Source organism: Sorex araneus, chromosome 1 (assembly GCF_027595985.1).
Source record: "Sorex araneus isolate mSorAra2 chromosome 1, mSorAra2.pri, whole genome shotgun sequence".
NCBI lineage: Eukaryota > Metazoa > Chordata > Mammalia > Eulipotyphla > Soricidae > Sorex > Sorex araneus.
In genome coordinates this window covers 40,296,986-40,368,316 of record NC_073302.1, presented here as the reverse complement: position 1 = coordinate 40,368,316, position 71,331 = coordinate 40,296,986, and the positions used below count along the sequence as shown (strand labels likewise).

The window sequence follows — 71,331 nt, the reverse complement described above, 5'->3', positions numbered from 1 at the left end:
CTCCAGATCTAGCTATGTTGGAACATATTACATGACTCTCTCTTTTCTTAAGGCTGCGTAGTATATGTACTCATTGTGTATATGTACCATAGCTTCTTTATCTAGTGATTGAAACAAAAGCTTTTTTTTTTTCTTTTTGGGTCACACCTGGCGATGCACAGGGATTACTCCTGGCTTTGCACTAAGGGATTATTCCTGGCAGTGCTCAGGGGACCATATGGGATGCTGGGAATTGAACCCAGGTTGACCGCGTGCAAGGCAAACACCCTACCCACTGTGCTGTTGCTCCAGCTCCAAAACAGAAGCTCTTGATGAAGCCACTGAGAACTTTTCTCTTCTTCTAGTCAATAACCAACTAAAGCAGAAAGAAGAGAAGAAAGGCAAGCAGCAAGCAGATTTGACTTTACTTCCCAAGTCAAATCCTGCCTATGCTTTTTCCCTTCCCTCTTTTCTCTTTTTCCCTTCCCTCCCTCACTTATTGTACACACACACACACACACACACACACACACACACACACACACACACACACACACACACACACACACACACACACCCAGCTCCGTAGCCCAATTCCAGATCTTTACTTCTCAGTTTTTTCTACGTTGTTTGATGTAGTCTGAACTCCAGTGAACAGCTCTAAGGATGGACACTGGCTCAGCCCTCTGAGGCTTTTCTCTGATCCCAGGGAGGCAGCAGGCACCTGAGCCTGCAGTGAACAGTGGCACCTCCTCAGTCACCGTGGCAGAAAAATACACAGACCTTTTTTGGTACAATCAAATGCAGAAGGCCTAGAGTAGTGGTGTGTTTCTGAGAAATGATCTTTCTTTCCATAAATGGAAATTTATTGGAGGAGATTTTCAACACAGGAATTGCCAAAGCCCTTCGTTCCCTATTTCCACACTAACTTCTAGTTTCTCCACATGACTTTGCAGGGATTACACACACTGTTTTGCTCTTCGCAGTGGTCAGGCTTCTAGTAGAGAAACCTGATTTTACTCTTTACCATCAATTTATGCGCTTTTGCTAGAGGACTCAAGTATTGAATATAAATCCCAGGTTGTGGATCAAGCTGTGGAGGTATTGGGGGAAGGGCTTTCATAATGCTGGGGTTACTATAGCAGATCATTAGATTAGGGAGAGAAAGATTAGTTTAGGGAGAGAGTGACCCGGGAAATGGCAGGAAATGGCTCAAAGAACTGAGCCTGTGCTATTTTTAGTTTTTTAGGGTTTGGTTTTTTTTTGCTTTTTTTGTGGGGGGTCACACCCTGAAATGCTCAGGGGTTACTCCTGGCTCTTTACTCAGGAATTACTCCTGATGGTGCTCAGGGGACCACATGGGATGCTGGGGATTAAACTCGGGTCAGCTGCATGCAAGGCAAGCGCCCTACCCGCTGTACTATCACTCCAGCCCCTGAGCCTGTGCTTTGTATGGGAATGCCCTGGCTTCAATCCCAGCCTTGCGTAGTCCACCAGACACTGTCAGGAGTGGCCCCTAAACACTGATCCAGGAGTATTCTTTGAACATTGAGCCACTCCACCCTCAATTTTCAGGGACGGGAAGTCTCAGTGACTAGAGCACATGCCTCATTATATGAGACCCTGGACTCAGTCTCCAGGGCCACACACAAAAAATGTTTTTGTTGCTGTTGCTTTGTTTTGGGGGCTGCATCCAGGGGTGCTCCGGGCTTGCTCCTGCTTCTGCACTCAGGGATCACTAGGGAAACTATATGGGGTACGGAGGGATGGAACCCAGGTTGGCAGCATGCAAGGCAAATGCCATACCTGTTATACTATCTCTCCCACCCCACACAAAATATTACAAAATCTTCCTTACACACCCTTTTCTTCCATTTGCCCTGTAGCTGTTGGGAAGAACAGCTTCTGTATATACTGGGAGTATTAAAAGCTTTCAGGTCACTGTGTTCCCCAAGTGTCACCCATTTGGTTGTGTGCTCACTCACTGGGGCTTGAATTCTCCACTTGTGGTGCTTGAACACATTGGCTTGTAGTGTCACAAGTACCATACCTGACATACTGGCAGTGCTGAGAATCGAACTCTTGGACTCATGACTTTCAGCCAGGTACTTTATCACGAAGCCACATGAACCATGAAGGCTCATTTAAAAAAAATGTTTTCTTCCCAAAAGCAGTTGACATTTTCGGTGTTCACCATACCTATTTTGGGAGGGCAGAGCACAACTGATAGTGCTCAGGGGCCACACCAGGTAGCACTCGGGACGCAATGTGGTGCTGCAGAGGGGGGTTGAACCTGGGACACCTGAGTATAAAACGTACTTTCTAGACCTTAAATCCATCTCCCACACACAATTTATACAATCTTAGTTTCAGTTCATCTTGACTCTGTTGTTTATGTCCACTGGTTTGTTTTTGTTTTATTCTATCTGCTCATCAATTTTATATCCTTATATTGCACACCTGGGTGAAATATTCTAATGCCTGGCTTTTTCCCTTGACTTATTTCACTTCTCATAAGTCCCTTGAGTTACTTCCATTTTTCTGTGAACAACAAATTTCATCTTTCCTTAATACCCAAGTAGTAATGTGTGTGTTTAAGCACCACATATTTCTTTATCCAGTCATCTGTCAATGGGCACTTGGGTTGTTTTCATACCTTAGCTGTAAATAGTGCTGCAATAAGGAGATAGCTTTTTGTGTTAATATTTTTCTATTTTTGTGATAGAGACCCCAAAGAGGAATTGCTGGATCAGATGGTAGTTCTATTTTTAGCTTCTTGAGAAAACCTCATACTGTTTCCAAATCTGTTGCGCCAATTTATGTTCCCACCCACAGAGCAGGAGAACTCCTTTTTCTGCACACATTTGTTGTATGTTTGGATGGAAGCATACACTCTACTAGGTGTGAGGTGGTATCTTATTGTGGTTTTGATTAGTATTTCCTGGTGAATGATAAACATCTTTTCATGTGCCCACTGGCCATGTGAATATTTTCTCTCTTTTCTTTGAGGGACGGGCACATTTGGCTGTGCTCAGTGCTCACTCTTGGCTCTGCGCTCAGAGCTTACTCCTGGTGTGGAGTGGAGGACCATAAAATACAGGCTGTATGGGATATGTCGGGATCAAACTTGGGTCTGTGACAGGCAAGGAAAAGACCCAACTCTCTGCTCTATCTTTTCAGCCTCTATTTGACCATATGAGGTGTATTTTTTATTTTTCAGTTTGGGGGCCACACCCAGCAGTGCTCAGTACCTACTCCTGACTCTGTGCTCAGGGATCCCTCTTGGCAGGGCTCAGGGGATCATAGGGGATGTTGGGAATCAAACCCAGGGCAACGCATGCAAGACAAATGGCCTACCTGCTGTTCTATCATTCTGGCTAAACACAGTCCCCTTTTGAATGTTTTCTTCTGAGGAGTGTCTGTTCAAATCTTCTGTCCACTGTTTTTTTTTTTTTTTTTTTTTGCTTTTTGGGTCACATCCAGTGATGCACAGGGGTTACTCCTGGCTCTGCACTCAGGAATTACTCCTGGCAGTGCTCAGGGGACCATATGGGATGCTGGGAATCGAACCTGGGTCGGCCACATGCAAGGTAAACGCCTTACCCACTGTGCTATTGCTCCAGCCCCTACTTTTGTTTTTTGTTCGGTTTTGTATATTGGGAGCACACCTGGCTATATTCTAAAGCTATTCCTGCTGTTTAGGGGTGACCCTTGGTGGTTCTTAGGGGACTAGGGATTGAACTCAGCCTCATATTTTCAAGGCAGGAACATTAACCATCAAGCATCTCCAGGCTCTCTAATTGTATGAGTTTTTTGCGGGGAGGAGGGGGCGTGGTGTTGAGCCACACCTGACTGTACTCAATATTCCTCCTAGCTCTGTGGTCAGGGGTCACTCCTGGTGGTTCTCGGGGAACCATATGGGGTGCTCAGGATCAAACCCAAGGTTGGCAGTATGCAATGTAAGTGCCCTATCTGTTATACTATCTCTCTGGCTCTATGTATGAATTCTTTATATATCTTGGATATTAACTATTTATGAAATAATATCTTATAAATATACTTCATGGAATAGTGTCCTGTTGTTTGATCTATACATATTTTCTTTTGCCGTCTGCAAGCATTTCAATTTATTCATGTATTTGGGGGAAAGTTTGGGCTACAGCAGTGTTCAGGGATTATTCCTGGCTCTGTGCTCAGGGATCACTCCTGGTGGGACCTAGGGGACTTTATGGGGTGAAGGGATCAAAACCAGTTTGGCCACATGCAAGGAAAGTGCCCGACCTGCCGTATCAATTTAATGTAGTCCTAATTGTCTTTGCTTCCATTCCCCTTGCCTTTGCAATCCTGTCCCCAGAGATATCTCTAATGCTGATGTCATGGAATGTTTTGCCTGTTATCTTCTATGTACTCTGTGGTTTCTGATCTTCCATCCCTTCTATTTTGCCCCCTTTCCCTTCGGCTATTGTTATTGCTCCTGTAATGACCAGGCCCTGCACATGCTTGGTGCTGGTACTTGTACACAAGCTGTGATGCTAACTTATTTCACAGGGGTGCTTTCACTCATCTGATTGCACACTTGGTCACGGTCACAGAACTAGGGTTGCACACTTTTAAGACAATTTTTATTTTATTTTTATAGTTATTCACCCTGATTTACTACATGCAGTATTCCAACACCAATCCCACCACCATTACACCTTCCCACCACCATTATTTCCAATTTTCCCACCACCACCCAAGCCTACCCCAAAGGCAGACCCTACATAATTTATTTTGTATTGCTTGTTATGAATAATTTGCTAAAAATGATCAAAAATGATTTCCTTAGAAGAAAGTCTGGAAGGTTGTTGTATCTCACCCTGGAGCCATTCAGCCCTTGTATAAGGTATTACTAACATGTTGTTACAGGCTAAGACTTATGTGTTAGTATTTTCTTAATTGAGATTGGTTGCCGTCTACTTTACATCCCATCCAATGTGGTGTGTTACTCCTGGTATATTAGTGGTGTAGTGTATGAGATGTCACACTCCAGGAATTCTAAAAATTTTTTTCTTTTTGAGTCACACCCGGCAGTGCACAGGGGTTGCTCCTGGCTCTGCACTCAGGAATTACTCTGGTGGTGCTTAGGGAATCGAACCCGGGTCGGCCGTGTGCAAGACAAACGCCCTACCTGCTGTGCTATCACTCCAGCCCCAATTCTAAAATTTTGAATGGGGTGATACAGCTAGAGTTTTTTAACAAAATGGTGACTTTGGGGTCCGGAAACATCTCTGCAGCTTGTTAATCTCTTTTAAGATTTATTTATGAGTCTCTGGATCATGGCTGGTTAATGAGCTTATATGGTGCCAGAGGCAGTTCATGAGTGTGACTGCCAGGCTTCCGGAAGAATATGGGGATGTGGGGAGGTTGCCCATCCCCAACTCCAGGAGAACCTGAAGATTTCAATCACAAAATCTTCATGCCTGAATTTTTTAGCATATTCATCCTGGATGAGGCTCATCCAGAGCCTGTGGAGTACAGCCATGAACATGGTGGTGATTGGATTCTGGAAGGTGTGGGATGCTCAGGCTCTGTTTGGGCAGGTGGTGGGATCTCCCTCCACCCTTAGAGGTGCTCCAGATGAGACTCAGCCTGGTATGGGATCTGGAGGCATCTCAGTTGCACACTTTTTGTTTTGTTTTGATTTGGGTCATACCCTGTGATGCTTGGGGGTTAACATCCACCTCTGTGTTAAAGAATAGTTCCTGACTGTGCTTGGAGAATTGCACAGTGCAGGGACCTGAACCCAGGACTCCTACATTTTAAATTTATTATTATTTTGTTTGTTTGCTTTTAATTTATTTATTGGGTCACACACAGCACTTTGCTCTGAGCTCGAGGATCACTCCTGACAGTGACTGGGGACCATATGGGGTGATGGGGATTAAACCTGGGTTAGCCACATGCAAGGCAAATGCTGTAACTCCTGTTCTATATCTTATGCCCTGACCTCAGCTCACACAGTTCTCCCCAGGGATCACCCTCCTGGCTGTGGTGCTGTCACACCTTTGGTTGCAGTGCTTGCACATACCTGGCCAATCACTCGCTCTCAATAGCAGAGCAGCTAGGATCACATCTGTGTATGTGGAAGGCACATAGCACCAAACTTATGCCTACCAGGCCTCTCACTGATTTATTTAATTTTTGTTTGTTTGATTTTGGGTCACACCAGGCTATGCTCAGGGCTTACTCTTGGATCTGTGCTCAAGAATCAGTCCTGGCACTGTTAGGGGACCCTAGGGGGGTGCTGGAAATCAAAGCTGGGTCTGGCACATGCAAAGCAAGCACTCTTGCTTTGCACTATTCCTCTGAAACCTCTCTGATCTATTTTAAATTAAATTTTATATATGGGACTAGAGAACAATGTAACTTTACTTTTTCACATGGCAGTCCAGAAAATACCAGAGATTGAAGATACTTTCCTTTCTCCAGTGTATGGTGATAGTTTCTTTGCCATAAAGTGCCAATTTATATGTAAATTTATTTCTGGGATTCTGATCCTAGCTCATTGACCCATATATCTATTTTCAGCATTATTTCAACACCAGGGTAACCCCCAGCAGTGCATGAGGTGATTCCTATTGCAATGCTCAGGAGCTGGTACTGGAAGTGCCCAGGGAATCATGTGGTAACAGTGATCAAATCTGGAGCTCCTATGTGCTAAGTCCTTTGAACTCCAGTCTTCACGTATCTATTTTTATCCTCCTACCATACAGCTTTCAGTAGTGCCATTTTATAATATAAATGAAGTATTCCCTAATACTGTAGCACAGTCTTTTTTTTTTTTTTTTGGCTTTTGGGTCGCACCCGGTGATGCACAGGGGTTATTCCTGGGTCTGCACTCAGGAATTACTCCTGGCTGTGCTCGAGGGACCATATGGGATGCTGGGAATCAAACCCAGGTCGGCGCGTTCAAGGCAAACTCCCTACCCGCTGTGCTATCGCTCCAGCCCCAACTGTAGCCCTGTCTTTATCTTTCTTACTTTTTTTAACCCATGAGATTACATTAGTTATTTGAAGTCTTTTTTTTTTTTTTGCTTTTTGGGTCACACCCGGCGATGTACAGGGGTCACTCCTGGCTCATGCACTCAGGAATCTCCCCTGGCGGTGCTCAGGGGACCATATGGGATGCTGGGATTCGAACCAGGGTTGGCCGCGTGCAAGGCAAACTGTGCTATCGCTTCAGCCCAGTTATTTAAAGTCTTTTATGATTCACATAAGCATCAGTAATTCTGATTCTATGTCTTTAAGAAACATCATTGGTTATTACAGAAATTAAGACTCTTGCCTTGCACACAGCCAAACTGGAAAATAAATAAGCACTGCATAAGGTTACCTGAGCACAGAGCCAGAATTAAGCCCTGAGAATCATAGGCACTGACTCAAAATAACACATAAAGAATATCACTGGAATATTGATTAGGGTTGATTAAATCTGTGTAATTTAAATGCTTTTGGCAAAATGGTGGATTTTGACTATTAATTCTTTTAAAATGTACATGGATAGGGAGGGGCTTAGGGAGCCTCACCTAAGCATGTACCATCAATAAAGTACTCTGTACCCCACAAAAGAAATGTTCATGGGATATCTTTCCATCTCAGTTTCTTGTTTAAGGTACAGCCCTTAATAAGAAGCAATAGAAGAGAAGATGGGGTCAGGGACGGGGTCAGATCAGAATGCCTGGTATGTGTAAGACTCTGGATTCAATTCTTGGCAACTTGATAACAGGAATAACTGAAAAAAAAAAAGAAGGGAAGGAAAAGACATTCTTTTTGGCTTCATTTGCTGTGTAAATAAAGCAAATACATGTCTCCAGTTGTTTTGTGAAATTATGGCCCAATGATTCACATCATTCAAAATCTGCTTCAGTCCACACTCACTGATTTCTAAAATCATTGCATGATTCAGCCCAACTTCCTTGTTCTGGGAGTAAGCATCTAGAATGAGGGACTTAGTCATACATTTGCTTGTTCATTTTGGGGTCACACTCAGAGATTCTTAGAGCTTACTCCTGTCTCTGTACTCAGGGATCACTCCTGGTGGTACTCAGGGTACTATATGGGATGCCAGGGATTGAACCTGGGTCAGCTGCTCGCAAGGCAAATGCCTTAACTTCAGTATTATCTCTATGCCCCTGCCCTTAGTCATTTTATGATAGAAAAGAAAAATGAGCAGGAGAGATGATTCAATGCATGCTGGATGCAAGCTCTGAGTATGATCCTCCAATCCCCACCGGAAATTACCTCCAAACAAAGAGCTGGGAGTAGCCCCTGAGCACCCAAACCAACCAACCAAATATGTGAAAGAATGATTAGGGGAGAAAATAGATAAAGCCTTACCCTATACTATTTTATAATTATTAATTCTTTTATTTTGGGTCACACTAGGTGGTGTCCTCATGGCATTGAGGGAAGCATGTGGTTCTGGGAATCAAATCTGGGGCCCCAGCCCTGCTGGGTCCCCTGAGCACTGCTTGGGTCACTGAGCACTGCCAGGTGTGGCTAAAAATATCCCTAAACACAAAATAAATTAAGGGGCTAGAGCGATAGCACAGCAGGTAGGGCATTTGCCTTGCACGCAGCTGACCCAGGTTCAATTCCCAGCATTTCATATGGTCCCCTGAGCAATGCCAGGGGTGATTCCTGAGTGCAGATCCAGGAGTAACCCCTGTGCATCGCCGGGTGTGACCCAAAAAGCAAAAAATTAAAAATTAAAAAATAACAATACTGGCTGGACAGATAGTAGAGGTTAAGGTGCTTACATCGCATCATTTTGACTCTCTCTTTTTTTAATTGAATCACCATGTGGAAAGTTACAAAGCTTTCAGGCTTAAGTCTCAGTTATACAATGCTCGAACACCCATCCCTTCACCAGTGCACATATTCCACCACCAAGAATCACAGTATACCTCCCCACTACCCCCAACCCCCTCTGACTCATTTTAATTTTCAGCACCTCATGTGTCCCTAGAGCCATGTCAGTGTTCATTCCTGAGCACAGAGCTAAGTGTAAGCCCTGAGCACCACTAGCTCCAACCTCCAAACAGGAAAAAAAAATCCACTATCAGAGCACTTTTATGCTAGGCCTTTAAAAAATACTCAAAAGTAGAGTCCAGGAATTAAGGCATGTGTTCTCCATGTGCCTGAACCTAGTTTGATCCCTGACACCACATAGTCCTTCAAGCACTGCCAGGGTGGCTGTGATAATGCTGGGAACTACAGATCCAAGTTGCACTGCATCTTCAGGCCAGAGCATTCAACAGTCCAGCCTGATTGATTGAAAATTAGCAGGAGTAGCCCCCAAGTTGCCTCAACTCTCCCCCCATATAAAACCCTCTGAGAAGTTAACACTAGCATCATCATTCTATGGAAGAGGAAGCCAAGCAAATAGCAAGAGCCACAGAGAAAATGAGCAGCAGAGGCGGGAATATAACCTTCCTCCAACTCTCAGTCCCCTCCATCATATCTCCATCACCTCTATCGTGGTGAGATCTATATTCACAAAGGTCCATGAACATTAATTACTAAAGTTTATTCTAAGCACAGGGTGTGGTTCTGTGCAATGATTTCTGGACCCAATTCCAGTATAGATGGGCTTCCTCATACCAACAAGCAAATCACTATGTCCAGGAATTTAACTCATTTCTGATTGAACCAGGTGATGACATCTGGTTCCACAGACTAAGCCTCAGAGCTACAAGACTCACCCCATGGCTGCCTGACCTTCACATACAGTTCAGGTTCTCTTGGCCGACCTACTATTCCCTCTGCTCCCTCTGTCCCTGCCACCCCCCCTCCTTGGGTCTTAGTAGAGAAGCTCAGGTAACTCGAGGCAACATTTTCTTATTACTTTCCTGCTATTATGGGAGGGTATCTGGAATTCAGAAATAGTGAGTTGCAAGTGATAAACTTGACAAGGTAAGTTAAGTGGAAAGGGACCCTGTTTTCATGCCCTCTACGGCTTTGAAATTACCCACATCCTCCACATTCTTTACTATCTGGAGCTCTCCAAATCTTGGTCTTTTTCTTGGGGGGGGGCTTTGGGGTTTGGGAGGTGGAGATGAGTCAGTGAAGCTCAGGGATTAGTCCTGACTCTGTGCTTGGGGATTGAACTGGGGTTGGCAACATGCAAGCCTTACCTCATGTACTATCTCTCTGATTCTCCTTTTTTTTTTTTATTTCTTTTTGGGTCACACCCAGCGATGCTCAGGGGTTACTCCTGGCTCTGCACTCAGGAATTACTTTCTGGCGGTGCTTGGGGGACCATATGGAAATCCGGGAATAGAACCCAGGTCGGCTGCGTGCAAGGCAAACAGCATACCCACTGTACTATTGCTCCGGCCCCTCTGACTCTCCTTCTTGGTGGTTTTGTGTTTTTGAGTCCCCATCCTACAGTGCTTACTCAGGGATTACTCCTGGTTGTGTGTTTAGGGATCATTCAGCAGACCATTCGTGGTGCTGGGGATCAAACCAGGATTAGCTAAATTATGGCAGGTACTATATTGCCAGCCCTCCTTTTGAGTTTTGGATTATGCTGTTGTTTGGGGGCCACCCCCGGCATTATTCAGAGCTTACTCCTGACTCTGAGCTCAGGGATGACTCCTTAGGAGACCTTGTGTGGTGCTGGGGATAGCCCAGGTTGGCTGCTTATAAAGCAAGCACTTTAGCCCCTGTACTATGTCTCTGGTTCTCCTTTGGGATTTTATCTTTTTTTTTTTTTATTGTTTTGTTGTTTTGTTTTTGGCCACACCTGGCTGTGCTCAGGGCTTACTCCTACTTCTATACCCAGGGATTACTCCTAGTGGTACTTGGGAGATCATACAGGGTGCTGAGAATAGAACCTGCGGTAACTGAGTCAACCTCCAGGCCAACTCCCTGATTCAGAGATAGAATGAGTTGGGACTGAAAGTTGAAGGCTGCCAATCATAAAAAAAAAGGTTGGGGGCTGGAGTGATAGCACAGCGGGTAGGGCATTTGCCTTGCACGCGGCCGACCCGGGTTCAAATCCCAGCATCCCATATGGTCCCCTGAGCACCACCAGGGGTGATTCCTGAGTGCAGAGCCAGGAGTGACCCCTGTGCATTGCTAGGTGTGACCCAAAAAGCAAAAAAAAAAAAAAAAAAAGGTTGGTCTTTGGGAACCAGCCCCTATCTTTGGGGGGTATCCTAAAGTCACCTTATTAACATAAGACATTTTATTTATTGGTTTTGGGGACACATCTGACTGTGCTCGGGGCTCACTCCTGTCTCTGCGTTCAAGGATTACCCATAGTGGGATTTAAGGGACCCTGTGGGGTGCCAGGGATTGAACCCAGGTCAGCCACATGCAAGGTTGTACTACTGCCTGGCCCCAACAAAAGACACTTTGAACACTCCCAACTCTTTGGAAATTGTTTGGGTACATATGAACCAAGGAACCATAAATGAAAGTCAAATATATGTAAGAGCTATATTGGGGAGTCCGAGTTGGTGGCTCAAAGAGTAGTGTGTATACTCTCCTCTCAGGAGGCTTCGAGTTGATGCCCGGCACCATACAGTTCCCCCAATCAATGTCCAAGTGACCCCAAAACAAACAAAAAAACCCCCTATTTTAGCCATCTGACTAAATTTGTATCATTTCTGTTTTCTGGGCCACACCTGGTGGTGCACAGGACTTATTCCTGTGCGGCTTGCAAACCATATGTGGTGCCAGGAATTCTTATTATCTTAGCTGTGCTAGCTGTGTGCCAGGCAAGCAACACTGTACTATTTCTCCAGCCATGTTTTTTTTTTTTTGCTTTTTGGGTCACACCTGGCAATGCTCAGGGGTTACTCCTGGCTTTGCTCTCAGAAATTACTCCTGGAGGTGCTCAGGGGACCATATGGGATGCTGGGAATCGAACCTGGGTCAGCGCGTGCAAAGCAAACGCCTTACCCGCTGTGCTATCGCTCCAGCCCTGTATTTTTTTTTTCTTATAAGTCACAACATTTCACTGAAATGAAGTAACTCATCCCTTGGGTCCTTTGTGAAGTCCCTCTCAGGCCAGAGCCTTGGGGCATGTCCCACGCTGAACCCCACTCTGTGCAGTTAGAACCAGTGACTGACAAACACCCCCTCAGCCTTAAGCAGTTCCCGGTGGGCTCAGACTCACTCCTGCAGATTCATGGGGCTCCACATTACTGAGTATGTTGATAATGGTGCTTTTCTACTATTAATGGGGAGTCAGCTAAAATGATCTGTAAGAATCAATGAGAAAATTTTCTGGCGGCAGCGAAGAGATCATATTTCAGCCAATTCTCCTTAGTATATGAGTCAGATGGAGGGGGGCGGGGCGAGAAGAAGAGGCAAGGATGAAACACAATTCAGGGAACCATAGAAGAGGGAGATGAGAATCCTAGTGCTTCTGGGAAATAATATTAAGTGGTAGCATGCTGCTCTACAAAGTGCCATTCATTTTTCAAGTTCTCTCCTTTCCCCCCTCTTCCCCTCCCCCTCCTTCCCTCTTTCCCTCCTTCTCTCCCTTCTTCCTTCCTTCCTTCCTTCCTTCCTTCCTTCCTTCCTTCCTTCCTTCCTTCCTTCCTTCCTTCCTTCCTTCCTTCCTTCCTCCCTCCCTCCCACCCTTCCTCCTCCCTTCTCAATCTGTAAGGGGATTCTCCCCCCCTTCCCTCACACCTTATGGTGCTCAGGATTTACTCCTGGCTCTCCGCTCAGGGATCACTTCCGGTGAGCTCAGGGACTACATGGGGTCGGGGATTGAACCGAGGTAAACAGTTCAAGGCAAGCACTCTTACCTGCTGTGTTATCGCTCCAGCCCTGTGAAGGGATTTTTAACCGTTGGGGATTAATTTTCTCTCATTACTTGGAAGACCCTCTGTGCTCTGGTTTGACACAGGAGTCCTCCCTGTTCTCACAAAGAAACCACATGCTAATCTGGCCTGTTCTCCCTTTCTCGGAACCTTCCCCAGTCCCTGTCCCCTACCATCTGGCTAAAGGATCACTTTCATCAGAGAATAGAACTGGGTGAGGAGCCATACGGGAAAAGCCTCCCCACCCCGGCTCTGTCCCTGATGCCCTGGGGACTGGCAAACATCGGCTGACCATTTGGCATCCACTTGGCCATCAGCCCAAGTCCGAGAACTGCATCTGGGCGGAAACTGATTCTGGCTGAAGGGGTGATTCTCTCCCCCACCCCACCGCACGCCCAGGAAGACACTGCAGCTTTATCTGCCTTTTGCAGACCTGACTTTCATTCAAGCCTGAGTCATCAGGGTGAGCAGGGAATATTTCTACTGCACTTAAATGCAGGTTAATAAATTGCAGGCTTCTAGTTATGACAGCATATTGATCTGGCTAAAATTTATTCTCTATATGGAAAATTCATGAGGGAAAAACAGATTCTGGGGGTGGATCGATAGCACAGCGGGTAGGCCATATGCCTTGCATGCGACTGACCTGGGCTCGATCCCCAGCACCCCATATGGTCCCCCAAGCCTGCCAGGAGTGATCCCTGAGCAAAGAGCCAGGCGTTAAGTCCTGAGCACTGCCAGGTGTGACCCAAAAACAAAACAAAGAAATAAACAAAAAGATTCTTTTGGAATGTTGCTATTTAGAATGAGGCTAACCATGGGTTGTCTGGTTAGGAGCAGAGGAAGTTGCTTTAGGTTGTCCTTCTTTTTCTTTCTTCTCTCATTTTACTTCCACTGAACAGCCATTTCCCTTGAACGCTTCTACTCCAACCTATATACCCAAGAATATGGCTAAGAAGGAAAAGGGAGCTAAAGGTGAGGGCACGAGCAGAAGGAAGGAAGAAAATTGCCTCTTGGGCTGACGTGATAGCACGGCGGGTAGGGCGTCTGCCTTGCATGCGGCCAACCCTGGTTCCATTCCCAGAATCCCATATGATCCCCCCAAGCACCGCCAGGAGTAACCCCTGAGCATCGCCGGGTATGACCCAAAAAGAAAAAAAAAAGTTGCCTCAAAGGGTACCTGTTTTTCTTTCTTCTTTTTTAATTTTATTTTTTAAAACTTGTTCACAATCGGGGGCTGGAGCAATAAATAGTACAGCGGGTAGGATGTTTGCCTCGCACGTGGCCAACCTGGGTTCGATTCCCAGCATCCCATATGGTCCCAAGAGCACCGCCACGGGTAATTCCTGAGTGCAGAGCCAGGAGTAACCCCTGAGTATTGCTGGGTGTGACCAAAAAAACAAAAAAAAAAAATAAAAGAAAAGTTGTTCACAACAATTTATTACATTCAATATTCCAACACCAATCCTACCACCATTATTTTGAGTTTTCTTACCACCACCCAAGCAGGTCCTAAATAATTTATTTTGTATTGCTTGTTATGAATAATCTGCCAAAAATGATTCAAAAAATTTTTCTTAGAGGAAAGTGTATGAAGGTTATTGTATCTCACCCTGGAGTTGTTTAAGCCCTTGTATAAGAGATTACTAACATGTTACAGGTTGAACCTTTGATTGCTAATCCACACACACACATATTTTGATTGAGATGAGATCTGTTGCCTTCTTCTTTACACTCCATCAAATGTGGCAAGCTACCCTTGTGGGTACCTGTATTTCTATCAATTTCTCTAGCTTGTCTATCACTGTTAACACTACAAACTATCACACTGTTCTTTCAGAATAGCTTCCAGAAACTCCCTTGCCCACTTTTTTTTTAAAAACTTTCCACACTGGAATAAGCCACAATTCTTCTCTCTGTTCAGAATTCAGGGTTAGTCTGGTTCTGTCCATTAGGTGGACCTTTACTCCCCGCTTTGTGTTGCTTTGGGGCCATGCAGTTCTAGGGACCAAATCTGGGACCCCAAGTGAACCGTGTTCCAGTCTGTCTCTACCTTCTGGGCCCCTTTAAGAAATTTTTAATCATCAGGGTTGGTACAGTGTTTAGGGTGCTTGCTGGGTTTGATCCCTAGCACCCCCAACCCCACCCCACTCCCTGCCAATGCCCCACCTAGAATAATCTTTCATTGCAGATCCAGGAGGAAGTACTGAATACCGGTGGGTGTGACCCTCCTCCCCCCAAAAAATAGCAAAAAAAATTAAAGAGAGAAATGTTAACTGATCACAGGATTATTTTGAGGAGATATATACGTGAAAGACTAACACACGTAAAGTTGTAGTGGAATTTATTGCTTTTTCCTGTTCTAGAATTTTATTTTCTTCTCTAGTAGCACCTTTGATTTGTTTGGGAGAATGACCTTTGTTTGGGAGAATGACCTTTCCCCATTCTAGATTTTTTTTGGTGGGGGGGTGGTTTATATCCTGCAGTGCTTTGGAGCTACTCTATTTCTTTTTCTTTTTTTTTTTCCAGTGAGTGCTTTTATATGCCAGGTACACTTGAAATTATTCTGTCCACTTGGAACTTTCATTCTAGAGGGCATATATATATATATATATATATATATATATATATATATATATACACACACACCAACATGTATCACTTCATTTGTATCACTTGTCATCCCGTTGGTCTTCAATTTACTTGAGTGGGTGCCAGTAACGTCTCCATTTGTCCCTGTCGCATGCTAGTGTAGCCCAATGATATCTGCTCAGGTACACATAGCTGCTGCATTCAGAGATGTTCGTTCCATTGAGAGCAAATGGGGCTTCAGGGGCTAGTTTGTTTCTCATAAACATTGTTTTGCTGAGATTCAGCGGCAGTCCGACCTTTCCACACTAGCAGTCAAAGTCGGCCAGCATTTGTGCTGCTTGGCTAATGTTTGGTGTTATGAGAATGATGTCATCAGCGAAGCGGAGGTGGTATAGTTGCCGATCGTCTATCTTCACTCCCATTCCTTCCCATTCCAATCAGCGCATGATGTTCTCGAGGGTGGCACTGAAGAGTTTCAGTGAAATGGTGTCACCCTGCCAAACCCCTCTCTTTATGTCAATGATCACTTCCTTGTAGAATGGTGAGATCCTGGTGGTGAATCCGTAATGCAGCTTGAGGAGGATCTTGATGCACTGAGTTTGAACACCCTGTTTGGCTAAGGCTTCGATGACTGCTTCAGTCTCAATAGAATCGAAGGCCTTCTTTAAATCAATGAACGTGGGGCTGGAGCAATAGCATAGCGGGTACGGCATTTGCCCTGCACGCGGCCGACCCAGGTTCAATTCCCAGCATCTATTATGGTCTCCTGAGCACCGCCAGGAGTGATTCCTGAGTGTAGAGCCAGGAGTAACCCCTGTGCATCTCCAGGTATGACCCAAAAAGCAAAACAACAACAACAACAACAACAACAAAAATAAATCAATGAATGTTAGATAGAGTGGCATCTTGAACTTTCGTGAAACATCAATGAGTTTGGTCACTATGTGGGTATAGTTAATGGTGCTGAATCCTTTTCAGAACCCGGCTTGCTCACATGGTTGTCCTTTGTCTAGTGTTCTGCCTACACCAACATAAATCACATCACACCAACATGTAATGTCACTGTCACTGTCACTGTCATCCCGTTGCTCATCGATTTGTTCGAGCGGGCACCAGTAATGTCTCTCATTGAGAGACTTATTGTTACTGTTTTTGGCATATCCGATACGCAGGGGTAGCTTGCCAGGCTCTGCCACGCAGGCTCGATACTCTCGGTAGCTTGCCGGGCTCTCTGAGAGGGGCGGAGGAATCAAACTCAGATTGGCCCAAGTGAAAGGCGAACGCCCAACCGCTGTGCTATGACATCTATATGATGTATACATATTATATGGAATATAAGATATAGAAATTTAATTGACATATTTATATATTATATACGTTACACAGTACATAATAATTTTAAGTGAACCATTCTTTTCTAATAGTTTTATAAGTTCTTAGTAAAACCTTGGGGCCTGAGTGATAGCATAGTGGGTAGGGCACTTTGCCTTGCACGCGGCCGACCCGGGTTCGATCCCCGGCATCCCATATGGTCCCCCAAGCACCGCCAGGAGTAATTCCTGAGTGCAAAGCCAGGAGTAACACCTGAGCCTTGCTGGGTGTGACCCAAAAAGAAAAAAAATTTTAAAAATAAAATAAAATCTTTATGTAGATCACTGTATCACTGTATCACTGTCATCCCATTGCTCATCAATTTGCTCGAGCGGGCACCAGTAATGTCTCCACTCATTCCTGTCGCATTCAGGGGAATCCATTACTGTTACTGTTACTGTTTTTGGCATATCGAATACTCTACAGGTAGCTTGCCAGGCTCTGCCTTTGATATTCTGCATTACTCTCTTCCCAGACCTTTGTTTTATAGTCTCTGGATCTTGGCCGTTGATGAGATTACATGGCACTGGGGGCAGTTTGTGGGTGTGGGTGCCAAGCTACTGGAAATCTGGGGATCTTCGGGGAGGAGGCCCAGTCTGAGCAGGCTTGGAGATCTCAGCCATGGGTCCTGCATACCTGAGTTCCTTTGTTGGTTTCCTCATGGGTGAGGCTTGTCTGGGCGTGTGGAGAGTGGCCTTGGGGGCTACTCTATTGCTGGTGGTACTCAGAGAACCATGTGGTGTGGTGTCAGTGATTAAACTGGGCCTGGCCACATGCAAGGCAAGTACTGCTTAAACTTGTACTATCTCTCCTTTCCTTGCATATTTTAAAGTTGGATCTATCAATGCCTTATTGTCTCGATGAACCATGACTCAGTTTCTGCCAGACACATCCTTTCTTACACTCTGAGTCCTTTAAAGAGTGAAACAAGAATGGGGAGCAGGGTGATAGTACAGCAGGTAGGGCGCTTATTTTGCACGTGACCCACTCGGGTTCAACCCTGGCTCCCATAGGGTTTCCCAAGCCCCTCAGGAGTGATCCCTGAGCATAGAGTCAGAAGTAAGTCCCAAGCACTGCTAGGCGTGGCCCCAAACCAAAACAGAGTGAAGCAAGAATGAGAAATTACTTCTGCTGATTCATTCCAGTTGTAACTGCGGGGGAGGAGGAGAAATTTCCTCCATCTTCTTGGATTCTCTGAGTCTGGTGGATCATGCCACATATCAAGTGGAATTCCAGAATCACTGCTGTTGGGATCCCAGATATCAAAACAGGGAGTGCCATTTCAGTGGATCAATACCAACTCTGTGAGCACTGCAACCAAATGCACGTGACCCTCCCAGTCACAGCTACACAGAAAAAGGGGTGAGGGAGCCCTGTCTCGGTGTCTAGAGAGACACCCTTCCTCCTGTACTCTCTCTCTGCCTCTTCTTTCCCCGTTGTTTTAAAGGTTTTTTTTGGCGGGCAGCTCCAGAAATTGAACCCAGGGCCTCACACACATGCAAGACAGTGCTCTAGCACAGAGAGACATCCCACTTTCTTCTTCTTATTTGTTTGTTTGGGGACTACACCTGGGAATGCTTAGGGCTTAATCCTAGCTCTGTGCTCAAGGGGTAATATGTGATGCCAGGGCAATCCTGAATCCGGTTCAAGCATCCTGCTGGCTCTGCTCTCTCCCCCACCCCTCTCTCTCACCCTAGTTTAAACATCTTGGGAGGCCTATTCTGATCTTTTTGTTTTTTGGGGGTTTTTTTTTTGGCTTTCAGGGATCACATCCGGCTATGCACAGAGGTTACTCCTGGCTCTGCACTCAGGAACCCCAGTGCTTGGGCCTTTTTTTTTTTTTTTTTTTTTGCTTTTTCGGTCATACCCAGCAATGCACAGTGGTCACTTCTGGCTCATGCACTCAGGAATCACCCCTGGGGGTGCTCAGGGGACCATATGGGATGCTGGGATTTGAACCCAGGTCGGCCGAGTGCAAGGCAAACGCCCTACCCGCTGTGCTATCACTCCAGCCCCCAGGAGGGCCTATTCTGATTGGGAAGTTTATCCTTCATTATCCTGGAGAGACTGTCAAATAGTTCTTGCCATCTAGACTCCTGAAGCCAGCTGACTCCTGTCTTTTTTCTTTCTTTCTTTTTCCTTTTTTAAAAAAACTTATTTAAACATCATGGTTCGCAAAGTTGTTCATGGGGGCGGAGCAATGAACGACTGGGGACCGGGGTTCCATCCCAGGCATTACATTCCAACCCCTGAGCATCCCCAGGTGTGACCCAAAAATCCAAAACAAAAACAAATACAGAGTAGCTCATAATACAGTTGTTTGCACTTTTTTTTTTCTTTTTAGGTCATACCTGGCGATGCACAGGGGTTACTCCTGGCTCATGCACTCAGAAATTACTCCTGGTGGTGCTCGGGGTCCATATGGGATGCTGGGAATCGAACCCAGGTTGGCCGCATACAAGGAAAACGCTAGGCTATCTATCGCTCCAGCCCATTTGCACCTTTTGAGGGAACACCAATTCCACCACTTAAGTGATCTTCTGCTTGAGTGACCTTCCTTGAGTGACCTTCCCTCTACCATTGTTCCCATTTTTCCAACCACCCCCAAGCCTGCCCCCTTGGCAACCACACAATAACTTGTTTTATGTTGCTTTTTACAACCAAGTGCCTAAAGGAATTACCAAAAATACTTCAGAGAAAATTTGTGAAAATTGTTGTATTACCACAGGGTTGTTTGTCTTTCCAGGACCTGGTGACTCAGGTGTTGTTTCATGATGATCAGCATTCTTTTCTCGGTGGGGTGGGCCACACCCAGAAGCTCAGGGGCTTCTCCAGGCTCTGTGCTAGGGGAACACTCTGTGCTAGGTGCCTGAGGGGTCACCTGCATGCAAGGCAAGGCTTTCTCTCTCTGGTTCCTGTAAGTTTTTTGTTCTGTTTTGTTTTTTGGGGGCTCACACCTTGTGATGCTCAGGGCTTACTCCTGACTTTGCACTCAGGAATCACCCCTGGAGGTGCTCAGGGATCAAACCTTGTCCATTGCATGCAAGGTAAATGCCCTACCCACTGTACTAGTGCTCTGCCCACCCACCCACCCCACCCCCATAAGCTTTTTTGTTTTGCCAACCACACTTGGCATTGCTCAGGGGTTACTCCTAGCTCTGTGCTCAGAAATCACTCCTGGTGGGTATCGAGGAAACACGTGGATGCTAGGGATGGAACCCAATTGGCTGTGTCAAAGCGAGGGTCCTACCCACTGTACTATCACTCTGGCTCCTCCTATAAGTATTCTTATGCCCCTCCAGTGACTTTCTAGTTTTATATCACATTAGCCACTCAGGTTTTTTTTTTTAGCTTGTTTTGTTTGGGGGCCACACCCAGCTGTGCTTACCCTACCTGTTGTCCTGCTGTTCTGTTGCTCTGGCCCCTATTTCTTTAGCATTTTTGTTTGTTTGTTTTGTTTTGGGGCCACACCCGGCTGCGCTCAGGACTTACTCCTGGTTCTGCATGGGATTCTGGAGATCAAGCCCGAGTTGGCTGTGTGCTAGGCAAACACCCAACCTGCTGTACTATCTCTCCGGCCCTATTTCTTTAGCTTTTAAAAAATTTATTTTTTCTGGGGCTTGAGAGATAGTACAGCGGATTAGGTGCTTGGCTTGTGTGACTGATCCAACCAGGGATCAATCTCCGGCATCCCATATGGTTCTCTGAGCACTGCTAGGAGTAATTCCTGAGTGCAGAGCCAGGAGTGACCCCTGAGCATTGCCAGGTATGATTAACAATTTAAAACACACACACACACACACAATGCCAACAAACAAGCAAACAAAAATAAGCAAAAAAATTAATTTCTGATCTTCCTTTCCTTTCCCTTCCCCATTGTTATCGCTGTGTTGCGGGGGTCTCAGCACACCTGGTTGTGATGCTCCCGCACTAAGCAGTGGTACTAGGTGGGACATGCATTCTTTATTGGTGGTGCTTGTGCACAATTTAAGTTGTGGTACTGACTGGGGGCTGCACCCCTTTAGTTGTGGGGCTCACACATAGCTGTGGCACAGTTAGAAGTTGCTTGTAGTGCTGGGAAGGTACAGCTGTCAGGAGCCACGGTCATATTTGGTATGTGGAGTGGGGCTGGGGATTGAACTTGAGGTCTTACACCTGCATTGCAGAGGTTCCTAGCTACTGAGCTCTTTCCCAAGCCCCAGTGTTGTTTTCTTTTTTAATTTTGGGACACACCTGGCTGTGTTCAGAGATTATTTTCCTGGCAGGGCTCTGGGGACCATATGGGGTGCCGGGTATTGAACCCAGGTGGGCTGTGTGCAAGGCAGGCTCCCAACCCTCCCGTCCTCAGTTAACTTTTTTAATTTGCCACCTCAGACTCCTAATTGCAGCAGGGATGCTCGATCAATGTTAGTTCTCTTTTCTCTGCCTTCCTACTTCCAACAATTCCCCATACTCTCCTTTCTCCCCCGCACTCAGACTATTCTGGTATTTAAGGACAAACTAAGCAGTGGGTTTCCACTCCATTTAGGTTGGAATTATGTCTAGACTAACGTTAATGCTGATGCTATCCAGCTCGTCAGTTCTTCACTTAAAGCATGCAGAATTTTGCAGCATTTCAAGAGTTTAGCATTATTCATCTGTGTGTGTAGGTGTCACCACCTCCACCATCATATAAAGATTTCTCTCATTTTTGGGCTATAAAGTAACACAGTAAAGGAATGACAAATGGCTAAAGGCAGCAGAATTAGAGATTTTGTCTATAGAACCGAGCTTACCTAGGGAGGGGGTGGATGGGAGGAAGGGTCCCTGGAACGTTGGTAGAGGTTAAGTGGGTACTCTGATGGTGGTGGCTGAAATGTTAGAATGATGTATGCATGGAAGGATTATCCAGCAGTATTGTAAATCGCAGTTGTTCATAAAAAATTAAGCAGGCCAGGGCTGGAGAGATAGTACAGGGGTAAGTCACTAATCTTGCATCCCTCTGCCTCTGGTCTGAATCCCCGGCACTGCATACAGTCCCCTGAGCACCACCTGGAATCAATCCTGAGCATAGAGCTAGCCCCTGAGTATCACTGGGCGTGAACTACTAAGCATTCACGAGCACTGCACTCATAGCACTAACTCAAGTGTCTAACCCTGAGGGTGCTGCAACCAAATGTGCGACTTGACTCCTTGAGCACTGCCATAAAATGTGCTCGAGCACCCCTCTCTCTCCACGGCAAGCCCCGAGCAATGTGCTAACAATCAAGTGTGTGACCCCCAGCCATTGAAAAAGCAAATTGCAAAGGGAAGGGGAAAATAGAAGAAAAATGAAAAATATCTCAGTCTTGTCCATGACCTACCAAGGCTGCATGATTCTGCCTCATGCAGCCTTGGTAGGCCACTTCCTCACTTCCTTCTCTTCCTTTGTTTGATTTTGGGCCGCACCAAGCAGTACTCGGGAGACCATATGGGATGTGGGGCAACTGAACCCGGGTCAGGTGTGTCCAAAGCAAACATCCTATCTGCTGCACTATCTCCTTGCCCCTGTGGTCACTTCCTTAATCTCATTCCCTTCCCCTGGCATCCTTGCTTGTGGCTCTGCACCAGCTTGACCTTGCTGCTTCTCTAATTTGCCAGCCACACTTTTTCCCTCAGACCTTTGCACTTGAGTGTTCTCGTAGTGTTTCCTTCCTCACTCTCTCATGACCTCCTAGTGGACGCAAAAAAGGTACTTGTTGAATTAATGAATGGTTAGGCTTCAATAAAGTGAATATCCAAACGGTAATATCAAGTTGCTAATATGGAATGAGCTCCAAAATGAAATATACAGTAAAAAAGAGAGGAGAGAGAGAGACACACAGAGAGAGACAGAGAGAGAGAGAGAGAGAGAGAGAGAGAGAGAGAGAGAGAGAGAGAGAAAGGGGAAAAGGAAAGGATAGTAAGTAGTAAGACATAAACTTCCTAAACTTACTAAAAGGATAGTAAGTAGTTGGACATAAAAAAGACAGAAAAAACTTTGAGGAGCTGCAGTGATAGCCCATCGGGTAGGGTGTTTGCCTTGCACATAGCCAACCCAGGTTCAATTCCCAGCATCCCATATGATCCTCCAGCATCACCAGGAGTAATTCCTGAGTGCAGAGCCAGGAGTAACCCCTGTGCATCGCTGGGTGTGACGCCCCAAAAAAACAAAAAAAAATTGAATCGCAGCAAATTACAAAGTTATAAAGATACTCATGATTGAGTTTCAGATGTACAATGTTCCAACACCAATCCCTTCACCAGTGTCCAACCGCAGCTCACCAACATCCCCAGTTGTACTATCTTCCTGCCCCCAGCCTGCCTCTGCCCCTCTACCACAGTCCTAGTGTTCCCTTCCCTAACTTACCTCCCAACTGCCCTCCGCCCTGCCCCAATGGTAAGCTTCCTACTAAGGACCAATTCTGCTCTTTGTTTTTATTATCTTTGGGCATTTGATCTTCCTCTACTATGTTTCTTCATATCCTGCATAACAGTGAGATAGATCATTCTGTTTCTTCTCCCTCACACTGATTTTACTCAGCATGTTACTCCAGATCCATCCATGGATATCAGCAAATTACATAACTTCATCTTTTCTCATGGTCCTGTAGATGTGTCATAGCTTCTTTATTCAGTCATCTGTTCTTGGACACTTGTGTTGTTCCCATAGTCTGGCTATTGAGAATAATGATAAGCTTCCATTTGTGTAAGAGATGTGTTTTGGGGAAGAGGGGGAAAGAGATGACTGTTTTGAAAATTTACAAAGGAAATTAATAACATTGACTGGTTGTCTAATAGTCTCGGTAGGCAAGAGATTGGCTTCACTAAATATTTTTGTACTATATCATTTTTCTTGGGGACCACACCTGGCAGTGCTCAGGGTTTACTACTGGGTGTGCACTAAGGGATAATTCCTTAATATACTTAGGGGACCATTTGGGGTGCTGGGGATCTAACAGTGGCTGGCTGTATGCAAGGCAGCCTTACCCACTGTACCATCTTTCCGGCCCCTGCACTACATAATTTCAAAATCAAGGAGAAAACTCCTTCAGTAAATACCAGTATTCAAAAATTTAGTGAAGGAGGTCAAAGAGTTAGTGCAGAATTAAGAAAGTTTACCTTGCATGCAGCTGACCTCAATCCATGGCATCACATGTGGTCTCTCAAGTACCACCGGGAGTGATCTCTGAGTAGAGCCAGGATGTGTTGGCCACACGCAAGGTGAGTGCTTTACCTGCTGTACTGTCTTTCTGTGCTTTCTGAATTCCGGGGGGATATTTTTTCTGACTACAGAATCCTAGGTTGCTGCTCAGCACCTTATCAAAGCCATTCCACTGTCTACTTTGCTTAATAAAAACAAATACCCTAGCTTATTACTATTCCTCCATCCCCTAAAATTATTTAATTGGCTTTTGGATCATAGCTGGCAGTGCTCAGGGCTTACTCTTGTCTCTGTGCTCAGGGATAACTCCTGGCAGAACTTGGGACCACAAAGGATGCCAGGGATTGAACCTGGGGCTGATCTCAAGGCAAACACCCTACCTGCTGTACTATAAACTATGGCCCTCAGAATGATGAATTTTAATGAACTAATTTTGGATTTTGAGCCAAGCCCAGAGGTGCTCAGGGGCTACTCCTGGCTCTATATTCATTTTGTTGAGCAGTGCCAGGGGGCCATATGTGCAGTGCCAGGCACGCAAACAAGGGTCAGTAGTAGGTACCTTACCCATTGTGTTGTCTTTCCAAGCACTGGTCTGCTTTTTTTTTTCTGCTATTGCTGTTGTTGGGGGCCATATCTGTCAGTGTTCAGGGTTTACTATTAGTAGTGCTAGAAGGACCATCTGAGATGCTGGGGACCGAACCCAGGTTGGCTGCGTGAAAGGCAAGCGTCCTACCTGCTCAACTATCTCTCCAATTCCCTAGCCTGTATTTTAAACTTTCTTCTTCTCCTTCTCCTCTCTTCCCCTTCTTTTGGGGGAGGTGCACACCCAGTGATACTCAGGGGTCACTCACTCCTAGTGGTGCTTGGGGGCCCACATCCAGTGCCAGGGATTGAACTTGAATCAGTCACTGCAAATACCCTATTCCTGTACTAGTTCTCTCTCTCTGCCCCTCCCAGTTTGAATGTTAGGTGAACTTCTCTGGAGAGTGTTCAAAGGGGTGGCTTGATGGAAGCTGAACTTCCTCCAGTCCTGAGTAAGCTCAGTCAGCTGACAGTACTCACAGTGAGTCACCTTGTGATCAAACTTGAGTCAGATGCCTTTGAATCTTCTTGATTAGGCATCTACTTTGACCCATAGAGACTACAGACTCTTAGCACAAATTAAGTGTCTAGCCTGCTCTTCAAACAAAAAGATATCCTGAACGCCAATAATTTCTAATCATGCAAAGCTGCACCCTCGGATTGTCTCCCTGCTTCCCTACTAACAGGGCTGGCCTGAAAAATCTCAAGACTGCCGAAGGAATTTGTTTGCTCTTCTCTATAGCCGACTATAGGCTATTGACCGTCTTTCTCAGTTTCGTTACTAAAAAGGGCAGACAGGGCTACAGAGACAACTCAACTCTCTTGAGCATACACTGCATAGTTTCATTCTCAGCACTGCACAATCCCCGAGGCACCTCCAGAAGTGACCTCCAAAAGAAGGAGTAAACTCCTGAGCACCAGAAAGAGAGGCACTGTAGCACTGTCATCTCATCCTGTTGTTCACTGATTTGCTCGAGCGGGCACCATTAACGTCTCCATTATGAGACTTGTTACTGTTTTTGGCATATCGAATACACCATGGGGAGCTTGCCAGGCTCTGCCGTGTGGGCGGGATACTCTCAGTAGCTTGCTGGGCTCTTTGAGCAGGATGGAGGAATCGAACCCAGGTCAGCCATGTGTAAGGCAAATGCCCTACCTGCTGTGCTATCACTGCAGCCCCAGAAAAAAAGGTACCCCCCAAAAGAGAAAGAAAAAAGAAAGGCACCCCCCCAAAAAAAATGTAAGAAAGGTAATACAATTGTGAATTCTTCTATCCCTCTCTATCTGTATTTCTTGTAAGTCTAGCGTGTCTTTCTCAAGGATCTGAATGCCATTCCTTTGAAGTGAAATCATCAGAAAGACCGGGCTTCCTCTCTAGTCTCCTTGGGAGTACAGAATCCTAACTTCCTTCAGCGTCAACTAACAAACATTGCTGGCTTAATTGACATATACAGTGACCAACCCACTGTCATTTTTTTTTTCAATGGTCTGATTCAGCTTAAGTTCCCCACCTTCTGCCCTCCGTTTGAATTTAAAAATACCAAGTCCCCTCTATCCCAAGAGACACTGAGTTCAGTTTCTTCCGGCCTTGTTTTCCCATTGCAATTGTATATTACGGGGAAAAGTTAGTCCTTACTCCTTTATTTTGCTCTTCAGGTTAAACCCAGCGGTGCTCAGGACTTACTCCTGGCTCTGTGCTCAGGAATCACTCCTGCAGGGGCTCAGGGGACTAAATGGGATGCGGTGATTGAATCTGGATAGGCCACCTGCCAGGCAAGTGCACTATGTGCTGTACCATTACTCCAGTCCCTGTCCTTAGAGCTTTAGCTAGTGTCTGGCTTTGTTTCCATTTGACAAGTTCTTTGCCTCTGCTCTGGACTTTCACCAATTCACATGTATCCTCTAGCCTCAGACACAATGGGCCCACTGTGCTCATTTCCAGTTCTCTTCCACCATGCAGCGTACTTTCTTCTCTGGCACGCCGCCTTAGGAATTCCATCTGTCTCAATCGATCCAGATTTGATCTCTGCTTCCTCAGCTCACCAAGACCGCTGTGTTCTGCTTGGTTTCCCTACCCTGAGCTAAAGTCTGGGAAGTATCTTTAGGTAAAAAGTCAAAGTGTGGTGGAGCTCATCTTTACATTCCTCTCGAAGGTCTCAGTCCTAAACCTTTTTTTTTTTTTTTTTTGCTTTTTGGGTCACACCGGCAATGCACAGGGGTCATTCCTGGCTCATGCACTCAGGAATTACCCCTGGTGGTGCTCAGGGGACCATATGGGATGCTGGGATTCGAACCCGGGTTGGCCGCGTGCAAGGCAAATGCCCTACCCGCTGTGCTATCGCTCCAGCCCCAGTCCTAAACCTTTTGTTAGCTCTGTGTCCGAAAATACCTTGTTCTATTTTCTTTGGGGTGAGAGGGGCACACTTGGTGGTGCTCAGGGGTAATTGCTGGTTATGTTCTCAAGAATCACTCTTGGTGGGCTTAGGGGACCATATAGAATGCCAGGTATTAAACCTAGTTCAGCTGCATGCAAGACAAGTGTTCTACCCACTATAAATCTTTCCAGCCCCTAATATATATGTATATATTTTGCTTTTTGGGTCACACCCGGCAATGCACAGGGGTTACTCCTGGCTCTGCACTCAGGAATCACCCCTGGCTGTGCTCAGGGGACTATATGGGATGCTGGGAATCGAACCCAGGTCAGCCGAGTGCAAGGCAAACGCCATACCCGCTGTGCTATTGCTCCAGCCCTCCAGCCCCTAATTTTAATTTTTATAAGAACCACACTCAGAGGTGCTTGGGGGTTTGGGCATTGCCAGGAATTGAATCCAGGGCCTTACCTCTGCCAGGCACGTGCTCTATTTGATTTTGTTTTTGGTCATACTCTGTTGTATGGAGGGCTTATTCCTGGCTCGGGAAACCATATGGCATGCCAGGACTCAAACCTGGGTTGGCCACATGTAAGGCAAGGTACCCTACTTGCTATACTATCTCTAGCCCCAATAATATTATTTTTAATGGCTGCAAAATAATTGTGTTTAGATTTATCCAGTTAATTCTCTATTACGGGACACTGATGTTGCTGCATGACTTAAAGAAAAACAAAACAGTGACATCAAGCCTTGGACTCACAGCAGCAATTCAAACTTTGCTGACCTGGCATGAGAGTCACTTCTCGCGCTCATACTTATGTAGGTATACGGAAATTTCATTTCCAGTGTCAAAGTGACCTTTTAGATCTCACACACTAGCTTAGGAATCAGAGGAAAACACCTGGCATCCATTCTAATGGTGAAAACAAAACCATCAACACCATCTGTCCATTTTTCCTTCCATAAGAGTGTCCTTGGAAGGAAAAAAAAATGCATCAAGGAGAACCAATATACCAAACACATGTTCCTTCCCAATTTCTTTCATTTTGGGGGGCCCACACCCTGTGGTGCTCAGGGTTACTCCTAGCTCTGTGCTCAGGAATTACTCTTGGCAGTGAGGGATCATATGGGTGTCATGGATCAAATTTGGAAAATTTGGGTCGGTTGCATTCAAGGCAGGGGCCTTACCCACTGTACTGTCTCTCCTGGCCAGGTCTTTTCCAATTTCTAAGTTCATACTACCTCTTAAACATGAGTTTACAGCTACATTATTTTTTCCGTTAATATGTTGGTGAATCTTTGGTCTTTCCATGTCTGTCAGTAAGGGACCTCTCCGAACGGGGCTCTTTCTTCTTCAGCAATTCTCTCTCTCTTCTCACAAAGCAGATCTTGACTTTTGTGGAGTCTACTTCCTGAAAGTTGTTCAAGTTCATCTACTGTCCATCCTCCCCGGTTCTAGTTCTGGTAAGATTCTTCTAATTAGTGCAGAAGTCTACCATGGTGTTTTCAATATGTTTTTAGCTATTTTTGTGGGGCTGGGGTACCTGCTCTGTAGTGTTTGGGGGCCTTCAGGGCTACATCCAGCAGTGCTGGTGGAGCATATGTGATTTTGGAGATTGGAGCCAGTGCCGGGCATATGCAAAGCATGTGCTCTACTACTTGAACCACAACCCTTACTCACCACTTTAACTCACAGAATGAAAGGCTTGGCTCAGCTCACCACAACTGCTAAATAGTTTCTATGGCTTCTTCATAACCTCTTGAATTAAGCAGGCAAAAAAGCCGAGAATGGAGGATTTGCTCATCTCTTCAACTCTGACTCTTTCTGTAATGCTCACCTCCTCTCACTGTCAATCAAAGCTGCTGCCGCCTTCAAAATACAAATATTATCTTCTTTGAAACTCTGAAGAAAAAACAGGACTGGAGTAGACAAGGGTACTCTGAATGAGTAGAGACGCATCTCTTTCCCAGTCCATTTGGGTTTTTAATTTTTTTGGTTTGTTTTTTCTTATGGGCCACACCCGGCGGTTTACTCCTGGCTCTATACACTTAGGAATCACTCCTGGCAGTGCTTGGAGGATCATGGGGACGGGGAGGGGTGTGTGTGTCAGGGATTGAAGCCGGGTCTGCCTTGGCAAGGCAAAAGCACTACCCGCTGTACTATCACTCCAGTCCCCCATTATCATTCTTTCACTGGAGTTATCTTATCAGACTTCTCTCCCATTAATTAGAAACTTTGGGAAACAAATCCCCGCAGGCATCTGATTCCAGGAGACTTTCAAAAACTATGAAAGGCAGTCAGGGTTTGGGATTAGATTGCTCCCCAATAGTCTAAATTTGTAGACTGTGAGTTGACTGAGAGGGTGCTCTAGAGGTCACCTTTCAGCCGATCCATTTAAAAACGGGGAAAGTAAGCACCAGGTTACTGACCCGGGACCAAAGTCAGCTTTCCTCATTCCTAAGCACCACTCGGTGGTTAAGAAGACTCCGTGGGTCCCTTCGTGATGCAGAGGCTTGGCTTCCCGCCTTGGCAGCTCACTCTCCCGATACCCTCCCGCCTTCCCGGCCCAAATCTCAACGCTATATTTCCTTCGGGGTCAGTCGGTCTCCTTCCATCCCAACCGTGCAACGCGCCTCCCGGGCCGGCGAGTACGACAGGAGCAGAGTCGCGTGACGTCACTTTCAGCTCCTCCCATTGGCCCGGGCGGGTGGAGCGCGGCGCGCTGACGTCAGACGCACCGGGGGCGGAGCCACGCGGGGCAGGAGGCGGGGGCGGGGTGTGTGTGTGGGGGGGAAAGTAGGGTTTCAACATGGCGCCTGTGGTACTGGCGGCGGCTACGGTGACGGCCCGGCCCGGGGCGGACAGAGTTGGAGGCGGTGGCGTTTGCTCTCCTTAGGGGGCGTCTTCGGGAGCTCCGCGGGACGCAGGCCGGAGAGGCCGCCCGGCGCCAGCACCTTCCGGCTCCTGGGGCGGCGGCGGCGGCGGCGGCATCGGCGTCCAGGTGAGGGGGGCCTCCCTCCGGGGGGGAGGGGCGGAGGGGCGGAGCCACCGGGGGGAGGGGGCCTGCCCCCGGCGTGGACGCCGCCGTCCGAGCCGGAGCCCCTCGCTCCTCGGCCCCGGGGGCGGGGGGCGCGCGGGAGCCCGAGTCGGGGGGACGGCGGGGACCCCGGCCGGCCCGAGAGGAAGGGAGCTGGGACGGAGCTAGGGGATGTCGGGGCGCGCCCGCCCGCCGCGGTGAAGGTGAGTCTGGAGTCGGGGCGGCGAGCTGCGCAGGTGTAGCCAGAGAGGTGTGTGTGTGTGTGGGGTGGGGTGGGGTGGGGGGAACCCTGCCCGGGCCCAGGGAGCCTTGGCGGGGTCGGGCTGGGGGGTGGGTCTCGGACAGGGTCATCTCCAGGTCCCGCTGGGTCCCGCTGGCCCTTGGCCTCTTTTGTTCGGGTATCGAGGTGGAGATTCAGCCTGGGCCTCCCAATCAGCCCCCCCAGACCCCAGACCCTTGCTTGGGGGTGGGGTGGGGAACAGAAGAGTCGTTAGCTAGTTCCTGTGTTTTGGCTGGGCTGGGAGCGCTCCCCCTTGACCTTTGTGCCATCGCATCCTTCCACCCGATTCCAGAGTAACCAGCCTCTCTTGAAAGTGAAAAAAAAAAATCACATCTGATTTTAAGCGGAAATAAAAGTCGGGGAGGTTTGAGACACTGGCGACTGCAGCCGCGGACAGTTGCAAGAACATTTGATGATTGAGTTCACTATGAAGTATTATCTGTCTGTTCTTCGCCTCACGTGGCGCGGCAGCCCCGGCTCTAAATTACGGGTGTTGGGAGACTTCGAAGGGTCGATGCGATGGACCGTTCTGGTGGAGTTTTTGTCAAGATTTAACGGTGGGAGAAACGGGGCATTTAGTTTTTTATTGCTAGCTCGCTTACTCGCTCGCTCGCTCGCTCTTCCTGATTTATGTACCAAACTAGTTGAAATGAAAGTTTCTGTATTACAGTAAAGAATGTGAAATGTTTAGAATTTAAAGGGAATTTCATTGTCTGCATTAACTTATTTTTTAAGGTGGAATCTTAGAAATTAAAATTTTGTTCCTGACCTGCCCTATTCTTGATGCTCTTTATGCAGCATTTATTTGTGTTGCATTAAGAATGTTTTCCATATTCTTGGGGCAGGGAGATAGTTCAGAGAGCTGGAGCATGTCTTTTGCATGCATGAAGCTCAGAGTTTCATCCTTTGCTATGGCATGGCCTCTGAGAGCTACTGAGAATGCCCCCCACCTTTGATCCAGGCTGGGGAATGCCTTCCCTTCACCCATAAAAAAGGAATGGCAAATGGAATGCTTTGCTAGGACTGCCTTTTTCACTGCCCATCAGTTAACCCACTAACTTGCTGTGGCCTCATTGGAAGAACATGTTAGTTTAGAAATGAAGACAGGAAGAAAGTGAAAGTGGAAGAAATTGCTACACCCTTTTCTTAGTATTGAATTAATATTTTGTATGTATCTGAAAGACTTTATTTTTCTTTTGATTTTGAAGAAGATCAGACCAGTATCCTGACTTGATGAATGTTAATCATGTAGTCCTCATCAGTGATTGATCATTCAGTTTCTTTCTTTTTTCTTTTCCTTTTTGGGCCATACCTGGTGGTGCTCAGAGCTTACTCCAGGCTCTGCACTCTTCTGAAATTACTCCTGGCGGTGCAGGGGTGGGGCTGGGTGGGGACATCATATAGGGTCAAAGGGGGTGTGTGTGCCTGGGATTGGGTCAGCCTCCTTCAAGGCTAACATCCAACCTGCAATCTATCTTTCTAGTTCCTCTCACCTATTTTTGTAAATTGACCCTGATAAGGTATTTAAAATGACGATTTCTGCAATTTAAATCATTGACTGAAGTTCTGAGTTGGGTTGGAGAGAGAACTCACCTGGATGAGCACATTTTTTGCCTGCAAAGGTTCAATTTAAATTCCAGCACCACAAGGTTCCGCGTGCAGCGTTGGAAGTGGCCCCAAGGACAGAGCCAGAAGTAGCCCTGCAGTGGTGCAGGGTGTGGCTCCAAAGCAAAACAGAGAAGGAACAGAAAAACCCCAGTGGGGCTGGAGTGATAGTCGAGAGGGCAAGGCACTTGCCTTGTGTGCAGCCCATCTGGTTTTGATCCCTGGCATCAGATATGGTTTCCTGAGTTCTGCCAGGATCATGTAGGGCCTGCGCACAGTTAGGTGTGGCCCCAAGCCCCAAAACAACCAAACATGGAACCACAAATAAAATTCTTGAGTACTTTTAACATTACCGAGGTTTTATTAGCCCAGATATCAGTATTGTAAGTTTTTCCTCTTTATATCTTGAACGTTTTTATATTTTTCAAATGTGGGTTGTCTAAATCCTCCCTACCCAGTAAACCAAGTGCCACAAAAACCAAAACAAAAATAAAGCAGACCCCCCAAACCATTCTTTTTGTTGTTGTTGTTTAACTTTTGGGCCCCGTCTGGCAGTGGCAGAACATTCCTGGTTCTGTACTCAGGGATCACTCCTGTTAGGGCTCAGTGAGCCATACCAGATGCCAGCGATTAAACCTGGATTGGCCGCTTGCAAGACAAGTACTTTACCTGCTGTCCTGTATCTTGGTCCCACAACCTCTGAATTTGTCTATCAATATCTTCAGTCAAGCAATTTTCTTTAGACACTCTTTAAGAAATACAGAAAACGGTAAGTAGTGCTTAAAGTATATTCTCTCTCTATATTTTTGTTTTGTTATTGGTTTTTGGGGCACACCTCGTGGTGTTCAGGGCTTACTCCTGGCTCTTCACTCAGGGATCACTTCTAGCCGGACATGGGGGACCATACAGCATGCTGGGAATTAAACCTTGGTCAGCATGTGCAAGGCAAGTGCCCTTCCTTCTGTACTGTCGCTGTGGCCCCAATGTTCTGTAATTCTTAAGATTAAGAAATGAATTTAAACTTGAAAATCAACTTTAGTTTTTCCTAATATGGAATACTTTCTTCTAGTATGGAAATCACTGCTTTTAGATGCTGAAGAAAAGTAAAACTTTATTTACATTACCATAATATAATTGGTAGGAAAGAGCCTTGTAAAATTTTTTGGGGGATAGAGCCTTCTTGTTTAAAGAAGAGTAAGCTAAGCAGATTACTGCTCTCCCAAAATGTACAGAGGAGTTTTTTTGATGATTTTCCTGTGAATTTCAGGGACTGGCGTGATAGTCCAGTGGGTAAGTCACTTGCTTTGCTTGCACCTGACCGAGGTTCAATCCGTGTCACTCTGTGTGGTCCCCAGAGCCCAGCCAGAAGTGATACCTGAGTGTAGAGCTAGGAATACGCCCTGACATTTGTGAGTGTAGTCTAAAAACAAACAAAAAGTGTTAAAATTTCAGGCTTAAGAAATTTTAGGTGAGGAACACAAATGGAATGTGGCTCAAAGTGGTATGTTCCCTGAGTACCATCTGTTGTGGCTTTGGTGACCCCCAGCACTACTAGCGCTGTCGTAGCAAGTATCATAGTACTGGCCTATTATGTATGCTAATAAACTCTGGAACTCACTCAGTCCTTCTAGTTTCATTGGGCAGCTGGGTTGTGCAAGATGTTTGTTGAAAAAACATGATCGGATATTGAAGGATTGGTTATGTTGAAGAAACAGAGATTAAGGGTTAGTGATATGGTTATAAAAAAAAAGTAGAGTTTGGGGTCTGGAGAGTTAGTACAGTGGGTAAGGTGTTTGCCTTTGTACTTGGCTGTCCTGGGTTTGTTCTCCAGCATCCCACCTGGATGATCCCAAACCCCACCATGAATAATCCCTGAGCACAGAGCCAGGAGTAAGTTATGAACTTACCAACACCAAAACCTCCTCCCCCCCCAAAAAAAAGTCTGAATTTTAACCCACTTTCGTCTGATTTCAATGCTCGAGTTGCTCCTGTTAGTTACTCCATTTTGCCCCTCAGGTGACCATTCCAGTTATGAAGTAAGTTTATGCTAACTTTTAAATTCTGTGTTTGTTTCATCATTTTGATTTTGTTCCTTACGTTTTGGGGCCTATACCTAGCAGTGAAGTACTGTTCTTAAAATAATGCCATTGGAGTTTTCTTTTTTGTGTGCTTGGGAATGAACCTAGGGGCTAATAGGTTTGAAGTATGTGGGGTTACTATTCAGCTACTACATCCATAGCCCCAGTAATGCCATTTAACACTATTTTTGTTCAAATATCAAGTGTATCTCTAACAATAAGTAGTTGATTAAAAATTGTAGCCATTATATCATCAGCATTCTAGGAGGAAATGAATACCTGAATATTTTGTATTTGACAAAATAAACTGGCTAAACTGGGTGATGACCTAAAAAGTTTTCTTGCATTGTTGAGTTGGGTTCAACTCAGCAAGCCAGCGTGAAGGGCCAACTCTGTTTGGCTTGTGTTCTCAATTCTGGTTTGGTCATTATCAGTTGCTTAATGCTTACCAAACACTTCCATTGTTTGAGTCATTGAATTGGCTCATGGTAATTGTGAATCTTACTGAGTCAATAGCCAGTAATGTGTTTTGGTTGCTTTACTTCCTTTTGGTACAGCCAGACTTCTAATTTTTTTTCTAATCTATGTTGATTTGTAGTATCAGTGGTGTTTTGATTAGCTCTTCCTAGGATTAGAGCATCTTTTCAACCATTCACAGGTCAGTCCTGTTCAGTGAATTATATTCAGGTTTTTACTTTATTTTTTGGCTTAGGGGCATACTTGTGGTACTCTGGGGCTACTCCTATTGCTTGGGGATTGCTCTTGGTGTTGCTTGGCAGGGGACCATGTGATGCTTGGGTGCTAGGAACTGAGCTGCCTTGGAATGCAGAACATGTACTGTGGCCTTTTCAGCTACCCAAGTACTTGTTAATTTATGGGCTGCAGATATCCTGTCCCAAGTTATGACTATTTTTTTGTTTGTTTTTTGGCCCACACCCAGCAGTGCTTGGGGATCATTCCAGGAGGTCCTGAGGGAGCTGCACAGTGCCAGAAATCAAACCCAGGACTCCCACATGCAAAGCATGTGCTCCAGCCCTTTGATCCATCCCCTGGTCTTCTAATATGTGACTTCTCTTTTCATCCTTTTTTTTTTTCTTTTATTTTTGAACCCAAGCCTTACTGTATTCTATTTCTGACCCTGTGTTCTATTTCTGACCCTCTGCTTTGTTTGTTTGTTTGTTTTTAGGCCATTTCTAGAAGCGCTCTGGCCACACTTGGCTCTGCTTTGGGGACACGTCTGAAGGTGCTGGGGGACTGTATGCAGTGCCAAGATTTAAACCACTGTTGCAGCCATATGCAAAGCAAGTACCTTAGCTTCTCTACTATCTCTCTGGTCCCTGCATATATATATCTATTTTTTAAAAAATTTTTTATTAGAGAATCACTGTGATGTACAGTTACAAACTTAGGAACTTTTGTGTTTGCATTTCACTCATACAGTGATCGTTTTCCCATCCCTCCACCAGTGCCCATTCACCTCCACCAATGATCCCAGTATCCCTCTCACCACCCCTACCCCATCCCCCACCACCCCACCCTGCCTCTGGGGCAGGGCATTCCCTTTTGTTCTCTCTCTTTGTATCTATTTAGTTTTTATTTAGAATAAATTTTGGGCTGTTCCTGGACCACTGTTGGCTCTATACTTAGTGGTCAGTCCTTGTGCTGGGGGACTGCATGAGGTATTGGGGTGGAACTAGGGTCAGTCATGTGCATGGCAAGCACCTTAACTCCTGTACAATATCTCTGGCCCCTACCTCAGGGGAATTTTATAATTTAAAGCATTTTGGGTTTTATTTTTCTGCTTTGGCAAAAAGTGTGCAAACACTAAGAGTACAGGTCAGAATTGGACATACGTATTTATAAATAAACATCCCAGCTGTGCTGGAGGCCTTGGTGGTGCTGGAGATGGGGTTCCCTCTAGGTCTACACCCAGAAATATGCAGGCGACTGTGTGGTGATTCATTGGCGAGACGGGCCATTTTCAGTATCACACAGGTTTGTTTTTGTGTGGTCTTCTCACTTGCTTCTTGTTTCTTGTAAATTAGTGGTTAGGAGTTTGACTTTCTCTGTTTTGTTCAGGGTTGAGGGGGAGCAGTGTCACTAGACGGTCCTGTGTATTTTCTTAGTATCACAGCAGGAGTCCATATGAGTGGTTGTGCACCTTTAGCGATTCTGGTTGTTTTTGGATAGTTATAGCCCAATTCTTTCATTATAAAGTTCCCTATTAGCTTTCTTTCTTTGGATGGCGGTGGCTCATACCTGTGGTACTCAGGGGTCACACCTGGCTCTGCTCAGAGACCAGGCCTGGAGGTGCTTGGTGTAAAACAGCCAGGATTGCCAGGCAAGTGCCTTAACCTTTGTTCATTTCTCTGGCTCACCTGCACCTACTAGTTTAGAATCCATTAATAATATTTATACTTATTTATATAGGAACCCATTAATATTTACACTTACTTGGATCACTTAATTAGAAGTGGTAGGACATTTTATTTCTGTCATATTAATGCTTATTAGGTGTCAGTCATCGGTAGTGAAATCTCTAGGCAATGTAGTTTCTACCAGGAGTACATGCTAAATACTTGTTTGCTGTTTGAACATTTGTTTATGTTTTTTTGGGCGGACTACATCTGCTTTGCTTGCAGTGTTAACTCCCAGCTCTGTGCTCATGGGGACCCTGTAGGACCTGGGTTCAAACTTGGGCCTTCCCACACCCAAACATGCTTTCAGCTCTTTGAGGTATTTCTCCAGCCCTATTTAAACTCTTTTCATTTAAAATTTTGTTTTTTTTTAGTTTTTGGGTCACACTCAGCTCAAATGCTGTCCTATGTCCTAGCACATTGCCCGGGGGGTTTCCTTGTGATCCTTGGGAGTGGGGGGACCATGTTGCGCTGGAGAACAAACCTGGGATTCCCCAATGCAAAGAGTGTAGACCTTTGACCTATCTCTGGCCCTACCGGCTTTATGGTTTTAGATTTTCAAAGTCCACAATCCACTTTGATGTAATCACATTCTAACTTTGTATGTGATGGGAGGTACATGTGAGATGTGCTCAGGGATTATTCCTGGCAGTGTTCGTGCAACCATATGTGGTGCTGGGGAATAAAACTAGATCAACAGGCCATGCAGGCGCCCTAACCCCTGTACCATCTCTCTGGCCCCCCTTTTAATTTTTCAATACATAATAAATGTAAATAAATAAAAATGAACCTGTAAAATAAAAAATTGTATTACCCTTTGACATTTTTAGTTGTTAACAACTGGGGTCGCAACCCCTTGGTCCCAGTGCCCTTGTACTTGGTTGTGGAGCCTGGAGGGTATTGCATATGACTGCTGGGGTTCACACTCTTTAATTGTGGTGCTTATATACATTATTTTGTTTTTGTTTTTGTTTCTTTGAGTCTTACCTGGTGGTGCTCTGGGGCTACTCCTGACTCTGTGCTCAAGGGACTGGGCGGTGCTGGGACTTGGACTGGGCCTCCAGCATGCCAGCCCTGCTCTCAGCTAGATGAGCTCTGTCTCTGCCCTCAGACATGTCTGATGGTGCTGCTCTTGGGGCTGGCATGTTGGGTCAAAGTGCTTGCTTGTTTTGGTGTTTGTGTGGGTTGTAACTTAAGCTGCACACTTGGTCAGTGATGACTTCCATTCTCTTTTTACTTTTTTTTCTTTTTGGGTCACACCTGGCAATGCACAGGGGTTACTCCTGGCTCTGCACTCAGGAATTACTCCTGGCGGTACTCAGGGGACATGTGGGATGCTGGGAATCGAACCTGGGTTGGCCATATGCAAGGCAAACGCCCTACCCGCTGTGCTATTGCTCCAGCCCCAAGTTTGCTATTTTCTTTTGCCTGCTCAACTCTACTGTTGCTTTCTTCTAGTGAATTTATCATTTTATTTTTTGTGCAAGGGTTGGGGGTGGAGGTTTGGGGGAGGGCACACTCAGCATGCTCAGGGGTTATTTCTGGCTCTGTACTTAGGAATTATTCCTAGTGTGTGGGACTTGGGGAACAATATGGAATTTGAACCCGGGATGGCAGTGTGCAAGGCAAGCACCCTACCTGTTATACTATTGCTTTAGTCCCTAGTAACTTTTTAGTTTTAGAATTTCTACTTGATACCTTTTTATAATTTCCATCTTTATTGATAGTCTCGTTTTGCCCTTTCATTGTTTTCCAGACATCTTAGTTTTATCTTTTCCCATGATCTTTTTGAATATGTTTAAAATAATTACTGCTCAGTTGTGTGTGTGTCTGTGTGTCTGTATGTGTCTGTGTGTGCGTGCACGCACTCAAAGCCATTCTTGATGTGGGACCAAGAATGAGGGACCAGGCAGGCAGTGCCTGAGGTAGACGTGAGGCTCCAGCATGTAGAATATGTGCTCCAGCCCTTTGAGATGTCTTCCCCAGCCTTACTTCAAAGTTTTGATTTGTAGATAGGATGTTTGGAACTTCTCAGGGACAGCCTCAATTAGTTTATATTGTTTCCCTGGAAAAGACATGTTTTCATCTTTATTTACTTTGTGAGTTTACTTCTGGTGTTCATGTGTAAAACTTCGTTTTATTTTTATTAATTTTTTTTTTTTTGGTACCACACCCAGGAATGACTAGGGCTTACTTCTAACTCTGCTACAAGGATTGCTCAGGGAACCACATATGGTGCTGGGAATTGAACCTGGGATAACTGTGTGCAAACAAGTACTTTACTCTTTTCTTTTACTATCTCTCTGGCATAGAAAATTGGATTTTAAACTTAAAAAAAAAATTTTTTTTTTCCAGTTCTGGGGAACAAATTCTGATCCTTGAACAGGGAAGCATGTGCTTTTCTCTGAACTACATTCCTGTCCCCAAACTGAAAAGTTACATAATTCTGGAAATAAAGATTCTTTGAAGCCCTTTCCAAGGATTTGCTGTTTTTATTTTGGTTATTGAAGGCTATAGTCATCTGTTTGTTTAGTGACTTTGCAAAGTCATTTTTGCAAAGACAATTTGTTATTTGCTGGTGTTATGATCTCTGTTCACTAGCTGTGTTCAGCTAGTGTTTTTTCAGAGATTTCCTTGAATGCCAAGGAGACAGATTTATTCACTGAGACTTGTTCTGAGCCTACAGATGAACTCAGAGTGAACACATACAGTCACTCCAGGTTATTTGCACATTTATCTTACCCTGGCACACTCTGTCTCTAAGTTCTGTCCTGTACACAGCTGCTTTATAAATCCTTTGCTTTAAGGTATTAGGTGATTTTTTATATTTGAATTGTAGTTCCCTGCCCCAGGCAGTTGAGGATTGTTAGTTTATTTTGCAGGGTATTCCTTCTTCCTTCTCTTTATTGTTCTCTTTTCCTGTGAACAGGGTTCTAGAGCATTTGGTGATGATGTTTGCACATCTGGTGCCTGCTGGAGGTTTGCCACACTGTTTACAGTGCTCTGCACACTTGTGTGTTTGTGTGTGTGTTGGGGAGTGGGTACTGGGGATCAAACCCAGGTCTCATGCATGAATGGCATGCAGTTGGCTACAAAGCAGCATCCCTGGCCTGTCTTGCCTGTCTTGCACATTCATAATTGCTCACATGCTCTTTGGTTGTAATGCTTGCCAGGATCACACACTTTATTGTTCTCGTGCATGTTTAATTGCAGTGCTCACCAGGGCACTCTAGTGGTTCTTGCACATATTTGGTTATGACGCAGTTCCACCTTGTCTCTTGTGACATTGGGACCCCAAATGGCAGTGCCACTGGGATTGGACTCAGCATGTGGGATGGTGCTAAGGATCTAAGTGCAGACTCTTTATTACAGATACATGTGTATATACACACTGACATATTTTTTGGAGGGTTTATTTTGTTTTGGGGTCATACTCAGCGATGCTCAAGACTTAACTTCTAGTTCTGTGCTCGGGAATTTACTCCTGATGGTACTCGGGGCCATATGGGATGCTGGGATTGAACCTGGGTTTGCTGTGTGCAGAGCAAGCACCCTCTCTGGTATACAGTTCCTCCAGTTCCTGATTTTATTTCTTTTTCTTCTTTCTTTTCTTTTTTTCTATGCTGGCAAGTTTTGGTAGTCTTAGAGAATAACCTGGAAATTTGGAATCATTCATTCAACAGATACTTAATAAATGTTATTTAAAAGTACTGTTAGATACTGTGGTAAAAAGATGCGATTCTCGTCTTTTGAATTTAAAGCTTGGTATATAAGACAAGGTAATAAACAAATCCTGCAGGAGATTGAGAGTTCCTGCAAGTGGTAGAACACCTCTCTTATCCCCTACAAAATCCTGAGTTTCATCCCAGCAGCCCTGATGGCCCCCCGAGCGCCATTGGTTAGTTCACATGTGAATATCAGTGGGAGTGGCCACTGGAAAACAACAGTAAGACTACAAACTGCAAAGCTACGCATGTTTTTATTTATATGTTGAAATAGTTTATCTTTTGTTTACTTATTTTGGTTGGGGCCTATACCTGGCGATGCTCGGGGTTACTCCTGGTTCTGCATGTCAAAATTACTTCTGGCGGTGCTCGAGAACCATATGGGGTGCTGGGGATTGAACCTGTGTTGGCTGTGTACAAGGCAAGCAAGTGCTGTATGATCACTTCAGCCCCTAGTTTAAAAACAAAAGTAGTCTTTCAGAGATTTGATAGAACTTTATAAACCAGGTCTTAGGTTCTACTCCCAGCATTGCCTGAAAACACACACACACACACACACACATACACACACACACACACACACACACACACGAGAACAAAAGATTTTTTTTTTTTCTTTTTGGGTCACACCCAGCAATGCTCAGGGGTTACTCCTGGCTTTGCACTCAGAAATTACTCCTGGCAGTGCTTGGGGGACCATATGGGATGCCGGGGATCGAACCCGGGTTGGCCGCGTGCAAGGCAAACGCCCTACCCGCTGTGTTATCGCTCTGGCCCCGAGAACAAAAGATTTGATCGAACTTTAAATAGCATCTATTCTGGTATTTATTTTAACGTTAAATTATTTCATTTACTATGAAAATAACAGTCCTATATCTCTTAATTTGTCAACGTTCCTTTGAAGTTGACATCTTTATATTGCTTGTTCCCTGGGACTGCATAGTGTTCCCTTGTGGGCATGAGTTCTCCAGCTTGGTGAGCTAGTCTCTGTTACGTCTTTGTTTCTACGAGAAAAATTCAGATTTCACATGACTGGTGGAATGAGGTAATCCAATTGAATATGAAAGTACTAGAAGAAGAGAGATTATATTTATTTCTCTTGGGTTGGAATGATAGCCTTTAGTATGATAGTGTTTTTGTGTATTTTCAAATTTGCCAGTTATTGTGTTAGCTACTTATAGATTGAAATAGTGTTACTAGAGTCAAACAGTAGCTTTCTTTTATTTTTAAACAGTAGCATTTCTTAAAAAAAGATATATGTGGCTGTGGGTTGTTTTCTTATTGTGAGTCATAGATTCAAGTGATTACATGTATTTATGTGCTCTAATAACTAAGACTGAAGACGTGTAGTATCTTTCTTTTATGTGCACAAACACACACACCCCCACACACCACTGAAGTCTCTAGTTACAGAAGAATCTGCCAATACTCTTAATTTTGAAAAGATCAACAAATAATTTACTCCACACCTGTTTTAATAAAGAAACTCTGGATGCTTAAATCTATCTGTAGTAACATACTGAAATATTATATTGCTTTTGTTTGTTTGTTTGTTTTTGCTTTTTGGGTCACACCCAGCAATGCACAGAGGTTACTCCTGGCTCATCACTCAGGAATTACTCCTGGCGGCACTCGTGGGACCATATGGGATGCTGGGAATCGAACCTGGGTCGCCACATGCAAGGCAAACGCCCTACCTGCTGTGCTATCGCTCCAGCCCCTATATTGCTTTTTAATATTTGAGTTTGGTGGGGAAGTTTGGTTGGCAAGCTTTTGAGTTTAGTTTCACATACTTGTAATTTTTGTTTTTGTTTTATCTTGGGGCCACATCCAGTGGTTCTTAGGGCTTACTCCTAGCTTTGCAGTCAGGGATCACTCCTGGCTGGGGGAACGTACTGGGTGTTGGGGATTGGACCTGGGTCAGCTGTGTGCAGGACAGACACTCTGCTTGCTTTACTATCTCTCTGACCCCCAACATAATAGTAACTTTCTTTTCTTGTGGGGACCACACACAGTGGTGCTGGAATGGGGGGGGGGGCATATAGTGTCAGAGAGAAAACCCAGGGCTTGTGCATGGCAAGGCTTGTATGTGCTCTGCTACTCGAGCCACACCCTGTTTTCGGAATGGTGATGTGAGAATGGGAAGGGGAAAATGGGAACATTCACGTAGTTACCCTCGGGCTAGCTCTTGGCCTTGTGAAAGGGCTGGGTCTTGCCAGGATACTTGCTTTCTTTCTCCTGTTGCTCTGCTGTGTTTTCCTTCCCCTGCTCTCCTCACTTTTCCTGTTTTCCTTTCCTTATCTAGCTCTTCTTCCTCTCTGTGCTTTCTCTGTCTTATTTTATTCCATCTATTTTTGTTCTGGGATGTCTTTTAGTCAGTGATTGAGATTTTATGTTATCAGGATTTCCCCATGAAATGATTTCATACATTATAGCATTTAAACTGAAGTGGCATTGAACTGGTTAAAAAGAACATTGTTCAAAATAGAAATTCAAACTGGAACTTATCATTGCTGTAAAGTTCCTGGTTGTGTCAGGTATTTAGACATTTTACTAGTTTTATTTAATTTATTTATTTATTTATTTATTTTTTGCTTTTTGGGTCACACCCAGCGATGCTCAGGGCTCACTCCTGGCTCTGCACTCAGGAATCACCCCTGGCTGTGCTCAGGGGACCATATGGGATGCTGGGAATCGAACCTGGGTTGGCCGCGTGCAAGGCAAACGCCCTACCCGCTGTGCTATCACTCCAGCCCCCTTTTTACTAGTTTTAAATTTAAGAATATGTATCCCTCCCTCCATCCTTCCCTCCTCTTTATTTTTGGGGGTAGGGGTAGGTTGTGTCACACCCCACTGTGCTCAGGACTTACTCCTGGCTTTATGCTCAGACATCATACCTGGTGGGGCAAAAAGCGGTAGGGTTCTTGCCTTGTACTGTGGCTGACCCGGGTTCGATTCCTAGCATTCCGTATGGTCCCCTGAACATCGCCAGGAGTGATGCCTGAGTGCAAGAGCCAGGAGTTAGTCCTGAACACCTCCAGGTGTGACACCGCCCCACCCACACCTGGCAGTGCTTAGGGCTTATTCCTGACCCCGAATTTAGGGATCAGTCCTGGTGGGGCTCAGTCCCTGAGCACCAAGTTGAGAGTAGTGTCCAGAGCACTAATGGATGTGGCCTCCCCTCCAAAAGCTCTGATTATTAAATTGATTAATTAATTAACCTGTCACATCTAGTGGTGCTTGAGGATTCTGGAGTACAGGGGATTAGACATCACTACACATAGTCCCATTGGGCTCTCCCTAGCCCCTCATTATTTTGTGTGATATCTTTGTCACTTACTTTGCATCTACTGACTGCAAAAATTTCAGTCTTACCCATTGTACTCTCTAGCCCCAAATCTTAATAACTATAGTTAATTGCTAGTATACACGATCTTTATTTGCTTAACACTATAACAGTGCTGGGAACTGGGCCTCACACATTTAGGACAAGTTCTCTCTTACCGAACTGCAGCTCCACTTTCTCTTAACCTGTTATTGACATCTTTGTAACTTATTTCAGAAGATATTAGTAATTGTTTTTCTTTCTTTTTCTTTTTTGCTTTTTGTAGTACTAGAGTTTAAACCCAGGGCCTCACATATGGATGGCAATTGCTCTGCTGCTAAGTTTTGTTCCTGGCCTGTAATTTTTACCTTTTGATAGTTTATGTATAAATTGGTCAATGGTTAATTTTATTAAATGAATGTATTATTTTTTCAAAACATGCACATTTCAGAAATGTATGATATATCTCTATCTCTAGAAAATATATTACTTTTCCAGTTGTTGTCATTCCTGGGGGTTCTGGGGCTCCGTATGGTACCTTACCTGGTATGGAACCCAAGGCCTCACTTTCAAGACCTGTAACACCCCATGAACTGCATCTCTGTTTTTTTTTTTTTTTTTTAATTTGGCGGCTGAAAACTCTGAAGACTGTCAATCCTGAAACCTTTGGCCTGTGCTTTTCCCTCCCCTATAATTTTGATTTTCTTACAGTTATTTGTTTATTTTTTTAATGTTGTGTCTAAGAACTGTTTCTTTGTTTTTCAGGTTCTAAATGGCTTCTAAGAAGTTGGGTGCAGATTTTCATGGTGAGTGGATTGTTAATACCATACTTTGGGTTATAATTGAATTAGAGAATTCAAAATCTGCTAGTATTGTTTGGACTTTTTTGTTAAATGAATAGCTTAAAGAAAACAAGATTTCTAACAATGTATCATGTATGTATACATATGTGTGTATACATACACACATATATAAACATATATTCCAAAGAACTTAACTTTATGTCATTTTGTTTAAGAAGTTTTTATTGTTTGATTTTGGGGGCTGAACCTATAGTTTGTTTTTGGGTCATGCCAGGTGGTGGTCAGGGCTTATTCCTGGCTGGAAGATATGCTCAGGGATCATTTCCTGGTGGGGCTCTGGGGTACTGGGGATCAACCTGGGTTGACTGTGTGCAAGACAAGTGCCCTACCCACTATATTATCTCTCTGGACCCAAATAACATCTTAAAAGGATTTTGAAACTGAAATTCCATGTAAAAACCATGTCAGGAATTACTTGTTCGATGGAGTGGGTCATGTGTTGGTATGCTCTTGGGTTTGGGACACATCTGGCAGTGCTCAGGGCTTATTCCTGGCTCTGTGCTCAGGAATCATTCCTGATAGTGCTTGAGGGACCATTTGTGGTTCCAGAGATTGAATTGGGATTTACTGAGCGCGAGGCAAGTAGTGTCTTAACTGCTGTACTTTTTTTTTGGTTTGATTTTTGTTTTGGGGCACATCTGGCAGTACTCAGGGCTTACTACTGGTTCTGCATTGAAGAATCACTCCTGGCGGTGCTCAGGGAACCATATGGGGTGCTGATCAGACCCGGATTTGCTGTGTGCAAGGCAAGCAACCTACCCACCGGTAGCTCCTTTTTAATAAAGGGAAAATAAGTTAGACCCCAGATTATGGGTTTTAGTTAAACAGACAAGACAGTGATGATTATAATTTAAAGTTTTCTGATAATAAAAACTTGATTTTTAAGGACTTCAGATCTTTACATTCTTAATCAAACTTTATGATTATGTTTTTGTTTTTGGGCCACATCTAGAGGTGCTCAGTTTGCTCTTCACTCTGTGCTCAGGGGTCACTTTTGGCGGGTTGAGGGACCATATGGAGTGCCAGGGATCCAATTCAGGTCGGCTGTATGCAAGGCTGATGTCCTACCTGCTATACTAGCTCTCTGCTCCCAAATTTTATTGTTAAATAAAATGTACTCGTACAGAATTTGAAAGATTTTTTGACTTTTTTTTGTTTTATTTAACAGGACTATATTTGCTGAGTTTCTACTTGAATTTCATTGGCTTTAGTTTTGTTTTTAAAGACTCTTTTGAATTTAATTTTTTATATCATATTCTTTTTATTATATTTTTTAACATCTGATTTTCAATGATGTTTGTAATACATTGTTTCAGGCATGCAGTGTTTCTCACTAACCCTTCCACCAGTCTGACCTTCCCTCCACCAATGTCCCCAGTTTCCCTCCCTCCCTCTGCAAGCCTGCCCCCTGAGCAGGCACATAACAGATTTACTTTATGTTGCTTGCTACAACAAAAGGGCCAAATAGAATTATCAGAAAATGAATGATAAAAAGTCAGTTTGTGAGTACCTCACAATAGTGTTAGAGAAATCATTGTCTGGAGATGTGGTGAGCTGGTTGGTGCTGGGTGAACCTTCTGTGTTCCTGCTTTCCACTCACTGAGCTTGGTGGGCTTCTGTGCAGCTGTCCTGCCAAAGTTGCTGTGCTGCTCTTCCGTGAAGTTTGGAGGAGTTGTCACAGGGCCCCTGTGGAGCTGGAGGAAGCCTGGTCTGGAAGTCTGGTGCTGCCTGTTCTTTAAAAGACCTGGGTTTTCAGGACTGAAATTAGAAAGCTAACAATGTAAGGCGATTTGCGCCAGAGAGATAGTACAGCGTGTATGGCATTGCCTTGCATGTAGCCAAACTGGGTTTGATTCCCAGTACTCCATTTAGTCCCCTGAGCCCTGCCAGGAGTGATGCATGAGTGCAGGAGCCAGGAGTTAGCCCTGAACACCTCCAGGTGTGATAACCGCCCCACCCCCCCAACAAAACTAAACTAAACTCTCAGTCTGTTATCTTCTTCTGTAAATAGACTTTCTTTCTTTTTTTTTTTTATTGCGGGTCACACCCAGCGATGCTCAGGGGTTACTCCTGGCTCTGCACTCAGGAATTACTCCTGGCAGTGCTGGAGGACCATATGGGATGCCGGGGATCGGCCAGGTACAAGGCAAATGCCCAACCTGCTGTACTATCACTCCGGCCCCCAGACTTGCTTTCTTAAGCTACTTGTGTAGTGTATACAATGAGGCCAAATGGCCCCACCCCCACCTCCACCCCCACCCCACCCCCAGCTATGCTTGCTGCTTGATCTTTCTGCTAAAGTGGTGGCTAGAATCATAGAATTGAGAGGTCTGTATCTGTAATTCAGGGAGTGTCTGATAGACATAGCCTCTCTATAAGTCTCAGAATTCTTCTCTGCTAGTTAACTATCTGAGTGTGTCATTAACGGTCAGTACTTGGGGGGGGGGGAGAGAGAGAGAGAGTGAGTGTGTGTGTGTGTGTAAAATTGTTCTAGGGCTTTTGGCACTGTGAGCTGGAAGGTAGCAGTCACTTTTGTGACTAAATAAAAGAAATACTTTTTTTCCCCTATTATGGTGTTTGGGCCATATCTGTGGGTGCCTGGGGTTACACCCAGTTCTGTGCTCAGGGACTGTGCCTGACAGTGCTATAGTGCTGGGTCAAGCCTGGTCCTCCTTGTATATGCTTGTACATGCAGAGCATGCACTCAGCCTCTGGAGCTCTCTTCCCCCTCGCCCCCTTTTTTTTTGCTATTTGAAAATTTCAGGTGACTGTATCTTATATTATGCCATCTTTTGATTTGTATTTGAGTACATTCAAGTTCATTCTATTCATGTTTGAATATTCAGCTGTTATTAATAGCCACATATCTCTAAATAACAAAACGAGATATAAACAGTTACTTCCCAAAGACATTTTTTAAAATGTCCTTAGGAAAATGGTAAACTCTTGACTTAATTTAATCGAGGCCTTTCTTGGAGACTGATGGCTTTAAAAAGAAAACTCTTTAAAAACTAATTTTTTTTCAGTTGTTTCATCTAAGAAAAAATATTTATTTATTTATTTTTTGGGTCACACCCTGCGATGCTCAGGGGTTGGTTACTCCTGGGCTCGCTCTGCACTCAGGAATTACTCCTGGCAGTGCTGGGGGACCATATGGGATGCTGGGGATTGAACCCAGGTCGGCTGCGTGCAAGGCAAACACCCTACCTGCTGTACTATGGCTCATACCCCGAAAATATATATTTTTGACATGATTTTTAAAGGATTTAAGAAAATGTTTTAAAGATTAATGTGTTGGGGCCGGAGCAATAATACAGCGGGTAGGGCACTTGCTTTGCATGCAGCTGACACAGGTTCAGTCCCTGGTATCCCATATGGTCCCCCAAGTATCACTGGGAGTGATTCCTGGGAGTAAGCCAGGAGTAACCCCTAAGCATCGCCAGATGGGACACCACCCCAAACTAATTGTTTTTTTTTGAAGGGGGGGCGCTCACACCTGGCACTGCTCAGGGATCATATGTAGTGCCAAGGATCAAACCCCTGGCACTACATATGTCTGGTTGGTCTCTTTCAAGGCAAGCACCCTGCCAGCTGTACCAGTGTTCTGGCCCCCAGATTAATTTTTTTATACCTAGATGAATGTCTTGAGATTCTAGTTTGTAGAAAGCAAGTCTTAATAATAGGACCCACCAAAAAAGGAAACTGTTTTTGAGAGTCCAAGCTCTTCCATTTCTGACTAACTAGCCTCTAGAAAGAGTTATTTTGCACTTGACTTTATTGTTATTATTTTTTTTAATAGGAAGCCTATTCAGTGAGACTTGGAACTCGGGGGCTACTCCTGGCTTTTCTAACCTGATGGTGCCTCAGGCCCAGCAGTTCAGCACTACTTGGAGCCCAGACATTCTGGGGAGCCCAGGGCTAACCGAATGTCGTTGGGGTCATGTGATTCGGGGCTCAGTCTCAGAGCCAGAGGTTGGGAATGTGCTCCACATCTTTGAGCTCTTCCCATTTAGTCTAATTCTGTTAAATAGGTACGAAATATTTTTTTCTAATTGAGTAATAGAAAATGGCAGTTTATTTTAGTTTGTCTTGAAAGTTGATTTTTTACTGCTTTATAGTATAACATAGAGAAATTGACCACCAGTTAATCATTTTTCTCCTGGATTCAATATGCCACCCCCTTGACAACTCATCTGCCTCCTTTCAAGGCTTTTTCTTTCATTTCAACATTTTTTTGGGGAAGGGGCCGAGTACTTCACCTCATGGTGCTCGGCTACTCCTGGTGCTTGTTGTGGGTTGTACCTGACAGTGCTCAGGGATTGAACCCGGGCCTCCTGCATGAGGAGCATGTGGTGTGGCCCATTGAGCTTTGTCCAACCCTGTTTAGAACATTTCAGTTTGATACGCCTTATTTGGTTTTCAGTGTATCCTGCTTTAAATTTGCTAAATCTTGGGCCTGTGAGTTGATTTTTTTTTTTTTTAAATCACTTTGGAAAACTGGCAGCCTTTCTCTTCTCTCTTCTTTTTGTCTCTTTTGAGACTCTGAATATGCAAGAGGCTGTTTGGTACTCTTCTGAGATCTCTCTCTCTCTCTCTCTCTCTCTCTCTCTCTCTCTCTCTCTCTCTCTCTCTCTCTCTCTCTCTCTCTCTCTCTCTCTCTCTCTCTCTTCCCCTACCGCCCCCCTCTATTTTGGGCCACATCCAGCTGTGCTCAGGGCTTATCCACTATATTCAGCCCCCTGTTCTGAGATCTCTTGAAGACCCTATTCCCTCTCTTTTTTTCTCTTTATTTTTCAGTTTAGTTTTTTTTTTTTGAACTACCTTCAATTCTGATTATTTTTATTGGGGGGGGGGTGGGTGTGCACCCAGCTGTGTCCATGGGTTTACTCCTGGCTCTACGCTCAGGGATCACTCTTGATGGGACTTGGGGGACCATATCGGGTGCTGGGAATTGAATACAGGTCAGTGTTGTGCAGTGCAAGTGCCCTACCCACTGTACTGTCCTTCTGGTTCTCAGTTCTGGTTTCCTGTCTTTTGTTTCTTTGCCCCTACATTTCTGTCTACTGAAATTTCACATCTGCACATACTTCACATCTCCACCTTCTTTTTTTTTTTTGGCAATGCTCGGGTTACACCAGGCTCTGCACTCAGGAATTACTCCTGGAAGGGCTCAGGGGACCACATGGGATGTTGGGGATCGAGCCTGGGTCTGCTATGTGCAAAGCAAATGCCATAACCACTGTCCTATCACGCATCCCCAATCTTCACCTTTTCCACGGGAGCCTTTAGTAGTTCCTAGTGTAGTGGGTTTGGAGCTCTGACCGGAATCTCGGCCCTGTCCAGGCTTGTGTCTGATGACTGGTTTCTGACGATGACATGTTCTTGCCTTGTGTCTTAGTCTTCATTGAGTGCCAGGCATTTTATGAAAAAGGTGGATTTATAGGTTACCTGGCTTGTTTTGTTAAGAGTGCAACATTTTTCCTCCCCCCAACTCTGCACTCAGGATCACTTCTGGCAGGGCTCGGGGGACCGTGTGGGATGCCAGGGATCAACCCTGTGTCAGCTGCAGGCAAGACAAGACCTCTGCTGTACTATCTCTTCAGCACCCTCCTTTTAAAAAATGTTTTACTTTTATTTTTTTTGGTTTTTTTTGGCAACTCCTGGCAGTGCGCTGGACTCACTCTTTGCTCTGTGCTTAGGAATCACTCCTGGTGGGCTTGGGAACCATAGTGGATAGCTGGGATAGAACTCAGGCTGGCTGGGTTTTTTTCTTTTATTTTTGGGCTATGCCTGGTCATGCTTAGGGCTCACTCTTGGCTTTGTGCTTAGGGATCACTCCTGCTGGGTTCAGTGGGACCACATGGGGTGCTAGGGATTGAACCTGTATGGGCTGCATGCAAGGCAAGTTTAACCTGCTGTACTATTGCTCTGGCCCCTATTTAATTTTTTTTTAGTTAAAAAATATTTCAGGTCATACTTAGTAGTGCTCAGGGCCTACTCCTGTCTCTCCACTGAGTGATCACTCCTGGTGGGGCTCAGAGGATCTTATGGGTTGCTGGGGATGGCACCCAGATTGGCCATGTGCAATACAATCTCCCTACCTGCTGTACTGTTGCCCTGGCCCTTTATTTCCACTTTTATTTCAAGAAGAAGGGTGTTCCTAGTTCTACCCAATGGCACTTGCTTTATGGTCAGGAGTAATTCCTGGCATTTCTCAGGGAACCATCTGTAGTGCCAGGAATATGAACCAGGGTTGGCTGAATACAAGTCAAAATCTTTAACTGCTGTACTATCTCCCTAGAACCCTCGTTATAGTTTGTCATCTTTCATCCCTATCTGCTTCTCCCAGTAATCAACCCAGTTTGCTTATTTTCTGCTTACAAGTGTTCAAAGATGACCATGGAATGTTAGGTAATTTACCCTTGACATGGTCTTTTTTAGTGAAATGAAACTTAAGGAATATAGATATTTTTAAGCCACATCTGGTGGTGCTCAGTGCGTAGCCCTGGTTCTGCATTCAGGGATCACTCCTGGCAGCACTGGGACTGGAACCCATGGAGGCCAAGCACCCTGCCCACTGGACTGTCTCCAGAAACTGCTTTTAAAGCAGGAACTGTAACAGGTGGTAATGAAGCGAAAGCAGCAGTTACTTAAAGGTGTTCTACCTCACATTGTCTTTTCCTAAACTAGGACCTTGCCCCACTTACATATCTTATTTTAATTTTATTTATTTAAAATTTAATGTTTTATTTAATTTTAAGTTGTAATCTATTTCATATGTTTTTCTCATGTCCTTATTGTAGGTAGTTTCCAGCCCTTCCAAGCCCATCCTATCACCAGTGTACAACAGAAATGCTTATTTTAGAAAATTTTATTAGTATTAATAACAATAGGCTCTCTTACATTTTTGTGTGTATATATACGTATATATACTTGTATTTTATAGAAAGCACTTTTTCAAGATACTTAAAAATTTCTAAGAAGAATTTTTTTTTTTTTTTTTTTTGCTTTTTGGGTCACACCTGGCGATGCACAGGGGTTGCTCCTGGCTCTGCACTCAGGAATCACTCCTGGCGGTGCTCAGGGGACCATATGGGATGCTGGGAATCGAACCCGGGTCGGCCGCGTGCAAGGCAAACGCCCTACCCACTGTGCTATTGCTCCAGCCCAAAAATTTCTAAGAAGAATTTTGTGATTGCTGACTTCTTTATCAAGAAGTCTTTCTATTACTCCTTTGAAAATGTTGATTTCAGTTTTGTTTTCAGTTAATCAGCACTAGCTGAATCATGAATCTAATTTTCAGTATGGAATGGGAGAATTAAGATTAAATGGGCAGGATTTTAATCTCGTAACCAACACTTTACTTTATTGGCAAGCAGTGATGAAACCCAGTTTATATATATTTGATACTTGATACATTCTGTGACGTCTAGAACCTTAAACATGTGCTTGCATTTTGCTTGAACACTTCTTAAAAAGCAACTGCATGACAGGTCTCATTGTTTCAGGTAGCTGAATTTTAATTGACTAAAGATAAGGGTGAAATTAAATATAAAAGTATAAAACCAAATTGCCTTTATTTTTTAATTTATTTATATTTATGCCACAGCCAGTGGTGCTCAGGGGTTACTCTTGGTTCTGAACTCAGGGATCACTAGAGGGTTCAGGGGACCATATGGGATGCTGGGGATAAAACCTGGGTCAGCTACATGCAAGGCACAAGCCCTATTAGCTGTTCTTTTTCTCTCTCCTTTTTTTTTGGGGGGGTCACCCCTGGCAATGCTCAGGGACTACTTCTGGCTGTGCTCAGGAATTACTCCTGGCAGTGCTTGGGGGACCATACGGATGCCCAGGGTTGAACCTGGGTTGGCTGCATGCAAGGCAACTGCCCTCCCTGCTGTCCTATCGCTCTGGCCCTGGCTGTACTTTCTCTTTAGCTCCTATTTTTAAGTTATTTATTGGGCAGATTTCATCTCTTATGCTGAGTTTGGGGACTATAGATAAATACTTTGTGAGATCAGAGTGATAGCACAGGGTTAAGGTGCTGGCTTTGCGGGTAGGTGGGTGACCTTTGTTCTATCCCTGCCACCACATACGTTTTTCTGAGCACTTCCAGGAGTGATTCCTGAGCACAGAGCCAGGAAGACTAGACCCTGAGCACCGTCATGCGTGACTCTGAAATTAAAAAAAAAAAAGTATCCTGTTGAATGGAAACTCTCAACTCGTTGCTCACTGTTTCTCTGGCAATGGGTGTTTGAGGAAACACACTATTAATGCAGAGTGGTATTATCTGGTCTGCATTAATCAGTCTATATTCAGAGTGGTGTGAGCTGAGATTGAGAAGGGAAGTTGTTCTAAACTTTCTTTTATTTTTCTTGTTGGGTCATACCCAGCGATGCACAGGGAGTTACTCCTGGCTCTGCACTCAGGAATTACACCTAGCAGTGCACAGGGGACCATATGGGATGCTGGGAATCGAACCTGGGTCGGCTGAGTGCAAGGCAAACGCTCTACCCGCTGTGCTATCACTCCAGCCCCGTCCCTAAACTTTCTTAAAGAGCTAGAAATAAGCAAGTAAGCATCTTCAGTTGAGAACACAGCACATGTAAAGATATGGCCAATTTAGAAGCTTCCTAGAGCATCCCTAACTGTAGCCAGTCTTCAGAAAATAGATGAAACACAGTTGTGAATTTAAATTGTCAAGTAAGAGATAGTTAAACTGTTACTGTATTTTTTCATGATGTATGGGAAGGAGAAGCCCCTTCCTTCCAGGGTGGAGAAGGCCTCTGCCTGACGGAGTCTCAGGTGTGAGGTGTACCAATGAGTCGTTTCTAGTACCCAGGGGATGGGAATGAAGCTACAGGTCTTCGGATTTATGGGAGTGATGATTTTATGGGGAATGGGAATGGTGACAAGATCATGATTTTTGTCTTGATTTGATAGTCTTGATCTCTAGAGTGTTCTGAAGGGAAGGAGTTTTAATGGAGAGGTGTCATCATCTTAAGAAAATACAGAAGTGTGAGGGCCGGAATTAAGCCTTCGTTTAAACTGCTAATACCCAAAAAGTAAAAATCATTTTTGTAACTGTGTTTAATTCTCCACAATGATTTTGCTGGACATTAGCCCCAAACCTGGTCCAGTAGAGAAGCTGCCATTTGGGATATATAGCTAGTGGGACACATGAGAGACAGTCATTTTGTCTGCTGGCCCATAAATACTGATGCCATCTGTCTGGTTTGTCTACAGATTTTTCGCTTACGATAGGCATGAACTTTTAGGGAGGTAAAAGAGCTGTCTCTTGAATAACTCAATTACCGTTTCTTTCCTTGTTCTTGCTCAAATTTCCTTTTCCCCTGAGTGTTGTGCTTCGTAACTATTTCCACATCTGCTTCATGCTGTGGTCTTTCTGAAGCACTGAGTAGGGCAGGAAATGCGGCTCTGTGGGAGAGCACTTAGTATGCAAGTGTGAGACCTTTGGGGTCAGTTCCTGGCACCACCAGGGTGGCCTCTGGACACTGCCGGGTGTGATGCCCACCCCACCAAAACAGACAGAAATACAGAGTTTGTATAAATTATTTGTATAAACTAAAAAAAAAATTAGTCTTTGAAAATAGAGGGATCCTAATCAAAGAGATTCTTTTTTGGGGACAACTGTCATCAATTGAGTGATTTTTAGCAGGTGGTTAATGTGTTCTGGGTAATGCTTGTACATTTATCAGAGAATAAAGCAACTTAAATGCTTGGCTGTAGGGAGCTTATATTATACTGGGTAAGAGAGTCTATGTAGTTAAAAACGGAATTAAACATGGCTAGAGAGATTGTACAGCAGGAAAGGTATTTGTCTTTGCATGGGACCAACCTGCGTTTGATCCCCAGCACCCGTATGTTCGCTTGAGCCCCGCCAGGAGTGATCCCTGTATACAGAGCCAGGAGTAATTTCTGAGCACCGCTAATGTGGCCCCAAAACAAAACAAACAAAAAAAAGTGAATCAAACATTATGCTAACATAGTGGGTAGGACGTTTGCCTTGCATGCAGCCCACCTGGGTTCGATACCTTCGTCACTCTCGGAGATCCCAGCAAGCTACCGAGAGTATCTCGCCCACACGGCAGAGCCTGGCAAGCTACCCGTGGTGTATTTGATATGCCAAAAACAAAGCAAGAAGTCTCACAATGGAGACATTACTGGTGCCCGCTTGAGCAAATCGATGAACAGCGGAACGTCATAGTGCGACAGTACTACAGTGTTAGGAGGTAATAAGTACTATTTTGGGGAAAATAGTTGCAAACATAGGAATACTGAAGTGAGGTTAGGGTAGTAATTTTATTTTTGTCTTGGACTAGACACAGCAGTGCTCCTGACTTGGTGCTCAGGGGAGTGCTGGGGATTGAGCCTGGGCTTTCTGCACGCAAAGCAGGTGCTGTAACCCTTAGAACTATTGCCCTGGCCCGTGAGCTGGTCATTTTTAAGTACAGTAAGCCTTGGCAAGAAAGTGGCTTTTGAGCCAAGACTTGAAGGAGGTGAATAAATGAAAACATGAGTATCATAGAGGAGAGTCTAGATTGCAGAATGGCCAGTGCAGACTCTCTGAGGAGAGTGACTGTCATAGGTAAACAACAGAAGCACTGTGACTGGTGCGGGGCATCAGGAGATAACTGATGCAGGTTGAGGGGGGAGTGGTAGTGGGTAATGTTAGGGAAACCTTTAGGCCACTTGGAGCACTTCGCCTTACACTGAGACAAAAACCCTTGGTGTAACTAAACCCTGACAAGATCTTGTAGCCGCATTAGGGTTTCCTTCTTAGAGATCTAGGGTTAGAAGGTAAGAGAAGGAGCACTAACTTCTAGTTTTAGGCTCGCATAAAGTAATATGTACCCTCTAGGTATAGTAGCAAAAGAAATGACAGTCATTTGCTGATATTTTCTACTTTATTTTTGATTGTAGGGACTTTCAGTTACCTTGATGATGTCCCATTTAAGATAGGAGACAAATTCAAAGCGCCAGCTAAAGTTGGTCTACCTATTGGCTTCTCCTTGCCTGATTGTTTGCAGGTTGTCAGAGAAGTACAGGTAAGTGGTCATTTTTAGTTAAAGTTTAGTGCATATAAGAATTTAAAGAGTAAGCATTTAATGTGTAGTAGACTAGAATGAAGCCTTCTCCTCTCCTGTATGTGTGTCTTACTTCTGTTCCTGCTTGACATTGCGTCTCTCTCTCTCTCACTCACTTTTAGGTTTGTATCTCTGTTACAGAGCTTGTGTAATTTGTCAGGTTGTATGTATTCCTGAGATTCTGTGACCTTCCCTAAACCCCTGGTGCCCAGCTGGCTGGCTTATCAGTACACTTCTTTGCTTTCTGTTAATTCCCAGTATCTTCCAGAACCTGAAGAGAATGTGAGATATTTTTCTCTCTACCCTTGCCACTGTTGCCGTTTACTTTACTCCTATCTTAGTTTTTACCTGTGCTATTGCCTTGCTCCCTCTGCTTGCAGCACTCCCCTGTTTCCAAATAAAACATTTTAATTACCACATACCTGCTAAAAAACTTAATTGCAGTTCTCCAGTCTTTGTGGAATCTAGTCTAGACAGAAGGTTATGGTAAACCCCCTTAGCTCATCAGATCCTCCAAGTTCTCTCCAAACCAAGTTAGTCCTAGTTTGTTGAATATGTGTTATTTCCTGTCTGCACAGTGCTTTTTTCTTTTTTGGGGGGGCCACACCCAGCTTTGCGCTCAGGGATTACTTCTGGTGGTGCTTGGGGGACCATGTGGGGTTCCGGGGATTGAACCTGGGTTGACTGTGTGCAAGGCAAGTGCCTTTCCCACTGTACTATCTTTCTAGCTCCTGTGCTTTTTCTCATGAGCACCATAAATTAATATACTGTACATGAATATTGTACGTCATGTACATGAATATCGGATTTGAATGTTAACTATTCATTTGAATGTACATGAATGTTGTTCTTCAGTTGAATATTCTTCTCTTTCTTGCCATACTTAGAATGGTCTTCCAGTTAAACTGGACTGTTCATCCCCCTAGAGGAGTGTTCCCCAAAGGAGGTGATGATTGTGGGGGCATAGTCCTTGGGTGGCGGCAGTGGTAGCCACAGGTGCAGTGAGGGTTCACTTTCTGTTTGCTTAAAGAAGGTAGATTGCCAGGGATGCCAAGTGCCTTTTTTTTTCTTCTTTTATGAAAGGGGGATGATACGCCATATAAGCTGGGGAACCTCTGGTCCAGACTGCTTAAGTGCCAAATTCTCAACAGCTTCTTTCTTAGTCTCTTGTCTTTAAAAGTTCAGTTACATATAACTGTATAGAGCTATGTTATATGACTTTCTCCCTTCAGAACATGTTTATTGAATACCTGCTCATCAGATCATGGTTATTGAATACCTGCAGATGAGCAGTGGTCTGCTAGGACTGAGGATAAATAACTTAATTAGTCCTCTTGGAGCTCAGAAATGAGAGAAGTCACATAGAAAAATCTATATACTAGTTACTGAAACCCTCTTATTTTTTTAATTGAGTCACCATCAGATAGACCCTTACAAAGCTGTTCATGATTAAGTTTCAACGAAGATTCATGATAGGTTTCTAACACCCATGTCTCCACCAATGTACATTTCCCAGAACCAGTGTCCCCAGTTTCCCTCCCATCACCCCCACCACCCCCCCAGTGGAATACTTCTTTTGTGACTTAACATTCTTCCTGGCAAAGAAGTTTGTTTCTGAGAGGTTCATTAAGACATAATCATATTACTCTACAAAGTTTCCTTTTTTTTTAATCTTCCAGCATGTTTTCCATACAGTAAGTAAACAGAGTGGGAGAACTTCAGTAATTTTTTATGGGGTATGACTGTTCTGTATGAGTAAACACTGTTCTTTGTCATTTACTGAGAAACTTGAAAAATAAAACTTCTTTTTGGGCTCTCCCAAACTTGGAGACTGCCCTAGAGGTCAAAGTAGTCTTCACACCATGGCTGCACATTTAAAGAATGTCACAATTCTGTGAGGGGTAATTTCTGTAGTATAACATTGATTGCGGTTACAGAGAAGTAGCTTTTAGTATATTTCAGAGTGATCTCATTACCATCTAATGATGATTATATCAGAACTTTTCTCTCCCTTCCTTCCTCCCTGCCTCTCCTTCCCCCCTCTCTCCTTCCTTCCTTCCTTCCTTCCTGTCTTTCTCCTTCCTTCCTTCCTTCCTTCCTTCCTTCCTTCCTTCCTTCCTTCCTTCCTTCCTTCCTTCCTTCCTTCCTTCCTTCCTTCCTTCCTTCCTTCCTTCCTGTCTTTCTTTCTCCTTCCTTCCTTCCTTCCTTCCTTCCTTCCTTCCTTCCTTCCTTCCTTCCTTCCTTCCTTCCTTCCTTCCTTCCTTCCCTCCCTCCCTCCCTCCCTCCCTCCCTCCCTCCCCTATGATACTCAGGGTTTACTCCTGGCTTTGTACTCAGAAATCATCCCTGGTCATGTTTGGGTAATAGGGATCAAACCCTGGTTGGCTGTGTGTAAGGCAGGCACCTTACTTGCTGTACTACGCTCCAGCCCCAGTATAAGACATTTTTATTTAAAAAGAAATCTAGTGTCCATCACTAGCCGATTACTATTGATTGCCCACCACTTCCTGCTTTTGCCTCTGATTTGCTTATTTGGGACATATTGTATAGATGAAATGATAGAACATAGAGATTTTGTGACTGGCTTATTTCATTTGGAAGAGTGTTTTCAAGATGTATCCTTGTAAGAATGAAGACCTCCATTTTAACTTAAACCACTCTGTTGATGCTACCCATCTCTTAGCTGTTCATCTGTTGGAATCTTTTGTCTCTTTTTCTGCTAGTTTCCATTTAGTGAGCATAATAAATAATGCTCTGTGAACATTTACATAAAATTTTTTTGTGTGGAGACAAGAGACAGGCCCTCAGTTTTCTTCTGGGGCAAATATATATATGTATCATATATGTATCACTGTAGCACTGTCATCTCTTTGCTCATCGATTTGCTCGAGCGGGCACCAGTAACGTCTCCATTGTGAGACTTGTTGTTACTGTTTTTGGCTATTGAATGTGCCATGGGTAGCTTGCAAAGGCTCTGCTGTGTGGGCGGGATACTCTCAGCTTGCCGGGCTCTCCAACAAGGGTGGAGGAATCGAACCCAGGTCGGCTGCTTGCAAGGTAAACATCCTACCCGCTGTGCTAATGCTCCAGCCCTTTGTATATGTATTAGTATGTGTATATGTGTGTGTGTGTGTGTGTGTGTGTATGCGTATGCTATTATATATTCCTTTATATATGTATAATTCAAGTAGAATTGCTGAACCATATTATCTGTTTTTATCCTTTTGAGGAATTGCTAGATTGTTCTCAAAAGTGACTACTGTTTTTTTGTTTGTTTGTTTTTGGGTCACACCTGGCGATGCACAGGGGTTACTCCTGGCTTATGCACTCAGGAATTACTCCTGGCGGTGCTCGGGGGACCATATGGGATGCTGGGAATCGAACCCGGGTCAGCTGTGTGCAAGGCAAATGCCCTACCCGCTGTGCTATCACTCCAGCCCCCAAAGTGACTACCGTTTTATAGTCTCCAGCATCGCTTGAAGTTTCCGACTTCTCTACATCTTGCCAACTCCTATTATTATCTGCCTTGTTTTAGTTTAACTTTTGTTTGTGCCTAGGAGTTACTCTTGGCAGTGCTCATAGGTGGTATAGGGATTAAACCTGGATCAGCTGAATGCCTTACCTGCTGTTCTCTCTGTTTCGCACACTGTTATTTTATAGCTAACCCTTGAACAATGCAGGGCTTAGGAGCTAAGTAAAAACTCTGAGTAGAATTACAGTTGGCCCTCCATCCACATTGAAATTGGTCGACTCTGTCAGAACCCATGGGTGTTGAATGCCTATAGAGTGAACCCCTGTGGTTTTGCTGTGCATTTCCCCAACTACTAATGATGTTGAACACGTTTGCCTGGGTCTTTCTCGGGGTAGGAGAGTAGTGCGCCACACCTATAGATGCTCAGGGGCTGTTCTTGGCTTTGTGCTTAGGAATGACCACTGGCAAAACTTGGGGGACTCCAAGTGGTACCAGGGACATTAACTGGGATCCGTTGGATGCCAGGCAAGCAACTTAATTAACCCATGTCCTAGCTCTCTGACCTCTTGCCTGGCAAGTTTTAATTTTTATGTTTTTGGCTTCCAGGCCACACCTGGCTGTGGTCAGCACTGGGGGGGGATCTAGCTGGGGAGTGCAGGTGTCCTGCACACACAGACTCCTCAGCTCTTTGAACCCTCTCCCTGGCCCAGTAACTTGATCAACAGATACGCAGTAGCTACTTTTCTACTTCCACGATATTATTAGCAGCATGGTTAAAAATCTCCATCTTCTTAGTTGTCATATTACTCACCATTTAGTTCGTTTATTCAGAGAAGTTATTTTGAATCCCACATCGTTGCTGTTTTAGGCTTTGCTGAGAAATTTCTAGTTATTTGATCAGTGTGGAATACTGAGTTGGTGGTACTGTGCTCACCTCCCTCCCAGCACCCCATAGAGCCCAATCAGTGTGGTCTGAGCTCCATCTCTGGGCTGCTGGTGAGGCGTCTTTGTTCTCTGATTACACATACCGCCCTTAGATTTCCCGCTGCCCTGGGTTTTCCGTGGGGGCTTTGACAGGCCCCTGCTCTATTCAGAAATAACGCCAGCCTGGAGCTCTAGGCTGGCTGCTGGGAGCTTCGAGGTGTTCAGGATTTGCCCTCACATGACAAAAGCACACTTGTTTTCTCAGCTAATAATCTGCCGAAGTGAGATGTAAGTCTGTTAGCCCTTGTTACCCGTGAAAGCTTTCTAGAAAACTTCGATTTCAGGGGCTGCCGGTGACCACAGAACCAGTGGGAAGCCCTGAGTGTCACTGCTGAGAGCAGGCTCTGGTGTCACTAGTTCTTGGACTGGCATTGCCATGGACTAGCTATGCAACTGTACGGAGCTCTTAAACTCTCGGAATCTTCATTTCCTCGCCTATAAATGGGAATGATAACTTTCCTTTTTTTTTTTTTTTTAAAGTAAAAAGTTTTTATTTTAAGGCTTTTAGGAAGGGGGAGGAGAGAGAGAAAAACAACATGCGTAAGAGAGAACGTGGGCTTCTCCAAAGGTGGAGAACATGGGCACCACATGTGCTTGGCCATGTGGGCACAGGGAGCCATGGGCTCGGGCAGCATATGTGCCGGGGATAATAACTTTCAAAGGTTGCTCTTAAGGCTTCAATAAAATAATGCCTTTATACTCTGGTTCTTGGCACTCATCAGTGTTAGGTGCTGTTATCTGTTATTTGATGTCATACACAGACCACATTCTTATTTTTTTACTGTAATATTTCTGTTACTTTTTTTCTGGTGATTTCCCCCTATATTCCAAGTAATCATTATTAGTTAGGTAATTTAAAAACAAAAGTTCAGTAAAGGTTTTATTAAAAAATAAAAGAAATTTCCAGTTGTGTTTATAGGCAGTAGGGAGTTGATTACTGCTTTTTTGGTAGAGGAAGCAGTTGCAAAATCGTATTTCCTCCTCAGTTAGAAACCCAGTGCTGCTGGGACCAGACAGATAGTACAGCAGGTAGGTGTTACCCTTGCATGTAGCCGACTGAGGTTTGATCCCTAGCATCCCATATGGTCCTCTGAGCACCACCAGGAGTAATGACTGAGCACAGAGCCAGGAGTAACTCCTGTGCACATTGCCTGGTGTGCCTCCAAACCCATGCACACACGCGTGTACCCTGCTTTTTTGCTATTTTCATTAGTGGTAGAAAGAAAACTCTGCCTTTCAATCCTCCATGTCTTTCTGGGACTAGCAGTTGGCTCAGAAATGTAAAGGAAAAAAGGGAAAAACTTACTCTGTGTGTGTGTGTGTGTGTGTGTGTGTGTGTGTGTGTGTGTGTGTGTGTGTGTGTGTGTGTGTGTGTGTGTACAAGCTTACTCTGTGTGTATGTGTGTGTTGGCTCAAAAATGTAAAGGAAAGGGGGCTGGAGCAATAGCACAGCGGGTAGGGCATTTGCCTTGCACGCGGCCGACCCGGGTTCGATTCCCAGCATCCCATATGGTCCCCTGAGCACCTCCAGGGGTAATTCCTGAGTGTAGAGCCAGGAGTAATCCCTGTGCATCGCCGGGTGTGACCCAAAAAGCAAAAAAAAAAAAAAAAAATGTAAAGGAAAAAGCTTACTGTGTGTGTGTTTCTATGATCCAACTCAGACACTGCCCTTTGAGCTGCCAACCCAGCCCTTAAGTGACCTTCTTGACATGGGTATTTCCAGGCTTCTCTTCCGTTGTTTGAGGCTAATAGACTTGTGGGTGATCACAGGCTTTTTATTGTTTCTTCTGCTTTTACAGTCTCTTGAGAGACCTGCATCTTTCCTCTCTTTTTCACTTTTTACTCTTCCCATATCATAGCACCAACCTTGCTAGGTGCACAAAAGCATCATTTAGTTTTGGTGCTTTAGGATGAATGCCAAAGGCTTGGTTTTCCCCTGGAATTTAATTTTTTGTCTTAGGTATCTGGTGTAATATTTTCAACAATGCAAGTGACATTTTAGCAAATTATGCTGTGAATCTTCATGCAATTTGTACTGTAAAATCTTAAGTTTGTTTCTCAATTGCTTAGTATACAGGTTTTCTGTGTTTAGCATATAACCTGGAGACTGTACCTTAATAGATCACTCTCCAATCAGACTTCTTGAGATCACACCTGGACTTTACCACTCATCAGCTTCATAGCATTGGTCAGAGCCTTGATAACATGACTCTCACAGAAGCATCGACTTTAAAGGTTGTTGAGAAAATCACAAGGCTTAGATATGAAAGAGCTGCAAGTCCTGAGCAAATGCAAATGCCTCTTAAGTGCCTAAGGCTGTCATCATTGAATGCAGGAACTATTTAGAGGGGACAAGAGGCCCTTAAAGGGCCTGAAGTCATGTTGCTGTCCCAGGAGCCTTGTGGTAATGTTGGGAAAGTTCAGAGAAAGAGTAGGGCAAAAATGGGCTCACCTGAGTTCAGAATCAGAGGGTAAAGAGGACTGCATAGAATCTCCCAGAGTAGGTGATGCCATCTCTGGGGGCAATGCTGGGGGCGGGGGGATTGTGGCCTTCCGTGCAGTTGGGGAGGGGGGCGCCTCAACAAGGTAGATGTTTCCAGGGGCTGCTGAGTAACGTTTTTGTCTGGAGAGGGGGTGGGAGCCCAGTCTATTTGGAGCCTGGTTCTGAGGAAGGAAAGGGCCTTCAGGAAGGCTTCCAGGAGGAGGCAGCCTTGGCCGAAGAATTCTAGGAGGAAAGTGGCCCTAGTGGAGGGAAGCCAGGGAGGTGAAGGGGCTGCTTTGCCTAGTGTTCGGGAAAGGTGGCGGACGTGCATTCAGTCACTGGGGAGGCCGGCTGGAGCCGTTTGCTTCAGGTGTCTGAGGTGATAGGAGCCTTCCTGAGTGGGCTCCGCCCACAGCCGTAAATGCTGCCAGGCCCACTTCCCTTCTTGTGCCAGTGCCCGGGGCAGGGAGGGGCAGCCGCTTGGCTCCAGACCGTCTCTGCTTTCTCTCTGCAGTATGACTTCTCCTTGGAAAAGAAGACCATTGAGTGGGCTGAAGATGTTAAGAAGATCCAAGAAGCTCAGCAGGAAGCAGAACGCAGGGCCGAGGAAGCAGAGGCTACGGTGAATCCCCAGAGCGGCCCAGAGGGCGACAGCAAATTCTCCAAGACCCCCAGCACAGCCACAATGCCGCCCCCCATCAACCCGATCCTCGCCAGCTTACAGCACAACAGTATCCTCACCCCTACCCGGGTCAGCAGCAGCGCCACGAAGCAGAAAGTCCTCAGCCCTCCCCACACGAAGGCAGATTTCAACCCCGCCGACTTTGAGTGCGAAGAAGACCCGTTTGATAATCTGGAGTTGAAGACTATTGACGAGAAAGAAGAGCTGCGCAATATCCTGGTCGGAACCACTGGACCCATTATGGCTCAGTTATTGGACACTAACTTGCCCCGGGGCAGCTCCGGGTCCGTGTTACAGGACGAGGAGGTCCTGGCGTCCCTGGAGCAGGCCACCCTTGATTTCAAGCCTCTTCACAAACCTAACGGCTTTATAACCTTACCCCAGTTGGGCAGCTGTGAGAAGATGTCGCTGTCTTCCAAAGGCCCCCTGCCCCCCATCCCCGCAGTGAGCAATATCAAATCCCTCTCCTTTCCCAAACTGGACTCTGATGACAGCGGGCAGAAGACAGCCAAGCTGGCGAGCACTTTCCACAGCACATCCTGCCTCCGAGACGGCCCGTTCCCGAGTTCCCGGAAACCTTCCACCCAAAGCAGTGCCAGTGAGCTCAACGGGCATCACACCCGGGGGCTTTCCGCTTTGAACTTGGACAGTGGCACCGAGGTGCCCGCCCTGCCTGCCTCTGATCTCATCTCCCAGATGCCTTCCCTCTCTGTCTTGTCTGTGTGCACAGAAGAATCATCACCTCCAAAAACAGGTCCCACGGTGAGTCTCCCACGTCCCCCTCAGCCCGAGCCTCACAGGGGCCCCGGTTCCACCCAGGAGCGGCCACCCTCTTCTTCCAACCACATTGGTCTTGCTTGGTTTTTTGTTTTTTGTTGTTGTTTTTTGGGTCATAACCGGCGATGCACAGGGGACACTCCTGGCCCTGCACTCATGAATTACCCTTGGCAGTGCTCAGGGGACCATATGGGATGCTGGGAATCGAACCCAGGTCGGTGGCGTGCAAGGCAAATGCCCTACCCGCTGTGCTATCACTCCAGCCCCAACATTGGTCTTGCTTGGATGAGGCACGAATGTCGTTCGGGTGACTTTCCCAAGGACGGGGATTGACCTAGTGTGAGTCAAGCTCCCAGTGACCTTTCTTCCTCCGCTTAAGGTTGCTGCGAATCTTCGTTCCGTCTTCCCCTGGCCTGCCTCCGTTTCGCTTAGTGCTGCACTGAGCATGGTTCTTCTCTGTGCCACGGTGGAATAAGGGGGCTCCAGACTGAGTATGGCCTTAGTTATTTTCTTTCTTTCTTTCTGGGCCACACCTTGCGGTGCCCAGGGCTTCCAGCTGGCTCTGTGCTCAGGGGTCACTCCTTAGTGGGCCGTGGAGACCATATGTGGAGTCAGGGAGCCAACCTGGGGTTTTCTCCGTGCAAGGCAGGTGTCCTACCTTCTGTACTGTCTCTCTGACCTGTAAATGTCATTTTAAACAATTCTACAATTTCTGTTTTTGCTTGCTGAGAATTTTACAGTGGAACCAGTAGCTCAATGGTATAACACTTGCCTTGTTTGTGGAAGGCCCTGGGGTTTGAGCCCCACCACAGAAAAAAAAACAAAAACCTGGAATTTGGAGTTATTGTTGCGGGTATGTAGGAAGGCGCATCCCAAAGGAAATACGGTCTTGTCACCCTGGTGCAGAGATCCAGGGGTCCCTTTATTTCCACATTTGGGCTTAGCTCCCTGTGTTTGAGCAGCACAGGCTGCATTTCCTGGCCCAGGAATCCAGACGTCCAAGAATCTTGCTGCAGCAGCAGATTTTGTTTATTTCAGAGTTTTCTTCTTTAAGCGTAACTTCCATTTTATTTTTCCCTGGAAGATAGGTTTTCTTTAGTCCTTCAGGCCTAGTGCTTTCACCTTTGTGAAGGCTGTCTTGGGGTGCTGGGGCAGACGCTGCAGGTGTCGTTGGGGCGGGCGGAGTTGCGGCAGGGCACGAGGATGGTTCCTTCCCCCCTGCGAGTGGCGAAGCCCACACAGGCTGTGCGGGTGCCCAAGACTCTCCAGAAAAAGCTCCTGGCACTGCGGCCTCCGCCTGTTTCCATCCACACACTTCTCTCAGGCACTTGTCCACAGCAGTTGCAGGGGACAGGACCTTTCTGCTCGCCCATTGTCCTGTCCTTGGTCATCTGGGAAGCAAGGACCTGAGACCTCCAGGTTTTACCAGTGACCATGTACACACGTGCCATCAGAGCAGGAGAGAAGCCGGGCTGGGCTTGCCCTCATGCTCAGCCCCAGGTGAGCCTTCGGGCACAAGGGCCCGGGCAGCCCCTCCCTCCGGCACTGCTCCTGGCAGCCTGTAAACTTCCGTGAACCTTGGCTTAGATACGTGCCACAGTGCAGCTTAGCGTTATCTCCTAGGAATGGGCTTCCGCCTCATTCCTCCCAGGCAGATGTGGGGAGACTCCTCTTGGTGACTCATTGCAAGCTGCAGAGAAACCTGGGAAGGAGAAGGGAACCTCGGCTAACACCCATCCCGCCCAGTGTGTTTGTAGACACACACACACACACACACACACGTACGCTTGCATGCATGCATACTTATACTTTCCCTCTCCTCACACTTCTCCCCTCTTCCCTCTGTCCTCTCTCCAGTAACCACATAAGAGACTGAGTCACTACAGTAGTGGGTCTTCCTCAATGCTGAGCACTCATTTGGAATTGAACTCATTCTTTTTCTTTTGTTTTTGGTCTACACCTAGTGGTGCTCAGGGATCATTCCTGGCAATGCACAGGTTACCACAGATGGCCAGGAATGGAATCAGGGTCACACATGCAAGGCAAGCGCCCTTCTGAGCTCTATCCCTGAACTATTTTTTTTTCTTTTTTGGAGGTGGGGCAGGCACACCCTTCAACGCTCAGGGGTTACTCCTGGCTCTGTACTCAGGAATTACTTCTTGTGATACTGGGTGGGGGGGGTTATGGGGTGCTGGGCATCAAACCCGGCTGGCCAGCATGCAAGTGCCCTACCCGCTTTACTATCTGGGCTTTTATTCCCTTGTTAATGAACTGTTTCCCTCTTCCCTTTGTCATCGCTGTGACAGTCACGTCACACATACGCTTGGAGTGTTGCTTACCCCTTAGAGCTTGTCAGAGCCGTATATGTCTCTGGGATGCTTGCTGGGATGCACGCTTTAGTTGTAGAGTTAGCCACAGAGCCTGATGAACGCATGGACCATTGTGGCACCAGGTCCCAGACAGTGGGGCTGCCAGGACCGTGCTTGGCACCAGTAGGCAGCATCAAGGATCCAGCTCCGGGGGGGTGGGGGTGAGGTCGCTCCAGCACCTCACAGGGTTTCTAGAATTTGGCCCTTGTTGGCTGTTGAAAGCTCAGTGTTTGGGTTTCACTTTCAGACTTTAACTTTCATAGTCTATGGTTTTTGTGTAAACTAACCTTCAAAGTTGAGAGGCCCGTGGGATCACCTCGGAGGGTCAGTCTTGTCGGGCCACGTTCCTCTGACCCCAGCACAGAGTCCGCTGCAGCGCTGCTTTCTGGATTCTAGGAAATAGTGCCAGCTTGCTTCTTGGTTGTATTTTTTAACATAGTGAACTTCTAAGTTGTTGTTCAGATCTGGGCTTTTTTTTTGGGGGGATGGGGGGCTGGTGTAGGGATCACACCCCGCGCTTCCCTCATGCGAAGTATCTGCTGCTGGGGAGCCCCCTCCCCCCCTGCTTTACCACTCACAAAGTCTGCCTTCCTTCCTACACTTTAAAAATAAACTGGAGGGCACAAAGAAGATAGTATGCTGCTCTCAGATTCAAACCCCTGGCACCGCATTTGGTCCCCCAAACACCACCAGGGGGTTATACTTGAGCACAAAGCCAGGAGCAGCCTCAGCATGGCAGATGTGGCCCAACCTCCCGGCCCCTTCTCCCTCAGGAAACAAAAGGTGGGGTGGATTTTAAAGATGGGGCCAGGGAGGTGGCTCAGCAGCAGGTCACTCGCCTTGTGTGTGGGAGGCCCTGGGTTCAGTCTCTGGAACTGTGAATATTTTTTCCACGGCATTACTCCCTTTGGGAAGAGAAAGCACTGATCAAAGCAGGCAAATCTCACTGACGTAGCCTTCCGGTCAGTGAGTTGTCGCTCTGCCCCGGAACCACGTGTGATCTTTCCTTGATTCTGGCAGATTGGAAAATCACCAGTGGTGGCCCTTGTTGGGTCACTGTGGAAGGCAGGGCCTGCCAGTCCTCTCAGCGTAGGCTCGGCTCAGGTTAACATCTGGTGTTCTGCTTGTCTATTGCATAATTCTTAGATCTTTAAAAATTCTTTCTCTGGAGTTCCTGCTGGACATCCTTGACTGTTTTCCTAATTTTCTGTCCTTTTCTATTTCCTTCCTGTTTTATTTTCTCGGCTCTCACCTTCATTATCTTAAAACTTTTTTTAAAAAATCAACCTTTTAAATAAAATTTTACTTTATCATATTCTGAAAATTCATGTTCTTAGTTTTGTCTTTTTTTGCTTTTTGGGTCACACCTGGTGATGCACAGGGGTTACTCCTGGCTCTGCACTCAGGAATTACTCCTGGCGGTGCTCAGGGGACCATATGGGATGCTGGGAATTGAACCCGGGTTGACCACCTGCAAGGCAAATGCCCTACCCACTGTGCTATCACTCTAGTCCCGGTTTTGTCTCTTAGTTTGATCTGCCTCCCCTCCCCCCAGGCCTCTTTATTTGGCTGAAAAACATCTGAAGCATAAAACTGCATCACAGTCAGCACCAGTACCACTGCTCTGAAACACCCTTGTATTTGGAACTAACTACAAGTGTCTTCTTTTTTGTTTTTTTTAAACTTCTTTAACTGTTTATCTTGTATATAATTTTTTAAAAATTCAATCATAGTGATACTGTTAACAGTTGTTGATGAGGGGGTTTGATGCCTTGTGTTTGGTGACTGGTTTTCTTTTCATGTCTTGAAATTGAGAAGGGAATCATGGACTGAGAAGGCGCGCCCGTGTTGGGCATGCTGGCATCAGCTGCGTCTGTCGGTTTGGGGGGCGCTGCAGAAGCTCCAGCTTCTCCTCAGGATTCTGCCAAAGGGCTAAGAAGATTGGGGACGGCCCTCATGGACTTTCTGACTCTGTTTTGGTCCTTGCACCTAACTCTTTTCTAGTTGTCTTTTTTTGGATGGTCCAGGGAGGGAGTGGGGTGTGTCCGTGTGTGTGTTCTGGGGTGAGATGGGCAGAGGGTGCAGAGTGGGCCTGGAGGCCCGTGGCCAGTGCTGTGGTTCCTCAGATGGCTGCGCAGAGCGTGTGGGTCTGCTAAACTGTCGGCTACAGTCTTCCTCAGCACACCCTCCCCTTACTGTGTCTGCCGCCTTTCCCCTGTCCCCCTGGAGCTGGTGACCTTGCTCCCACGGGGCCAGGTCTGAGGACTCCAGTGAGCGGCTGTGGTGCGGGAGGCCGTGAGGAAGAGTGTCAGCATGGCCGTCTCTGCAGCGGTCAGGCTGGAACCAGGAGCTGGGTGCAGGATTGCCCGGGCCAGCACGGCTGCCTCAGAGAGCCCCCGTTCCAGTCCCCTCCCGCTAATGGCTCCATGTCACAAACGCCGCCCCTCCAGCACCTTCAAGAGAAGTTGTGACAGGACTGGATAGTACAGTGGCTGGGGTTTGACCCCAGGCAGCCCACCTAGAGCCGAGCTAACATGTGGAGTCACAGGAGCCACCCTGCTTCCCTGCCCAAACTCCCTGAGCAGAGCACGACAAAGTTCTGCTAGTGCCCCCCTGACTATCACATCTTTTGTTGCTGTCTTGTTTCATGGACCACGGCCGGCCTGGGCCACGGTGGGGACCACCTGTCTTCTGCTTTCAGGACAGGTCTTGATTTTGTGATTTCTCTCTCACCAGGTCACACCTCCTAATTTCTTAATGTCACAAGTGCCCAATGCCCCCAGCTGTCCCCAGGCTTGTTCTGAACTGCAGACACTGTCACCCAGTGAGCAGCAGTGTGTGGAGACGGTCGTCAACATGGGCTACTCGTACGAGTGTGTCCTGAGAGCCATGAAGAAGAAAGGCGAGAATATCGAGCAGGTAAGGGGTCCCAGGCTCCCGAGGGGCTGCTGTGGGGACTGTTCCCCAGGCTCCCGTCTCACACCACCTGAGGGAGCGCTCGAGGATGGACTCCCAAACAGTCTGGTGCCCCGAGTCTTGGCACAGGCTCGAGCTGTTTCCTTGGCAGCGTCTCCTGCCGCAGCTGTGGCAGGAGCCCCTTTGCAAAGGGCCAGTTAGAAAGGGGACTGCCCGACGCTGCAGCTCTCACTGGGGAGCCACAGCTTGGGACTCTCGGCACGCAGCCCCGTCCCGTGCAGCTCAGAGCGGGGTGCGAGACGTCACCCTCGCTGGTCTGTGGTGAGCGCCTGGGACGCAGAAAAACCAGCATTGCGCTGAGGGCTCAAGCCTGTTTTCTTTCCCCAGATTCTCGACTATCTCTTTGCACATGGACAGCTCTGTGAGAAGGGCTTCGACCCTCTCTTAGTGGAAGAGGCTCTGGAAATGCACCAGTGTTCGGAGGAGAAGGTAGGAACCCTCTGGAAAGGAGAGACAGGTCTGTGCGCTCTGGGCTTTTCTTCCCGGAGACTTGCAGGCAGGACTTGGGTGAAACATGGAATCTTCGTGCCCGGTTGCGTGTAGCAGTTGGGATGTGTTTGGCTCGGGTGATGCGTTAGGATGGAGACCGACCAGAACAGGGAGACGATGGGGATAACTGGAGATTTGAGGCACTTGGTTCCCGCTTCTAGGGGGGATGTTTTGCCATGGTGGGGCCTGGGGGAGGCTCAGGACTACTGGGGCAGACGTGGCTCCTGACGGGTGATGAGCTCAGCACCAGACACACCTTCGACCAGGCTTAGGAAGACCCCTCAGAGTTGCAGGCTCCCCTGGAGCCCCTAGAGGTGTCCCTGCACCAGGCAGGGCTGTGCAGTGGGGCCACATTTCTGTTTTCTCTCTTGTCCTCTAGATGATGGAGTTTCTTCAGTTAATGAGCAAATTCAAGGAAATGGGCTTTGAACTGAAGGACATTAAGGAAGCTCTCCTGCTGCACAACAATGACCAGGACAATGCTCTGGAAGACCTCATGGCTCGGGCGGGCGCCAGCTGAGACCAGGCCCGCCACAGCCCTGCCACGGAACCACCCCTGCAGGCGCCTTCCAGAGCCCAGCTGTGGGGAAGGAGAACGGGCGCACTTCTGGATAGTCTTTTTTTTGGGGGGGTGGGTGGAAGACTGCTCATCAGTCTGTGAGCCTAGGCCCTGAGCTGGGGAGGAAGTGGGGGAGATTGGGGCCTGCGAGTGCCCCCTAGAACTTACTGGCTTCTTTCACATTAAATGCATTTGTATTTGAGAAGTGTCCTTCCCACCTTGGCCCCCAGGAGGCATCCCGGGTTTCCTCAGCCGAAACCTGGCCTAGCTGCCAAGGGAGCTGGGGAGAAGGGGTGGGAGGGCCAGACTCAGTGCTGCTTTGGGGCGAGATGCTTCTCTCCCGGACACTGGGGAACTGAGCTCGAACCCAAGTTGAGTGCAATTGAAAGGTTCCGCCAGGGTTTTCTTTCTTTCCCCCTTTTAAACAGTCTTTAGTGTTACACTGGTTCTGCAAGTCTCTGAGGTGCAGAGTGCCTGTTCTCCCAGGGGCTCCCAAGTTTGCCTCTTCTGCCAGGCAGTCACCAATGCTTTCCTGCCCCAGCCTAGGCCACAACCCCAGCTACCCAGGGTACCTGGGTCCCCCTGCTCTAGGAAGCAGCTGTCAGTTGAATAAATTGGCCGCTTCCTAGCCCTGAGGCAGGGGCACTGGCCTCGATGTAGTCGCCCAGCACTAACTGCACCTCAGTTCTCCTCGGAGGACAGCCTCTCTCTCCACCCCCGCTCCAGGACGACACGAGTAACAGCTAGTCAGTAGAGATTGGTCTCTTCGGTTTGTTTTGTATTATGTTGTACATCATTAAAGATCTAAATACAAAGGATATACAGTCTTGATGAATCTAAAGTAATTTGCTAACTATTTTGATTCTTCAGAGAGAACTACTAATAAAAATATAAAAGGTATGGCCTGCTGTGATCATTTTCTTCCGACCAGGGACTGTGCCTCTGGGAGCGGGGATGTGACTGGGGGGTGGTGGGCACTTCCCTGTGGGCCTCTGCTGGAGCAGGACGGGGGCACCTACCGCTTCTCTGGTGTTTCAGTAGTTCGTTCTCAGACCGTGGGACCCAGGAGCTGCCCACTGCTCTGCGCTGGGTTCTGGTTTGCAGAGGCGGGCCCAGATGAGGGTCTGTTTAAACTGACTTGAATAACCGGGCCAGGACAGATTGATCACTCCTGCAGGACTGTGGAGGTGGGATGGGCTGAGCCTTCGGGAACATCC

The 71,331-nt window shown here is 45.9% G+C and overlaps 1 protein-coding gene across 6 annotated transcripts; it reads left to right on the top strand.

The window, feature by feature from the left end:
• The first annotated feature begins 29,745 nt into the window (after positions 1-29,745).
• UBAP1 (ubiquitin associated protein 1) lies at positions 29,746-71,014 on the top strand. 6 transcript variants are annotated; one of them, XM_055118358.1, is made up of 8 exons: positions 29,749-29,887; positions 35,073-35,187; positions 44,119-44,159; positions 55,161-55,285; positions 62,777-63,706; positions 68,827-69,009; positions 69,394-69,495; positions 69,935-71,014. In XM_055118358.1, the coding sequence occupies exons 3-8, from the start codon at positions 44,126-44,128 to the stop codon at positions 70,073-70,075; spliced, it is 1,515 nt and encodes a 504-aa protein (XP_054974333.1). In that variant the 5' UTR covers positions 29,749-29,887; positions 35,073-35,187; positions 44,119-44,125; the 3' UTR covers positions 70,076-71,014. The 6 variants fall into 6 exon arrangements, with proteins under 6 accessions (XP_054974342.1, XP_054974333.1, XP_054974359.1 ...); XM_055118363.1 differs by lacking the exon at positions 29,749-29,887 and adding an exon at positions 30,111-30,126; XM_055118367.1 differs by lacking the exon at positions 35,073-35,187 and having other exon boundaries at positions 29,746-29,887.
• The last annotated feature ends 317 nt before the right edge of the window (positions 71,015-71,331 follow it).

Excerpts from the sequence above, each read along its gene's own strand:
- UBAP1 (XM_055118354.1), top strand. Across the intron at positions 44,160-62,776 it reads GTTGGGTGCAGATTTTCATG|TATGACTTCTCCTTGGAAAA; the intron begins GTGAGTGGATTG and ends TTCTCTCTGCAG. Across the intron at positions 63,707-68,826 it reads CTCCAAAAACAGGTCCCACG|GTCACACCTCCTAATTTCTT; the intron begins GTGAGTCTCCCA and ends CTCTCTCACCAG.